Below are 72089 nucleotides of genomic sequence, written 5' to 3'. Positions count from 1 at the left end.
TATCTGACGACGATGCTTAACTAGCTTCGAATTTTGTGCTGCACATTAACACCCTTTGATCATCCTAGGGCTCTCGATAGAGTTGGGGCGGCAGGATCCGGATCTAAGATGGTTGAACACTCTATAGGCAGTTAATATTTTTGCCAACCAATCTTCTCGGTTGTGTTCGTAACCTCTGGGTTGTGACGGTTCTTCATCTCTCTTACTTGAGATTCTTTGAATTTTTTGTCCACATTTGAAGACGAAAAGGGAGGAAAGTTGGATAATTATCCTCCTATTTTGAAAAATAAGAGATAATTATACTCCTAAACTAAGCGGTTATAATTATAACACGTTGAAAAAAAATTGGAGCTCAAATTTGAAACTGCAATTAGCATTGCAATTGGTTTTTTTTCCTTTCCTGCAAAAACTAAATTGTTTTCACTCTCAGGTATGTTACTTTAATGTTTGATTTATTTTTAATTTCCCTTTTTATCATTAACTCCAGATTTGATCAAATATATAGGTTGATTGGTGAATCCCCAGTGATCAATGCGTTTTCAATATATGAGTTGGTGGTTTCATTCTTTTGGGTAACTTCCTTTAATTCTTTTTTCCTCCTATCCATGAATTAATTTTAATTAATTTAGTACAAATGTTCATTTTTGGTTTCTAGGAAATTAAAAGTTTGAACCTTTTTTATTTGTGTAATCAGTTTTGAAGTTTGTTTCACAGGGAAGAAGGAAGAGAAATAAAGGACTAAGAGGGAACCAAAATAGTTTTGATCGTCATTGCTTTCTGTTTTGACTAACATAGTTTCACCCCTTTTCGTTTTTCCTTCTGTCCATGATTTTGATTTTAACTAATTTAAACAAAATGATAGATTTGAGCTACAAGAGCAGAGGAGAAGAGGTCTTGATCATGTTTTTTTTTTCTTCATTTAGATGGTTGATCTACTCTCTTATTTGTCACTCCAACTTTTTTATCTGCTTCTATTTCCTATGCATACTTTTTTTATATAGACAATTGGTGGACGATGTTTTGATGGGACGGCGGTTGTCAAGTAGGACGACGATCTATGCTTTATTTTATGGGCATGCCCATTTTCTTAACATGCCTCTCATATTTCCCATTCTATTTTTCCTATTTTTCAATTCACGCTCTTCTCTTTCTCACTCTTCGCCTGTAAAGCCGTCAGGTGTGTCAAAGTGGTTGGATATGTTTGATGTGAAAGAACTGTCGTGCTTTGAGAGGCTACGTGAAGGGTATATTTCTATTTTCTTTTTCTTCCATGTTTTATTTATTTATTGGCGATCAATGATACTTTGTTCTTCTTCCATTTTGGAAGAATAATGTTACAATTTCTCTATTTTGTAATGGTTTTAAGACTCTACGGATGTCCTTAATTACCAAAGTCATAATAATGATCAAGCATAGCTCATTTCGTGAAATCAAATTCTATCAGCCAAACAAAAAAAAAAGACACCATAATAATTAGCAAGCAAAAAAAAAAAAGAAAAAAAAGGTGGATTGGTTAGTGTACAATTCATAAATTTCATTTTTGGGTACAATGGGCAGGTGCAAAAAGACTAAGTTAGATGATTTAACATAATAAAAAATTGAAAATAATAAGAAATTGTTGTGATGGACACAAACACAATGTATAAAATAATCACTTAAGAAATATAAGAATATCTAAAACAACACATCTTTGGGGCGCGTAGCGCTCGTGATGCAAAAATGCCTCTCGCACGCACGTTAGTGCGTGCAAAGAGGCTAGTTTATTTAATTGCTAAAGGCCATTTTGGGTATTGAAAAAATTTCATTAAAGGCCTCAACGCCTCTTGTGAAATCGGTTTGCACAGAAGCTGGGCAAGCAAAAAAAGCTGGTTTTTCAAAGCTGGGTTCTGCAACTTTGTATTTTTGGCTTTTTTTTTTATCCAAAACTGTGAAAAAAAACTGAAGTTGAATGTTTACCAAACATAGAAAAGCTCCTAGCTCCAGCTTTTTTTTATACCCACTTTTTTCAAAATCACATCAGTACCAAATCAGGACTAAGTTTAGGGGTTGATTCCCTCCGATAACCAAAAAAAAGAAAAAAAATTGCTTTGCACTACTACTATACTATACATGTCAAGAAACAGAAATAATCAAGGGCAAAATCAAGGTATGATGAAGGTTGATCGAGGTTGGTTGAGAAGGGATCACATTGGATTGGAAATTTTGATTCCGACCGGTTATGTGACACGCAAATCAAATCCTACCTCTAGAAGTTTGTGATCCGAGAATTCAGAAAATACTAGAACGAAATTAGATGTCTCATGAAATTTAAAAAATTTCTAATTACATTGGGTTTTCAAGTTTTAACTACCTACCTACAATGACAGACTTCAATTGAAGTGAATAAGATAGATTAAGAAGATAAGGACAATTTTTTTTATAGATACTAAATGCGTTTGGAAATGCTTTTAAAATGACTGAAAACGCGTTTGATAAAAATGTTTTTAGAACAAATTCTTACACTACAACAGTTTGGGTCTTTTACAACTTGACAAATACGGCGTATAGTACCATGCCTTAAATAATATCATTAATGACATTCATAAAATTCATGTCGTAATACTTGTGCATAATCTCGCATTCACTACCGTAGTTTTGTGCAAGTTTTTAAACACAAATATTTACGGGTTAAGCATTGTGTGTTGTATTTGACAATTTATACAACACACTTTCCTTCTCTTTTAAGGCTTCACGTTATGTCGTAAATTAAATTTTTCATATATTTATGTCCCTACCTTTTATGACACAAATGACATGTCATAAATAATAGCTTTTAACTTGGGAAAATTAATATGTTAATAAACCAATTTTTCTAGTCAATCAAAGGACATTTTGGTTTCGAAATTTTCCTAGTCTGCGCCGAAATTTTTCCACCCCACATTTTATTATTATTTTATTGGACCAAAACCAGTGTGTATTAGTTTACTTTAGTTTCAATTTTCCAATGCTCTAAAAGGAGCTTTTTGGCTCTCTAATTGATTCTCCTCTTTCTCCAAGTCCAAAGGCCCCAACTTCTCCTACGCCATCAAGCTCCCCATGGTGATTCCCTAATCCCCATCTCTCTTTTCTCACTCATTTATTCTTTTTAGAAAATGCAAATGCAAAATCATTCAATTTTTCGTTTATTCTTTTCGATGATATAAATGTTGAGTTTGTAATTATGAAAAATGATGTAGATTTCAATTTTTTGTTTGGTGCTATGAATGCATTTGTGAGTATTTGACTACTATTGGGTTTGTTCATTCACAAGTGTGTTTGTGTCCGAAAAAGTATAAAACGACCGATTACGTATATGATTGATGATTTCTTTATGTACTCCATTTGAATGTTGATATTGTGATTTGTGACAACCAAGGAAAACTAAAGAAGAAGAATTTGAATGCATCAACTTCAAATTATCTTTGGAGGAAAAAGATATTACAATCAACGGAAAAGAAGTTGTATGTTCCTTTGGTTAGGACTTAGGACTTAGGTCTAAATCTTGTAGATTTTAGATGCATTTATTGATGTGACAAGGTTATGCACCTTTCATGTCTTCTTTCCTTAAGACTTAACAGTTGGATGATACAAGTGGGATATTGGATGACAAACTATGGAAGATTTGATATGTTTTATAAATAGTTGTGGTTTATTTTGAGAGTATATAATCTTCTAAAGCACTGCTTATTTGGCTATTGAAGGTTTGATAATTTGCCTGCACCGTTGCTTATTTGGCTTTATCAAGGTTTCATCGTTGTTAATGCATGCCTAGAAATTAAGGTATAACAATTTATGCATATGAGTAGTCATTTATTTTCATTATTGTAATTGATGGCTTATTTTGTGTCTTGCCTTGAATATGCTAAATTTTTGTATTACAATGCTTTTAAACATGGTTTTGTTTTATATATATATATATATATATATATATATATATATTAGTAGCTACTATGTTGACTGCTAGAAATAGAGAACTCAACAATGTAGAATGTAGAGTCTAATTGGTCTAAAATGGACAAAGAATGGGCATACTTTCTAAGGTTATATTATGAACTCTATGTGTAAATGTTAGATTTCTTCTTTATATTCCATACACATTGAATTTCTACTTTTCACTTGGAGAAATTCAACAGTGTATCAAAATGGAGTACATAGTTTTTTTAATGATGTTTTGACTAAAGAGGGTAATTCAAAAAAAAAATATTATGTCCTTGAAAAGATTGTCTTAACATGAACTTCCAACTTTCTACAGTAGTATATGATCATTTAATCGAATATAGGTTTGATCCTATGTACAATAATTGAATTTGGCATGGAGAAAAATCGAATACATCTCTTCAACATGAAGATGTGGAAATGTTCGATTTCTTATTCATATTCCACACACATTGAATTTGTACTTTTCACTTGTAGAAATTCAACAGTGTATCAAAATGGAGTATGGAGTTTTTTGAATGATGTTTTGACAAAGGAGGTGTCCAAAAAAATTAATATGTCCTTGAAAGGATGGTCTTAACATGTGCTTCCAACTTTCCACAGTAGTGTATGATCATTTCATTGAATACGAGTTTGATCCTACGTACAATAAATGGATTTGGCATGGAGAAAAATTGAACACATCTCTTCAACATGAAGATATGGAAATGTTTGATGTTAATAGAATGTATAGGGATGCATATTTTCAAGATGATGGTGTTGTAGAACCAAATGAAAGAATTAAGCCAAATTTTGTAAGTATTTTGGAGGATGTTAAGCTTCCTTTATTTCCTGGTTGTAATAAGTACACAAAGATGAGAGCAGTTGTTGTTATATACAAGTTTAAAGATATGTGGGTTAACTAATAGTGGCTACAATGATTTACTTCAAATTTTAAGTGACATGCTGCAAGATGAGAACACACTTCCTGATTCCTTGAATTTGACAAAAAAAAATTATTGAAGATATTTGATATAGGTTATCAAAAGATCGATGCATGTGTGAACGACGACTGTTGTTTATTTTGGAAGGATCGTAATGATTTGGAGACTTGTCCAACATGTGATGCTTCAATTTATAAAACTAATGAGCGAGCTAAAAAGATTCACAAAGGAATACCCATGAAGGTCTTGCGTTATTTTCCTATAATACCTGTACTTAAGAGGATGTTTAGACCACCCGAGAAGGCTGAGCAACTATTATGGCATTCGAAGCATAAAAGTAAAGATGGAAAGTTGAGACATCCAGTTGATTTATGGGCATGGGAAAGAATAGATTGTAAATATCCTAAATTTGCATTAGATCCATGAAATCTTAGATTAGCCATTTCATCTCATGGGTTTAATCCTTTTGCTGATCTTAGTTCAAGATAAAATTGTTCAAATTGTACAATCGTCAATTATTGACATTGGTAAACAACCCAAAGCAATTTAATTATAATTCAATTCGAGACGATCAAAAGTAGAAAGTTCATATTCTTCAGTCGATGAACAATTCTTTGGACAATATTCAACACAATTACCACAAAATATATAGACTCCGAAATCGATACTGTAACTAAGCAGCTGTTTCTTGCGAATATTAGTTTCCAATTTCCAATCAACAACGAGTAGATTTATAGGACATACATAAACACATACTTCACAAGCAATATATTTATCAAATCTAAAATGGATTCGATGTGAATCCCAGTTAGACTCAGGCGTGATACACTTTTTAGTTATTGGGAGAACCTGAGTACTATTTTTTGGATCCAGGAAACAGCAACATACAACTCTTTGTTGTATTGCGCTCTCCAAGTGTGCTTGTTCTTCCCTTCTTCCTTTGGCCAGTGGTACTAGTTACGTATAATCTTCCTCCGTCATTGTGCATGTCTAAGGATAATGTGATATTATCATTATTAATTCCCAGAAAGGAGCAACCATGAAATGATATAGATGTATATTTAGAGCCATTGATTGATAATTTAAAAAGCTATAGAACAATGACATTGAAGTGTATGATGCATTTGGTAAGTCCATGTTCAATTTGAAGGCTATTTTGATGTGGACAATAAGTGATTTTCCAGTTTATGGAAATTGTCAGGCCATCATGTAAAGGTAAAGTAGCATGTTCGCTATGTGATGTTAGCACATGTTCATTATGGTTTGATGCTAGTCATAAGTTTGCATACATGGGCTATAGACAGTTTCTTGCTCACAATCATTCATTCAGCACAAATGCAGATTGGTATGATGGAAAAGAAAAACATGGGGTTAAGCGTAAGATGTTGAATGGTTTAGAAATTGCCCATGGAATCAAAGATTGGGAAAATGTAGGAAAGAAAAGAAAGTTCGGGAAGAGAAGAAAGAAGAAGAAGACAAATGCTATTTAGCCTTGGAAAAAAAAATCCATCTTCTTTGATCTGCCATATTGGAAGGTTAGAATTTCTATACTTGCCCTTTTTGTTCTACTTTTCTTATTAATTTTTAACATGATTTCACTTATGTATATGAGAATTTTCTTTTAAATGTATATATTTAAGATATTACTTGTACGTCACAATTTAGATGAATGCATATTGAAAAAAATATATGTAAGAGTATTTTGGTGACACTTTTGAATATGAAAAGAAAACAAAAGATGGGGCCAATTCTAGCAAAGATTTGTAGAACTCGGGCATTGGAGATGACTTACATATAGATGGGGTCAATGTTCTCGCTTACCTTAAGGACCACACATGTTTACACAAGTAGAAAAAAATGGTTTTTTGTAAGAGGTTTGGTAGATTTAAAATTACCAGATGGTTACAGCTCCAACATTGTTAATCATGTTTCCTTAAAAGATTGTAGGGTTTCAGGCTTGAAGTCTCATAATTGTCATGTTCTATTACAACAATTATTACCTGTGGCATTAAGAGGCCTTTTGTCAGATGGACCAAGGATTGCAATCTTCCTACTATGTGCATTTTTTAATAAATTGCGTCAAAAAGTCATTGACAAAAATAATTTGGAAGCCATTGATTCCAAAATTGGGAGACCTTGTGCATGTTTAAGAAGTATCCTTCATTGTTTGATATTATGCTACACTTAACAATTCACCTTAGTAGAGAAGCTCTAATAGGTGGCCTAGTCTAATTTTGTTGGATGTACCCATTTGAAAGATACTTTTCATTTTTGTAAATATTATTATATACATGTACATATATAAGGCTTCAATTAAATTTTACAAAATAAATTTCAATATGTATGGTTTTGTATCTTCTAGATCCTTGAAGATATTAAAGGGATTTGTTAAAAATTGTGCAAGACCTGAAGGTTGTATAATAGAAAGTTATGCTATTGAAGAAAACTCTAAGCACTGTAATGGGTACATAAAAGAAGCTGCTGAAGTGGGTGATCAACAAATTCGCAACGAGGAATCTGAATTTAAAATAGCAACTAAAGGAATACCCATTTTAGCGGGAAGGTTGAAGGGCATGGATTGTGACATGTTAGAGATAGCTCATCGTTGTGTATTATTAAATATAGCAGAAGTTCAACCATATAGAGCGTAAGAATAACTTAAGAATTTATGTAATATATGTATACACACACAACATATAACTTTATATGGCATGAAATTAATCAAATCTACCTGCATGCTCCTGTTTTTTGTACTAGAATGCACTGAGAAAAGCTTAATATTCATATGGACACCTTTTGAATAATGAAAGCCTTTTAGAAAGACGACATATATAGACTTTTAGTGACTAGTTAGAAAGAAAAGTCAAGTTTGGCAATACCAGTGGTATGTCAACGACAGTCAAGTGGCTTGCATGTAGGACTTCGAGAGATGTAACGTCCTACTCTGGTTATATTTTCAATGGAAATCGCTTTCACACAAGAGATGTTGACTGAAGTACACAAGGTAGTGGTGTATCCTTAGAAGCAGACACACTATGTCAATCTAGTGCAAAAGACACATCTCAAGCCATTGGAATAATTTGCTTATTATGGGGTTATAAATGACATAATCTTGATTGACTATCACATGTTTAAAGTGCCTATATTTGAGACTATCACATGTTTAAAGTGCCTATATTTGACCACGATTGGGCAAACATCACCAACGATGTCAAAGCTGAAGGGGGATTCACGTTGGTTAATCTTCATTAGGGCCCACATCAATTAAAAATGATCTATTTATTTTACCTTAAGCTAAGAAAGTGTTGTATTGGAAAGTATGTGATGAATCAAATTGGTATGTTGCATTGGATGCACAAGTAAGGGGATTTTGTGATTTTATGATTTTATGATTTTGATAATTATGATGAGAGTGCTTGTACATTGCCCATACCCTTAGATGTAACAAGACTTGACGTGCACTTGGATGACAATAGTTATCCTTTTTTATGATTTTGAGGATGCAAATTAGGAGATGGTACTTATGATGATTACATTAATGTTTGTGGTTCACAGGGTGAAATATATTTTTTAGAAGTTTGCATACAAGTGAATATGTCGGGTGAAGTAAACTGACATACTCTACCAATTTTTTTTTTTTACTTCATGTAATCGTATAAAGTGTTCTCACCTTTTTTTTTCCTTTTCTTTTTGCTTTATTTACATTCTTATATAGTCGTCAAAACAAGGTGTCAGGTGATCAAAGAAACATATAGCTACTATTGTTGCTGCTGTCTTACAGTCAAGATAGAGTGGTAATTCAAGAATACAAGAGGAAGCTTAAAAATGATGGAGGTGATGATAATAATTCACCTTCCATTGAAGAAGCATCCACGGTAAAAGACAAAGGCAAAAGCAAGGTTGGTGAGTCTAAGAATAATGAAGAAAAAAGGAAACCTAGGGGTTGGGCTAAATTACAGTATCTTAGCGAATAGGAAAAACTCCTAGTTGACTTCAATCATTGAGGTTAACCATTTGGGAAAAATGAAGCTAAGTACGCTTATCTCATTGATGTCACGGCAAGGGAATTGGTTTCCATTACTGAAGATACATGGAAAGAATTTGCTAATACTTGTATTTGGAATAAACTTACCTCGACTAACACGTGAGTTTTTTCTTCTCGATAATAACTTTTTAGTACAAGCGCATGGCCAATCGGATCCATCTCCTTTGACTAGCTCTTGACTAAAAGGTACTAATTTTTGTCATGATGGTTCACTAAATTTATATCAATTTCTACTTTAGTTATTTCTTGTTTTTTCTATCACTTACTAGCTATGTATATTTTGGTCCTACAGATTTGAGAATTGGCTTAGCTTTTTAAGGAACTGCTTTGTTTTTTGTTGATATGGTGCTCCCTTATGATCAAATTGGTTGCTCCATGGACATATAGGGTGTGCTTGAGATATTACTTTTGGGTATGATGTTGCCTTGTATTCATCATTAGTTTCCTCCGTTAACTTTAGGATGTGCATCAGTTGTAAGAGAAAAAACAATTCAACTTTTTTGTAAACTTCCAATTGTATTGTAATTGACAACTTTTACTAATTAATCTAAGAATATGGAGTTTAATGTGTTTATGATGACTATTGTTATCTTTCTATTGTATTCCTTACAATATTAATTTAGATGTTATGAAGTGAAGTCCGTCTAAAATGAATAGTTAAAAAAAAATACATTAAACTACAACATGCAAAATCAGCAGTAATCGTTGATGGTAGTCTTCTTTTATGATGTACAACGTATGCCGTAATTGCCTTTACAGTATTATGGCACAAAGTATGTCGTAATTGTTTTTGCAGTATTACGACATTCCATTAACGTTGCATCTAATACCAATTAAGGCATGCAAGGCACATCTTGAAACATTTACGATGTGTTTTGCTTGAATTACTCACAACTACTAGAGTACGTCATATTTTACAAAACATCTTTTACGATAGGGGCTTTTATTGCTTAAGGGTACACGTTGTTAATAACCATTTATGGCGCCCTTTGTGTCGTAAAAGACCAGTTTTGTTTTAGTGTTAGTAAAAATGCAAGTGAATTAATCTTGGAAAAGTACTTCATGCAAGAAGTACATAACTAGTACTTCTTCCAAAATGCACTTCAAGTACTTTTGGAAACCTAAAAAACTTTCACCAAAAACACTTTCAGTCATTTTAAAAGCACTTTTGATTGTATGTGAGCACTAGTCCAACATCACTCAAAAGCAATATTCTGCACTCTTATAAAGCATTTTTTATTGCCTAGGAGAGATAAGTTGTTAGATTATTCCAAGTTACTTTTTAAGGAATTTTAAAATACGTAGTTCAAATAGTCCAAGTTTTTCAAAATTGGAATGAACATTGAAATTCCAAAAATTGTCGAATTAGTATTAAAAACCCCTTCATCCCAATTTGATCCATTGGAAATCATGTCATATGAGGAGTTAACCAAAGTCTGATGGTAGGCCTTATGTCAATGATAATGCAATGTCATGTGGAGGGGAAGTTGCACATGGAACTATGGAATTAGTACGAGACGCCATAGTAATGATGTACACGTAATATGGAAGTAAAAGATTTTAACTTTCGATTTGAATATAATGCAAGAACCTCAATATATATTTGTTAAAGAGTACAAGAGCAAACTTATCAATAAGACATTATATTATGCCTCTTGCTAACGCTAAACACAACTGTGTTTCAGTTCGAACAATATCATGTTGGAACAATATTAGAAAATATGAAAATAACACAAGAATTACAATGATAATAATTATAAAGAAACTCACAACATCAATAGTATACAAGATAAATATAAACAACTAGAGATAAAGTTAGAAAAACTGACAAACTTGGAGATTGAGGCTTGCAAAAATGCAATGTCCTAAAGGTAAAATTTTGCCATTACTTTTGTGCTTATAGTTCGATGGATGTCCATCTTCCAGGATTCAACAATTTATAATCCTAAGTCAAAGCACTTCAATCTTCAAACTCTGGCAAACTTTATATATTTCGTACTCTCAAGACACAACTCGGAATTTGACACACGAAAAATGAGAGAAACAAAGTGGAAAAACTCTATTTCACGAGAGTAAAAATTAACTCTAATTTTCTATCTTAATGATGATGGTTTCATGAGTTTATATAGCACCAAAGTACTTCTTGTTAAAGAGATGTAACTTTTCATCTATAAGTATACATCATTTGATAAGGGAATACACCTAAATAACATAACATTTCTACGAAATATGGCTAACACTATTTTTCATTCAATTATTAAAATTATAGATTACAATATTTTATATTATAATATATAATTTCCAACATATCACAACAATAAATTTGGAATAACCCACACAAGTCCCAACTAAATTTGACATTTTCTGTACAAAATTCTGCAGCAAGGATTTACATGCAACAATTGAATGAGAACATAATTGTTAACATTTGCATTAGTACAAAAAGAGCATTTCATATCCGAAGTTTGAAGTCCTCTGCACTTCCGTCCAAATGTATCATGAAAACATAAAGCTCATTTCTTAATATGTTTGCTTCTCATATTCAATTTCAAGAGATTAGTAAGTTGCATCTGCATGAACTTTATAGTGAATTCACTCCTTCGAGATAAGGCAATCTTGTGAATCAAATTCTTCATAACTGACATCAACAATATTGGATGTATTGGATGTATATGCCATGTCAGTAAGTATACTACATCAACTAATACGTCAGCAAATATGCCACATTAATTGTAGCTTAAGACATAAGCCATTGGATGTTTCAAGTGTAGACTATAAATAGTTTTCCCTCTCTTGTATTAAGTGATAAGGTCAGTTGTAAAAACCGAAAGTGAAACTTCCATTACACTTAAGGAATTTAGAGCACAGTTGCTTGGTGCTGAAAAAAATATTGAGGCTAGAGTTCTATCTTTGATTCATAGTATGGCTGCAATTTAAGTGAATGGAAATTCTCCAATTGGTATTGGGATGAATCCTTCTAGAACCTCTTACTCATCGTTATTTTCATCATATTTGAATGGTCATTCTCAATTTCCACAGAATTTTGGATATGGTTTTACTGGATCTAGTTCTCAATCTTTGCCTTAATCTTCTTCTCGAGAAGGGTATCATTCTAATGGTAATGGCAATAACAGTGGTAATGGTTTTCATTCAAATAATAATGTTGGTGGTAATCTAGGACATAGATCATATGGTAATAATTCTAATTCATATATCCCTACTGGAAATGGTGGCTATAAGCCTAGGTTTAATGGATCTAAAAATGTGAATCCTTGGCAACTATGGTTGGTAGTTGCCTTTATACCTGCAATTAAGTGCAATATGCCGTCTTTTCTTTTTACCACAAATTTGACATCCTTGTACAGATTGGCCATTATCATTCCTATAAAGACTTGTGACAGCAGTGTGTCCCTTTCTAGAACAAATTTGACACTCAGGAAATACTTCAGATTGATTTCAACCTATTCTTGAGTGTCAAATTTGTTCTAGAAAGGGAAACACTATTGTCACATGTCTGTATAGGAATGAGAATGGGCAGTTTGTACAGGAATGTCAAATTTGTGGTAAAAGATGTCACATTATACTCAATTACAAGCATAGAGGCAGCAATACTTATCAAGGAACTCCATCTCCTAATTCTATGTTTGCCAACTATAAAAATAAAGGCTTTTATCCTAATAATCTATCTCATATTCCACTATTCCCGTCCTCATCTTAATACACTTCTCAAGGCAATGATACTCAGTGCTCTTTTTATTCACCTCATACTAATGTAGTTCAATATCCACCTCAGATCAATATTTCACAGGGTAATTTGTCCTCTAATTAAACAGTTTTCCAAGCAATGTCAGTTAAAAATTCACATGAGTTTGAAGGATGTGATTCTTGGATTGTAAACACATGGGCTTCACATCATATAAGTCATGATATAATTGTTCTTACTAAAGTTTCTTCATATAAAGGCAATGAGAATACAGTTGTGGGAAATGGTGAAGGTTTGGAAGTCAAACACCTCAACAAAATGGATTGGCGGAGTCCATGACCGAACTTCTAATGTAACGCTTTTTTGATCATCCTTACTCCGGCCTTAGAAAATCAAAGTCCCACAATGCCCTTAACTATGCATCTGAAAAGCAACTTATTCCCCTTGAGGATGGATAGTTATCCAAAGACTATGTCTTTCCGAGTAAGCTGGAATATGTATCGTTTGGTCTTCCATTACTTTACAGTAGTTTGACCACTAAAAGAGTAGTGGAGACGTTTCGACCCTTCAGACGTGTAACTACGAGTTTTGTGTTATAAAGAAAGTAATGATGAAACTTTTCGTTTTGTCCTATACGCAAGCAAGATGAGATTTTCGCGAATATTTCATTTTCATCTCATCCACTAGATTTGTTTCCTTCAAAACATGCATATTTATATTTACATCCCTGCTAACGGCATCATTAAGTAAATCTCCCAAGATACCCAAAGCATCCCCTATGACCATTCTCTAACTAGGGTCCGTAACCAAGTCTAATGCTAGGCTTTCATCAAAGATCGTCTGGATGTTCTTAGTCATTGTAGAGTTTGGCAAGAGCCTGGGTACGACATTTGCGCCCCTCTCCCTACATATTCTAACCTTTCCTATCCTTGCACTAGAATTTATCCCTGGTTCTTAGACCTTGGCTTACATTTTCCTCTCTTCAATATTTTGAACAACATCTTGTTGTGTTATGACATAGTGATTTATAATATGTCTATGACTGCCTTCAGGCTCATCACATGTTTCGAGCTGCTCAATCATTGGTATAGGGTTGAATTGGGTATTCAAGAATTCAGGGTTTAATACAACATCAAGAAAGGTTTTGATGATCACTACTACTTCATAGCTAAGTCTAGTTTTCTTTGTGAGCTGTACATCTTAGATCTTCCTTGGCAAGATAGAGATTGGTATGCCAAATTTTTTATTGTGGATGACGAATGGGAAATGGATGTTGAGGGAGTTAGGGTTAGAGCTATTACTTCCTTTGAGCCTAGGTTTAGTAATAATTTGGTGGATATCGAGGTAAGTGGCCCAAAATTTATCATTAGGTGATGCGAATCTCCACTGCACACTATTAATGAAAGTGGTTGTTTCCTCTGAATGCTTTTCTGAGTAGTGAGAGGATATTGTTGCTCACCATTGTTCTAAATTCCCTATATCTTAGTCGGAGTGGGCTAAAGCTAAGACATTCTTTCCAAGACCTACCTCTTTCAAATCTAAAACTTCTCTTACTCTTGAGTCAAAGAAGCAAAAACGATCGAGCAGTTCTTTCTCCTTAACCCTATTAGCTCCACCACAACCATAATTGTCGATTTGTGGACATCGCACCTAAGGGCCTTAATGAGGAAGCTGCATTAAGGAGAAAGAAACATTCCAATTGTTCTATCCTTCCAATTATTGAGGAACCTGCTCCATTCTTCATAGTTAGAGGAACAGAAAGTTCTTCCTCTCCAGTATTGCGGGAACTACTTGAAGTTCAGCTCTCACCTGCCCCTCTTTTTCTCTTACCTCATGATTTATGTTCACTCTGATCGCCTCTTCTTCTACCTTTCAGGGACTTTCAACAACAGATCTTATTGATACATTTCCTAATATCACCTCCACCTTCTCTTGCTTTATCTAAGATTGAAGGGACAACTCATCATCTACTCATAATTAAGCCATCAATGGACAATGTTGCCTTTCTAGTAGATGCCAGTGGACTCCATAACATGGATTATGCTAGGGTCCTTTTTGGCATTGCAATGACACCTGTCAATTACAAGGAGATTCACACATCTTTTGAAGGCGTCCTAGTGCAATGCCATGCGAGCCGCTATAAAGTAATATTTTAATTTTTTTTCTTATAGTTTTGTCTTGACTTCTTTTATTTTTTATTCTGCATTCTTATCTTTTATTTACTAGGCCAACATTTGGATGAAGGTCCCCTTATTTTGCCAATTGGGATGAATACGTGAGCTTGAACATGTGTCTTCAATGGAGTCAGAGACCAAAATAAAGCTGGAGAAATTGATGCTGGCTTAGTCAAATGAGTTTAAAATGCTTCGCACAGATCAAGCATTGAAGGAGGCCCACGAGGTGGATATTTGTAAGTATATTGATGCTGCTACAATTGAGGAAATCAATGCGAAGATGTTTCAAGAGAGCCTAGTGAAGGTAAAGAAAGAGCTGATTTATGAGCGTTTGCCGAAGAATGAAGTGGAGCAGGCCTTGTCGAACTTGAAGGTCTAGTTGGAGCATGCTTTATCCTGTGCCCGAGTATTTGGGAGGCAGAAAATGTCGATTTTCATGTGGATATAGGGAGGGGATGCTCGCTTAGCAGACTTTCAGAAGCTGATGGAGGTGCGTGAAGCGGAGATGTCTTCACTTCGTAAGGATCATAGAGAGACAGTTAGGAGTGTATACACTGAGAGGTATAACTATAGTTACCTCACAGGTTATGCCCGGAGTGATCAAATGAACGGGTGGAGCGTTCATTAAATCCTCAAAGAGATCCGGAACATTTGTTAGCCCATCCTAGAGTACCTCCTCAATGAAATCTTAGATCTAGAAGCGAAACAGGAGGATGAGTCTCATTCCAGTGGTCATCTGCCGCCTAACGCACTTGTCGAACCCTCGTCTTCTTTTAAGGGAAAAGAAGTTGCTAAGGGTGATTAGCTCTTTTATTTTGCCAGGATGGGGCATGTCCTTCCTTAATTAAACTTTTCTGATTCAACACTGGGTTTCCTTTTGCTTGTTCCCTTTCCCTTTCGTTTAAACGCACATCCATTTTTTTTTTTGTAAGAGATTTTCCGATCTTCATTTTATTTGTGAATTTGTTTATTTATTTTTAGTTTTTCATCTTTATGTCTTCCTGAAGTTATTTTTATAATTATTTTATTGTCCAAGTAAGCAAATAAGTGGAACCCATTGTTGCTACATGTACATTTAACAGAACAATTAAATGGGACTTAACGAATCTAAAATTTTCAATAGATTAGGTACTTGTTTGGAATGTTTAAAAATGTTAAGACCAATTTGGAATGATACTAAAAAGTTAAAGGGTTTTAGGTATTTAATCTAGAAAAATAATAATTAATAATATAAAAGTGCTATTGTTTTATTAATTTTTATTAAATGTTTTAAAAAATAAAATTTTAATACCCAATTGCCTGAGCAATTAATTTACAGGTTGGAGATACATTTGATCAATTACTATTTACGAAGACAATAATTATATTTGTCTAACTATTTACTAAGGCAATAAAATTTTAACATCCAATTGCCCGAGCAATTAATTTACAGGGTGGAGATGCATTTAATCAATTACTGTTTACTAAGACAATAATTATCTTTGTCTAATTAACCGGACTATTGGGTTGGAGGTGCTCTAACTAGGGGTGGGGCATAAAAAATGTGGAACTGCAAAGTTGGATCGAATTGCAACAAAATAAACGGTAAAAACCCGTGTTGATCGAAAATAGTCAATGTAGGTTCACGAATTGGACCAAACCGTTCATACCGGTTCCGGTTTTCATGTTGGTAGAATTGCTTAGAGCCGAATCAAACCATGAATATAAATAAATAATTAAATTTAATAGTTGTATGTAGGTGTCACTAAATGAGTGGTGAAAATCAAACTAGTTTCCCCCTAGTGCAACTGGGAGCATTTCTCAATTAGGTATTTCACTTGCACGGTTCACCTATTGAGATAAGGCACATATTTGAAAAAATGTCATTTTCTCTCCTAGATCTCCAAATTTCACATTCAGGTTGCGATTTCAATTTTTTTTTTTTTTTGATAGAGTGATGTTAAGGTGTTTAGTTACATTTTGTTTTTTTTTTTTCCTTTTCTTTTTCCTGTTTTTTTTTTAATTTTTTTAATCTCTCGATAAGTTCATTTTGGGCTTAAATATTGGATTTATACTAACATTTTACTGCATACTGAATGTATTTGTACGTGTGGATGAATATTTGTATTATGAATGTTATATGTACATTTGAATTGTGTTTCTTTTTTTGTTTGCTTGTTGTCAACAATATTTGATTTTGATTTAGTATTTGAAAATGATATGTTTTGTTTGTAACTTTGTATAACCGTTTTAGAAGTCATATTTGACCGCAAGCATGCAAAAAACAAGAGAAAAAAAAAGTGTAAACTTTGAATACCATTTTAATATGGTATTTAAATGACCTAGTATTCGGAACTGTAAACGGCATGGACTAAATTGATATCGGTGTGGACCGAACCATATGATTTTAGTAATAAATTTAAGCCGAACCACACTGAATCGAATCGTTGATATTTTCTGATTCCGATTCTGTTTGAGGGTGTAACCGTACCGAACCGCATCGTGCCCACCCATAGCTCTAACATCGGTAACATTTTATAGTCCGTTTTCGGGTCATAAATGGACCGCGTCCAAATCTGGCCAACTCTCACCCAGACACAACGACTACTCACGTCCAAACTAAGACCGAATGTCACTTTCGTAAATATCTCCAAAAGTGATGCTTGAGTTGAGAAAGCCCCAAATCATCATCTGCCTTAAGTTAGGGGTGAGTAAACGGGTCATAGACCTACAGGTTTGGATGTATCCTCTCGGTTCGGGGCGGGTTTAGTATTTTATAAAAGAAACGGACGGGACAGGGCGGATCCAAATATTAAGGGGAACGGGCCTCCGGCCCGAACGGTTTCCAGCTGGGATATTAGATGAATTTAAGGATATATTCACACCTCCACCCTCCACCCTCCACCATTCGACGGACACTCGGCCTTCGTCTCCCATTCATTCACAACTCGAGCCCTCGACAGCTGCCATCGCCAATTCTCCGTCTCTGTCTCTGTCTCCCTCTGGCGACTTGCGGGTTGCGACCACCATCACCACCACCTCCTCCCAACGGCGACTACTCCATCACCGCCGTCTAGAACACCAGCGCCATTCTGCGAATCGAAGTCGACCACCTTCATCTCATCTTCTCCCAAATTAAGGTAGTATAATTTCTTAAATCTTAACTCTCTGGAGTCTCTGCATTCTGCAATCTCTGATTCTCTCTGATTAATTTCTTAGATTTAGGGATTTAGGGTTTCCTGGATATATGCCCTATCTGACTTTGCAATCTCTGACTCTCTGCATTCTGTAATCATATGGGATTTCAAGAAAACCCCAAACCCAATCCATAAATTTGCCTTCATAGGATTACCGAAGCCGCACATGCTGATGCTGTGATTTTGTTGGGTTCTTGAATCTTGACTTCTGTTCTGTTCCAATTTCAATTCTTTTGTTGAATTGAATTTGATGTTCTGTTGAATTAAATTGAATTTGAATATATATATGTATGTCCTGTGATAGTTTCAGACTTGTATGTATTTGAATCTTCTGTTTCAGATTTGGGTATTTTTAATTAGATTATGTTTGGTTGATTAGTGGAACGTTTCTGTAAATCCAAGTAATGTAATTAGATAATGTTTGGTTGATGAGAAAATTTAATTCATTAGTCTGTACTCGGCAAATATTTACAACGGAGATTATGCAGACTTTTATAGACAATCCAAATAACCTGTTCTGAAAACAAATGTAATTTGGACCTGTGGACTCGGCCCAAACTGGCCTGTTTGAGTTAGGTCCGGTTCCAAGTCTCGGAATTCATATACCTGCCCCGGCCCGTCCCGTTGCATTTTAAAATGAGGCGAGTCCGGTTGCTCCAAATTTGGGCCCGGCCCGTGCCCTTGCCCACCCCTACCTCGAATAGCTAAAAACAAGCCAGAATAATCCTGAATAAAACTCCCTTTCTTTTCCTGAAACAAAATCTCTCAAAGCTTGTCGCCAAAAATTCATATATATAGAGACAGCTACATATAATCATCAAGCTGATTATTATTTATCTAATTTTAGGGTTTGTTTGTTTTTCTATTGTATTTATTTCTCTTGGGTTTTGGGTTCATATTGCATTGGTTTTCTCTTCGTTCTTCCTTGCAGTTTTGTTCCCTTGATTGAATAATGGGGTCATCTTCAACCGCAGCTATCCCACAAATGCAGGTAATGTAGATATATATATATATATATTATGTGTTGGTAGTATTTTGTTTATTCAATATGTGGTATATATGTGCATTTGAATCGAAGAACATGGAAATTGATTTTGACCCTTTTTCATAGAAAAGAAAAAGAGATTGAAACTGCCTGGTTGGTTAAGAAGTGACAGTTTAATTCATTGACAAGATAAGATAAACATTGAACATTATTCCAGCGAACGGGGATTTCACAGACTGGGCATTTGACTATGGGTGTGAACATTTGCTTTTCTGGTTAGTACGTACTGATAGTTTGGACTACAGAAAGATGGGTGAAAGACTTGTAAGTGGTGAGGTCAGGTTTCATTGGAACGGGATTGAAACTATTATCAGTTATGGTTTACTAGCCGATATGGTTGGAGATGTATGAGTTGCGTTTCTATATTCTGACGAGGTAAAATAGGTAGAGATGAGAATTTTTTGTTAGGGACATATCCACTGAAGCTTCTGTTAAGTTTACAGACCTCGTGGCTAACTACTGAATTTGGAGCCTCATCACATCTGTTAATATATTAGTACCCTTAATAAATTGGCTTCTCTTCTTTATATGTTCTGCTTAGAAGTTTAGTATTTCTTTGTAGAATTATGGCACTGGCTTCTCCTTTATACATTATTTGTTACTTTCTATGTTCCATTTTGTTGTATGCCATTGACGTAAGGAAATGAGGGGGAAAATCTCTGCTGGTGTTATACAAATTTGTTTCTTGCATTGAGTTTTGTGGGTTTAGGGAGCAAATATACAAATTCACAATATTATACACAGGTTCAGAAGCTCTAATTGCATGATTCTGTTATTAAGAGAATTTAAATTATAAGTTTACGCTACATGTTTTTTTTCACGTACTTTACCACATCTGCTTTGCTGTTATGCTGTTTGTTGGTATCGAATGTTGGTTATTCAAACATTTAATTATGCAAGTATGTGCAGAATTCTATACATATGTATCCTTGCATCTGTGTGTGAGCTGCATACACTTGCTCTGTGTTCATCTTTTGTTTTCTTGAGCATTTGGACTTTCTTTGTCAAACTAATCTATATTGACAGGAAATTATGCTGGAGTTTCGCGCTGGTAAGATGGTTTTTGAGGGGAAAAAGGTTGCTCCTGATACTCGTAAAGGACTTGTTCGCATAGCAAGGGTATGTATAAGTTGACATAGTCTTGGAGAGGTTTTATTAATCAATTCTAGCATATAAAAGTTGACATGCATTCTATCTAATATTTATTTGAACTCATTTCTAGCAGAGTCTTAGTAAATCTATCTTCTTTCTGTATCAGGGTGATGAGGGGTTGGTGCATTTTCAGTGGCTTGATCGTAGTCTAAATGTTGTGGAAGATGTATCCTGGTTTCTTTTTCATTTTTGCAAAAGACTTTCTCCAGTTTCTAGTCTTTTTTGTGGTGCGGTAACTGTTTATTCACAATTTTCTGAAGCATGTGATATTTTTAAGCTCTTTATGACCATTTTTATCATTGTTGTTATTTCTTGGAAGTCTTTGTTCTTCCATGTTTTCTTAATTTTCCACTTCTATTTGTACATATTTATTTTTTTGTAATTCTTGTTCACTTCACAGTTTCACATTCCATTTTTTGTTTGTTTACTCTCCCACTTAATATTTGTTTAAACTTTTCTTAAAGTTTCCTTAACGAAAGTACCACAGGATCAGATTATATTTCCTGACGAGGCAGTTTTCGAAAAGGTATGAATCAGATTTTGGATTTTCATGATGTATCTCTGCCCCCTCATAAAACTACTGTTCAATATATTAACTTTTTGTTCAATCAGGTTAATCAAGTGTCAGGAAGGGTCTACATATTGAAGTTCACCACCGATGACAGGAAGTTTTTCTTTTGGATGCAGGTGAGGTTCATTGACAATCTGTTTTCCTTTTTTTAATTGTTCTAAGATTCTTACTTACATTGTTAATGTGATATCCAGGAGCCTAAAGCTGAAGGTGACTCACAGTTGTGTAGCTCTGTTAATTACTACCTCAATCGACCATTAGGTATATTAAATTTATTTTATTGCTTTAGGCTACCAATAATCTTAGCTGCTCTATGTCTATTTTTTCTTCTTTAAGTTTGTGTTAACTGCATCATTGCGATGTATTAAGCTTTGTCTCAAGTTCTCAACCATATACATGAGAAATACTGCCTGTCATTGGCATTAAATGCCATTATGTTAATTCGTAGATATTTATATTATATTGTTAAATCATAGAACATTGTAAAACATTACCTAAAATGTGACATAAAACTAAAGAGATTTCACCTTTCAGATTTCAATTCTCGTACTACAAAAATTCTTAAGGCTTCAACTTTAACTAAACTGTTTAATATAAGTTCAAAGACTGGGAGCTTAGTCTGTATTCTATTGCATTTCTGCCTCAAGTTTGATTTTGTGTTTATCTTGATGCTTCAGCAGAGTTCCTTGACGAAGAAGGGCCTGATGGTTCTATTCCCTTACAAGTTTCTGAAGATATGGTTGATGATGATATTTCATCAAGGTATAGTTCTCATAGCAGTGAAACTTGCTACTTTGTTCTCTTAGTAGCCAGATGGGGAGAAGGGGGAAGTGGCAGAACTCCGCAACTAGTAATGAAACAAGAGTGATGAACTTACAGTTGAGTTCTGGGGTGCTTTCAATTGGGTAGCCCCCAAATATAACAAGATCAAATAGGCTGCCACCAAATAAATTTGTTATAATTCAAGATAATTTAACTAGTTAGTTTATAAAACAATTGTTGTCTTGACTAGTAAGTTTATTGGCATTTTTTCATCAAAGATAGACAGAACCAAGTCCGTTTGTTTAATTGTTGTAATGGTTTCTTAAATTCCAAATTCTTATAGAAGTTGTTTTCGTCTCTTCTAGTGACTTGCAAGAAAGCAAAAGTTTCCCCTCCTGGTGTAGTAATCATTATAATATTTTAAAAATTATGTTTTTACAATCAGACTCTCCCCAAAGAAAACTAAGATGGGCGGGTATTAGGGATGTTGGATACCTTTAAAGAGTTTTTATGTTGTATCTGGCTTGCCATTTTCTGCTTGATGTTCTTCTCATTTGCAGTACATTACTCTTTTATGATTAATGTTATGTTGTCCAGAGCTGGAATCTTGCTGGAACCAAACTTGGGTGGGGAAGTAAGTAGCGATGTAACTTCTTCAGCTGGCCCAGTGAAATTGGAAGATCTTCAAAGAATCTTAAGTAATATTGAGCCAGCCGGTACTATGTTTTCTCCATGGAGTACAAATTTTTATACAAGTTTTTCCCTTTCTTTTAAATTGAAATACTTACATTCACACTTCTGCCATCTACAGATAGGGCTGTGGATACAGATGAAGGTAATAATATGATTTTTTTTAATATTTTTTTTACATTTAATGTTGTTTTTGGGATAAATACAATAATGCTTTAAATCCAAATTTTTGTGATTAAATATGAACTGGTTTCCTCCGTATAGGAATTTTATTAGAGTTTTTGTTATCTCAACCATCTAATTTGTTGCATAGTTTTAATGCAAAATGCTCTTCCTAATTTTTACTGAAAAGATTTAACAGTTGTGTGAATATTGAATATCTTGCTTATTTCCTGTAATGAAAATTGTTAATGCATTAGAAATTACTTCAGCATGACATGTCAAATGTTTTGAACCCGTGTACTATGTAGAAATATTGCAATTGGGTTCATATTGTTGACCTGGTTTGCTTCTATCACTGAATAATTTATTTCTTTAATTTGCTCAATAATTAAGAGTATTACAATTGAAAAAGGATGACACAGCGGGCACTGCATATGTAAAAGAATAATTTGCTAGGAAGTTCAGTTTCCCTATTGCCCTTAACCTTTTCTGTTTTCGTTCTTCCTTTTTGTGGCCTTTCTCCTAACTGTCTTGGCAGTATTGTCAAGTTGCTTGTGGCAAACATTCACTTTACTCGATATGTTATGTCCAGATTCCACATTGACCCTCAATTGTTCAGTTAATCTTTTGTGAAGTGCAAGTTTGGTAGTGAGGTGTAAATCGATTTATTTAATTAGCAGAACCTAACAGAATTGATCACATAGAGGACTAAAGTGATTTTAACCCTTAATTTTTCACATTAGCCTCTCTTAGTTCCCTATTGGTACCTGTCAATGATTACTAAAGAGTTCTAACAACATGCATGCTGGCCCATTGTACTATAGTATCTACAGTATTACCTAAATGGCTGCTGTTTCCAATGTTTTTCCTTGAAATATAATATGGCTCTAATCTTGTGACTTTTGTTTTTATGGGTCTAGGCTTGAGTTTGGAGGATATATTGAAACCTGAGTTGATTATGCCATTGATTGAGACATTGCCACTGGAACAGGGTTTAGGTTCTTACTTACCTGAGGTATGCAAATTTCTGGTTCACTACCTTTTCTGTATTCTTGATCTCTTATACATTAGTTTTTCTCCATTGTTTAATTCGGTTGGAGTTACAGGGTCAATGGTCTCCTGAGGATGTATTGGAGTTGCTGCAGAGTCCACCTTTCCGCCAACAAATGAATTCCTTTGCTTATGTAAGAATTTGAAAACTCATCTTGTGGCATTTTGATTGTCTGTTTCTTCATTGAGCGTGAAGCTGTTTCTTTCTTTTACCTTTCCCTAAATGTTTATTATAGGTACTTCGAACAGGACAGATAGATTTGACGCAGTTTGGTATTGACCCAAGTAAATGTAAGGACTCATTATCTTGTAGCTTGCTAGTATACCTATGCTTGCTGAATGATTTTTTGTCTTCCCTTCTTACTGAAAAAATGTTTATACCGTTATTGGGTTAAATTCAAATCGAGCCTTGCCTAGTAACTTGACAATAAAACATTCCAGCGTGTGAGAAAATCCAACTACTTGATAGACGCATCTTATGCTTGTGATAAGAGTCAATGAGTTGTCGTCGTTCGTGGGGTTATACCTAGAGGGTCTGATGCTAATGTAGTTTTCAGTCTTTTGCATCCACTTGCGGATGTAGGATCTCGTCAAATGAGATTATATGCCATCACTCTGTATGATGATAATTCATGGATGTCATTCTTGCTCTTGCAGACAAGTTCACTGTATTGTCCTTTCTTGAGGCGCTTGATGATTCGGTTTCAAAGATGTCAGAGTCTGAGGAGTCGAGGCAGGACAGGAAGGATTTAAGATCTGAATCTTGTAACCGTAATGACCACATGGATGAGTCCAAGTAGTGGAGGCACTTGTTTATGCGTTCTTGTTTAATTTATCCTCGTTTATTTGTAGGACTTTTAATGTGTAGGACATCAATCTGGTTGTCTTGTAAACTCTGTATACATGGTTCAAGAAAGAAAAGGAGCAAGAAAAAGGATTAGTGTTGATTTTTGTTTATGTTTCCTACCATTTCGTACAAAGATCAGTTCGATGAAACATTTTCTTCGATTGGTAATCGTATTCGAACATCAAAGTTAACAAGCTAACAGATCAATTTCTTTTGGTACAAAGAATGTATATTTGAAACTCACATGACCTACCTTTGAAAGAAGTAAAAAGAGTGTATTTGTATTTCGGCTGAAGCTTTTCGGTCAACAAGATATGTAAAAATGCTCGTTTAGTGGCAATTTGAGGATAACAAATGGCTTGCTAGATCATTCTCAACTATTTCCTACAACAATTTTTTGGGTAGTTAATTTTCTTGCGGAGGCTATCAGTTGTGTTGGTCTTTCTTTGCCAAGATACTCGTATTTAGGCAATATTTATCTTTTTAGTGGCAAACAAGTATTAACTAAATTAAATGTGGATCGTTGGATAACCAACAACCCATATGAATGTGAGCTGTTGTGCTCAATTTTATTGGCAAACAAGTGGGAGACACACCCATGTGGGTGGGGGCTTCACCACTAATTTTGGCCTAAATCTGACTTTTTATTTTAGGTTTTAAGTTTTAGGTCCAAATTAGAACTTGGGTTGGAATGGATTGGAGGGAATAAAAGGGGAATTATAGGTTTTTGGCCATTTGGTCTTACAATTTTCAATGGCTAGTGAAATTGGGGGTGTAAACATATTTTGGGTTAAACAATAACCTTCTCTCCTTCCGTGAGAGACCTTCTTTCCTCTGTGAGAGTTTTCTTCCCCGCTTTGGTAAGGGTCTTCAACTTGTCCACCTTCTCAAGCGCCATCTTCGGCTTTCTTCTCTTTTTCTTTTATTCTTCTTTTTTCTTCTCTCATGTAATCTGTTGTGTTATCAATAAAGAAATTTGTTGTGTTATCAATAAAGTAAGCCTCTTTTGTGTGTTTCTTGTATTTGAATATTCTCTCATGTAATATGTTAAGTTATCAATAAAGTAAGCCTTTGTCCAAAATATATATATATATATATATATGTATATATATATGTATATGTATATATATATTGGGTTTCAAAACGCACCGTGTTGGTTATCATCGTTTTCCTCCTTCTAAACCCTAAACCCTTAAGCCTCCTTCGTCTCAGTCCCACTCCTCGTTGCTTGGCGTTTCCATTTTCTTCTCTCTCTCTTCTATTTATTGTCTTTCGACAAGCTTCAGAAAACCCTAGAGAGTGGGAGAGAATGGGAATATTCGAGCCGTTCAGAGCAATCGGCTACACAACCAGCTCCGTCCCCTTCTCTGTTCAGCGGCTCGGCACCGAAACCTTCGTCACTGTCTCCGTCGGCAAGGCTTTCCAGATTTACAACGTAATTTTGAATCAATTTCTATTCATTTAATATTTTTATTCTCCAAGCTGCAACTTTGATGCCCATTAATTTATGCTTAATTATTTTTTCGTGTTTTGTTTGAATTTGTCTTTTGTTGCAGTGCGCAAAGCTCAGTCTCGTCCTCGTTGGTGTGTTTCTATGTTCTTTTGTTTTCAAATTTGAATTTTCATGGGTTTTTTTTACTTTTTTTTAATTAAGAACAATGTAATTATATGATTTACTATATAATTTAACGTTTGGAATTGATATTAGGTGTATCAATGAAGAATTGGAACTAAGTTGGCAATATAATTTGTCTAAATTCTTTCGAAATTGTCTGCTTTAGACCAATCTATGCACGAATCTGCAAAAAAGTGTTGTTTGGCATTTTAAAAATTAGCTTGGAGTTGTTTAAAAACTTCAGTTTTACTTTCACAAAAGAAAAGAATGAAAAAATCGCTCCGGGTGCTTCGTAACAACACTTTTAATGTTTGGGGAGCAGCATGACGTTGTGCTGGCAATTTTATTTTGGTCTTTTATTTCCCAAATACTTTTTAATGCATTCTTGTAGGGCTTTTAGGTATTTTGTTCATGCAGTATAATTATGATCACTTTTTTATTACCTATAAAAGGTCCACAATTGCCGAAGAAGATTCGAGCTCTTGCTTGCTACCGTGATTATACGTTTGCTGCATATGGGAATGAGATAGCCGTTTTTAAGCGAGCTCATCAGGTTGGTTAACAGTTTTTTTTTTTTTTTTTTTTTTTTTTTTCCGATAAATTTTGTTGAGGAGAAAGTGTTACTTAAGTAGTCAGAGTTATTGCTCCTGATACCTCCACACCCGTCCATTGTTTGTACTTTTCAGAGTTATTGCCTTCTTCCCCTTCGATATTGATCAACTATCCTAATTCCAAAGCTCTTAATTAGAATCTTATAAATAGCGTGCTAGAGGGGAGTCATATGCTTCTGTTCTCAGCAGTATCTGATGGACTGAACTTCATGTTTAACACGTTATTTGATATTGTAACAGGTAGCAACATGGTGCAGCCATAGTGCCAAGGTCAATTCGCTGCTATTGTTTGGAGAGCATATCCTAAGTGTTGATGTTGAAGGTCATCTGTTTATATGGGCATTCAAAGGAATTGATGAGAACCATACTCCGATTGGACATGTTATGTTAGACAACAACTTTTGTCCTAGCTGTATAATGCATCCAGATACCTACCTAAATAAGGTAACTGCATTCTCAAAGAAGCTCTTTTGCAATTTTCTATGCAAAATAACCGTAAATGTTTAGTCATTAAATTTGATGCAACCTCATTTTTCTCTCAATTAAGATTAAACGCTATCTATAATCTGTCCAGATTATTATTGGGAGTCAGGAAGGTTCACTTCAACTTTGGAACATCAGTGCAAAGAAAAAACTTTATGAGTTCAAGGGATGGAATTCTTCTATCTGCAGTTGTGTTTCATCTCCTGCACTAGATGTTATTGCAGTTGGTTGTGCTGATGGAAACGTTCATGTTCACAACATTCGTTACGATGAAGAGCTAGTCACGTTTTCTCATTCAACACGAGGTGCTGTGACTGCCTTATCTTTCAGCACAGGTAAGAGTATCAGGATTTTGGTTTATACTTTACACTTTATCTTAATAACTGTCTATGAATTAGTATGTTACCATGGTGCTGTGGAAGTTGTTGTGTTAGGCTTTGATACTGTAGGCGTATTTCTTTAATGCTCTTAGTTACTAAAAAATACGAAAAATAGGAAGGTATTAGTACTATACTATCCTGTGCCTCTTTAATGGAAATAGATTGAACCCAGGACAGTATAAATTATCATGCAAGGCTTAGAAATCTGGATATGGGGTTCTATACTTCAATCACACCCGCTCACATGGAAACATACAATGGTTGATGTTGAGCATGTTTTGCTGAAGGATTGGACCAAATGGAGATAAGTTGAGACGTCCAAAATCTTATATATTGTTATGCAGGCTTAGATTTTCCATTGTGGGATTCTATATTCTCACCACGACCCTTCACATGTGGGCAACCAAGCCAAACACACTGAAAAATTAAATTGGGTGACACGGAGCATGTAAGGCTTTGATGTCATGTTAATGTTAGAGCGTCCAACTAAAAAGCAATTGGAAATGGGTGGAGAGGCCCATATCATTAAATCTTGTAATGCAATGCTTGAAATCCTTGATATGAGATTTTTTTTTTGTTCTCTATCAGGTGCATTTTGGAATGAGTGCTATTTTTCATGCTGCTCCTGTCTTCCAAATAGTCTATTTTTTAAAGGGACATCAATCTTGAGTTGTGTTTCATAGTTGATTCTCAGCTGTCTTTTGAGTTGGGAATTATATGTTTGCCTACAAACAAAAAAAGAGAAATTAAAGGGTTGTGACTGCTATATTTTGATGATTATCCATGAAGTCAGTTTCTAGTTTATGCTTATGTTTACTTATGCCTCCTTGTTAGATGGGCAGCCTCTACTAGCATCTGGAGGTTCTTCAGGTGTCATAAGCATATGGAATCTCGAAAAAAGAAGGCTTCAATCAGTAATAAGAGATGCACATGATGGTTCTGTACTTTCACTTCACTTTCTTGTGAATGAACCCGTGCTAATGAGTTCATCATCTGACAATTCCATCAAAGTAAGGGCACTTTATTGTTCTCTCTTAGTTTAATTTGCATCTGGTTAAGTTTCATTTGCATCTAGTTACTTGTCAAAATCTGTAGGGAGAACATAATTTCACGATTACATATGATATTGCCCTAATCATATATATAAATGGAAATTTATTTGTTAATGCTCTGAAGAAACATGCAACCATGATTAATCTAATTTCCTTCTTCATCAAGCAAAGAAGCCCTTTCATGAGTAAGAACATGACCTCTTGAACTGTTTCTGCTGCTTCAGATTTATAAAATAGGTAGATACTAGATAGTACTTACTTAAGTGTGTCCACCAAGTCACCGACATAGGCATATTGGTTGATAGTTGGACCCCAGTATTTATTATTACCAAACAAAATTTCTTCTTTGGCCTTGCCAAGATGTTATGTCCTCACTTCCAAAGGATCCGATTTGTGCTCACTTTATATCAATCTTTAGTTATTTTTTTCTCTATTATTTGCTTTTTCCTTCAAGTTCCACTGTGAATTGTTTCCTTTTTCATTTTATTGTTACAATCAAGAACATTGTTTTTATAATTTTTTGTGGCTGAGTTGCTGCTTTTGTATTTTGAACATTTCAATCATTAATATTTGAAGGAATTAAGGCATTAGAAGGTTTTTACACTATCATTATTGTATGACCTTGTTTTACTTGGAAAGAAAAAAAATCATGTTTTTCTGTGCACCCGAATAATTGATTTGTACAACTCTTTATGCCCCTCTAGATGTGGATTTTTGACACAACTGATGGAGATCCTCGACTTTTACGCTTCAGAAGTGGTCATAGTGCTCCTCCACAATGCATAAGGTATTTTAGTTGTGACATTATTTTAAGTGAATTTTAAATTCTTCCAGTGTTGCTGTTACCATAGATTTGGTGCTATAGGATTCACATATTCTGCCCATTGATTTTATGATCTTTGACGTCCATATATCTATGTTATCTTGTGGTGCTTATATGTATGAAGCAAAGTCCAGTTTTCTATTTCTCTATCTGTTGTGCCTTATCATGCAGCACTTCTGCACATCAAGTTAAGGACTTCCTCGATTTTAGTTTAAATTGTACGATAAATCATATGTAAGGGCTTTGGGTTTTCCATGATGCTTAAGCCATTGCTTTACTTTGAGGGTATTGGTTGGATTTCAACCTTCTTTATTAACCATGCTTGACTTCTAGGTTTTATGCGAATGGGAGACACATTCTATCAGCTGGTCAGGACCGTGCATTTCGCCTTTTCTCTGTAATACAGGTTCGGACTCTGTCAGCATCATGCTTTTTGACCACCGTTTTTATTTTTGTTATTTATAATTCTCTTCAGTGTTTTATTTAGTTACATGTTGTTATCAGGATCAGCAAAGTAGAGAGCTTTCTCAGCGTCACATATCCAAACGAGCAAAGAAACTGAAGATGAAGGTATGGCTTGGAAGTACAATATCTTTGTCCTTATTTACAGTACTTAGTATAACTAAACTGTGTTTGTATTATTGCTTTTTAATTTTTTCTTTAATTGAATTTCACATGACTCTTAGTTCTTGGAACACAGAATATTCTATTTATTGTGTTATTGAATGATAGTTTTAATTATGGATTTCATCGAGGATGGTTGTGTTTCTTGTTTTTTCTTGTACTTTTTTTCTGAAGATTTTTTTTTCTTTGCTTACTATGAAAACATTTCGAAGTGAACTTGATATGCATACACTACACTACATGAACTCAGATGTGATTGCGTGATGTGGGTATGCATACAAATGTCTCATTTTTTGTTTGTTTGTTTTTATGTATTTTCAAAAATCTGTCCACACATTTGAGTGTCTGGTACCCGTACTGTTACCAGTGTCTTGTTTTGTTGACATTATTATGCCTGGGTGAATTGAAGGGTCCATGTGATGCTTTATGTCGCTTTTCAGTGAGGTTCATCCATGAAGGATGATTTAGGTCCCAAGATCAGGCCACGACTGTCTTTTTGTATTTATATTTAAGTCACCATGATGGGTGATCATGAGACATGTCAATATCATACCATTCTAATGATTTCATAACATATTAATGTGTTGCAGTTTGGATAGCAATGAAAAGAATGTCTGATCGTTTCTCAATGTTTTTAAAATGTTCAAAACCAGAAAATGTCTTAGATGAATCCATAAATTGATCACACTACATCTTCATCCTCCCTCCCTCTCTCTCTCCGTTTCCAAATGTTTTGCATCCTTCTGATGCGTGTCATTCTTCTCATGATACTCTGTTGATGAAGTATCATGTAGTCAAGACCATGTACCATGGCTTAGACATTTATACCCATTTCCTTGATGGTTAGATGAAACATTTTATCGCGTGAATCATAAGTTGACAAATCTATTTGAGCTCGCTGATAGTTTAACTATGTAATTTCTGTTTTCTTTACCTTTTAGGAAGAAGAGATAAAACTGAAGCCTGTCATCGCTTTTGATTGTGGTAAGGTCTTTCTCTCTGTGTAACTTTCTGTGTTTGTTTTCATTTTAAACTTCATTAGCTCTTTTACAACAAAATTTTTTATAGCACTTTACTGAAATACTACAGAAATTCTAAAAATTTCTGTAGGTTGCAATTTGCAATCTTATATTTCAATGTATATTATGATTGAACATAATAAATTTCAAATTTGTTTTGGTCTCTCTTGAAAAAAAATTACTGCTTTTGTTTAAAAATCAATACCATAGATTTAATGTAGTTGAAGTCATTAAGACTGGTGTTAATTCCTATAATCCATATTCAAGATGAGAAACCTGTAACATTTTTGAATCATCTGATTTCTTTATGCGACAAATATCTTCAGCTGAAATAAGAGAGCGAGATTGGTGCAATGTGGTTACATGCCATATGGATACTGCACAGGCATATGTATGGAGACTTCAAAACTTTGTTCTTGGTGAGCATATTCTGAAGCCAAGACCGGAAAACCCCACACCAGTGAAGGTTAGATTCTGCTTGAAGCCTTGAATATAGCTCATTTTTTGTAACATCCATTTTCCAAGGTTGAATAATCAAATTTGGAATTACTCTCTTTGGATTCATATGATTCCCAATGAACCAGTTCTAATGACTATGCTCTGTGCAATCTTAAAGACTTGTTAAAACCACTTCCATACTGAATCATTTTTTTTAACAGTCTACAATATTAATGAACAGTTTTCTGTTGTTGGTAATAGGCTTGTGCCATCAGTGCATGTGGCAATTTTGCCATACTGGGGACAGCGGATGGTTGGGTTGAGCGGTTCAACCTCCAATCAGGAATCAGTCGAGGCAGTTACATGGACACGTCAGAAAGAAGGAGCTTTGCCCATGATGGGGAAGTGGTTGGAATTGCTTGTGATTCAACGAATACTGTAATGATAAGTGCAGGATATCACGGAGACATAAAGGTCAGTCTTTATTTCTTATTTCAAAAAATGATGCTCAACCTTTATGTCAGAGTTACTGGTAGGCAGGCTCACATAATAGCATATGAGGTCTATGGTGCTCAAGGCGGGATTTACATTGATTTATGAGGGTGATGGTGGTGGGGCTGGCCTAAACCTTGTTTGTTGAAAGATATTACAGTTTTGCATGAAGATGCCTTTTGCCCTTGTATATATTGTCATCTTGAGTTATAAGAATCAGCAAAGTAAAGAAATTTTCTAAGCTTCCCAAGTTAAAGGAAGAAAGAAAATGGCTAAGTGTAGTTGGATGTTTGATCATGCCTCACTTGTTTTGGCCTGCAGGTTTGGAATTTCAAGGGACGTGATGTAAAATCTAGATGGGAAGTTGGGTGCTCCGTTGTGAAGATTGTATATAATCGTTTGAATGGTAACTTGTGTTTGACATATTTTTGCCATTTAGAGTTATTTGGCTTGGTTTTTTGGCACCATAAATGCCTTGGATAATAATGTGATCAAAATAACTTTCAGGTCTTCTGGCTGTTGTGGCTGATGACTTAATCATCCGTTTGTATGATGTTGTGGCATCAAGAATGGTTCGTAAATTTGAAGGTCATATGGATCGTATTACAGACATGTGTTTTAGTGAGGATGGAAAATGGCTTTTGTCATCAAGTATGGATGGAAGTCTTCGAGTCTGGGATGTTATTTTAGCAAGACAAATAGATGCGTTGGATGTTGACGTGGCTATAACAGCATTGTCTCTGTCACCGAATATGGATGTTCTAGCGACTGCACATGTTGACCAAAATGGGGTCTATCTTTGGTAAGTCTTCATTTCTATTGACTATTGAATTTTTATTCGGAGGTTGAGTTTTTAAATGTGATTGTTATGCATATAGAGTGGACGCTTCTTTTAAAGAAAAACCTTATCTAATCAGGAATACAGCAACAATGGGAGACTAAATAACTGACGCAGAACATAATTAAGAAAACAGCGTTAATGATTACAGCTCAATAACTCAGCCTACGGCTTTCTTCCAATCCAGCTCACCTAAACTGTACTCTCTCCAACCCTACCCTCTATAACCTTTGAAGACCCTTCCATACCTTTCCATCCAAATTACCCAGTTTAGAGCCAAGACACTGCAACCTCATATAACCTTAGGCCTTATCCCCTCCACCAAATTCATCATGATGTAGCATAGAACCAGTGGAAAGTTAAAAATATCAATTATCTTAAAATTTTAAAGTGAACGGTTTAGCATGCAATAGATCGTTTAATATTGTAGTATTTCTTATTTTCATTCCTTATTTTGTACCGGAAATTAAACCTGACAATTTGAACAGGGTAAACCAATCGATGTTTTCTGGAGCTTCAAAAGTCGATTCTTATGCAAGTGGAAAGGAAGTTAGGAGTGTTAAGTTGCCATCTATCTCTTCAACAAAAGGTTCTCTAGAGGAGGACTCTGACGAGCCTATTGTGGACCATCCGCAATCCAAAGATGCTCCTGCATTTACTACTCTTGACTTTCAAATTCCAGATCTTGTTACTCTCTCATTATTGCCTAAAAGCCAGTGGCAAAGCTTAATCAATTTAGACACTATAAAGGTACTTTCTACTGGTGGTTATTTTTCAGATTCCAAACATTTGACTTCATTTGGAAATATTATATATTACATTTGTATCTGTTTCCCTGTACATTTTGTTGGTGACTGATCAGTAATTATGTTGTGGCTCTGCTATGCCCAGGAACGGAATAAACCAATTGAACCGCCAAAAAAACCCGAAAGGGCTCCTTTCTTTTTGCCTTCAATTCCCTCTTTTTCAGGAGAAATATTATTTACGGGATTAGAAAACAAGGAGGCCAAAGGTGATGACGTAGAACACACTAGAATAAAGTCTGGTCTGGCACCATCACAATTCTTGCAACATCTTCAGTCATCTGCAGAAATGAAAAATTGTAAATACTTTTAATCTCTTAGTATTGTAATATTCCACTTGTAATTCAGTTGTAATTTTGCCTTCTTGATTGTTGTAACATCTATGCAGGACATAATCGTCTTAAATTGTGTTTTTGGTTGCAGTTTCAGCATTTACCGATTATATTAAAAGTTTGTCTCCATCGACTCTGGACATGGAGCTTCGAATGCTTGAGATTGTTGATGATGAGGATGAGGAAGAACTTGAAAGCCGCCCAGAATTACTTTCAATCGAACTGCTCCTTGATTATTTTATACATGAGACTTCGTGCAGAAACAATTTTGACTTTGTACAAGCTGTAATCAAGGTGTTTCTGAAGGTATAGATTTCTCCTTTTTTGCTTTTAACCAATTAGTAGTGTTATCAGAAGGCTTTTGGAGCTTTTTCAATTCCAGTATATACCGACTATTGCTGCTTCCAGTTGGTGCTCAAAGACCCTCAACTTCAAATAACCTCTTTCATTTACTTCTTTTTCTTCCCTTAACAGATCCATGGCGAAACAATTCGGTGCCAATCAAGACTGCAGGACAAGGCAAGGGAGCTCCTAGATATTCAATGCAAAACATGGCAAAGAGTAGAAAAGTTGTTTCAAAGTACTAGCTGCGTTGTCGCATTTCTTAGCAATTCACGGTTTTGAATAGCCCGAAATTTTGTCTCTGTATTTGTAATAATATTTCAGTCGAGCGATTGTTCTGCCATTAACTAATACAAGCCAGGACTGATTATGATTCAAGGATTCTGAGTTGCAAACTTCAACTGGTCTTCACTTATTTCCATGGAGTACTAGTTCGAGTGAAGACGATAAGTTGTATATTCGCAGATGTGTAACGAAATGCTGAAAATTTCCTATCTGTAAAATTCTGTTGTAATATGGTTTTCTGCAACTCCGCCCCTGTTTGAACACTTCTGAATTGCATATCCATTTTTCTTCTGGATTGTTTTCAAATACATTATTATATATACACATTAGATTCATCAATGTAATATCAACATCGTAGTAGGGTTTTGAAAACGCCAATGAAATACATCATTACATGACCATTTTACACATTTTCTAGCAAGTTGATTTGTACATTTATACGGTCAGAATACGCGATTGCGATACTCTCCAAGGGCCCATATGGGGAAGATGTTTCTGTACGCAGAATAACTGATCATGCAGTTCTTGTTAAACACTCCCATGATTTGCTGTGAAAATAAAACAAAGTAATATTAATTGCAAGATAAATATTATTACATGTATAACCTTCGACGCTAGCTTATAAATATAGGGAAATTGGATTTCCGACACTATTTTTTCTTGATGCACACTCTTGTTTACGACACTAACTTATCAAGAAATGTAATTGAACAACTGTGTGCAGAAGAAGAAAACGGGGTGCGAAAATCTTTCTCAATATACCTGTTGTGGGAAATCTCCATTCTCCATCTGTGAATTAATCAACAGCTTTGCTGCACGGTGCAAGGGCGTAGTGTCCCTCTCAGCCTAATCAATAAAAACGGTAAAAATAATATTACACGTGAATTTATCTGCTATTTCTATTAGCATATCTTTTTGTAGAAGAAACAAACAGAGAGTGAAACACACCTGCCCTGCATCAATAAGACCCAGCATTGCCCATCCAGTGTTCACTATATGTGGCTTGTTCCCTTCGAGGTTTGTGTATACCTATTTAATAACAAAATATTGTGTTATGCTATAACAAAAATGTCTTGTCAAATAGTCTGACGACATATTAACATCAAAATGTTTCTATGTTACAACCGAAAATGTTCTCTTACCGTAGTGTTCTCGCTACATAGAAGTTTTACGTTGTCTGACAAGATGTTGACAGTGTTGGGTTATTCTCTATATTACCAATTAGTTTTATGGTAAAACCTCAACTTTCTACTCAAGAAATCATTACCATTTTATGGGATAAATCATACATCGCTCCCCATCTTTGAATTATAATCATTGGTCCCTTACCTTGTTTTGGCATGAAAGGTAGCTCTCTCCCCAACCGCCTGAATCAAGTTGTTTGGACAGCAAGAAATCACATGCTTTTCTAATGCTATGACTTGTTTGGTAGGTCTTACCGCCAGCCACCAGCCCCTTTATCCCAAACCATGTTCCATAGGTGTAGCAGACTCCCCAAGACCCATACCTGAAACATTATTCGACTGATAAAAAAATTCCATGGGGCAAAGTCAATAATTCAGGAGGTATAACAATAATTAGCCTTAATTTAATTAGTACTCTTCTAATTAATGAGTTTTACGTATGGAGAAGGAAATTACCACGAGCCATCAGGTTGTTGTATGCTCTCGATGAATTTGACTGCCCTTGCAATACATGCTAATATTTCTTTCCTCCTATGTCCTGGATATAACTTCATGAATGATTTAAGGCCTTGTATTGCTGCTGATGTGCATTCCACGTACCTACATTTTTTTAAGAAGATATATATTATTTGATGTAATTGCCTTGGAAAATAAAAGTAAAGAAATAACTCAAATTATCTTTGGAGCTTACTGATAGTCAATGATGATATCTCCGAACGTTTCAGCTGGATTGATCATCTGGTATTGAAATATGTCTCAGATTCTCTCAACAAAATTAATTAACCACAATTAACAAGCTTTTACTTTAAAAGATTGAAAAAGAAAAAATTGCTTCTTCACCTCCAACCAGGGGTAAGATCTTGTGAGTTCATAGGAAGCAAATCCTCCAGTACTGTTCTGTTGTGTTCAAGAACAAAATTTAATTTAAGCATAACAATAGACAATTGAATGTACAGAAACCAGACTCTACTGTATTATTGACATTCTCTCACCAAACTTAATTGTCAGACAAAGGCATATTTTGTGTGAACCTAGATAGCCGACTCATGCAAGAATCGACCTGATCAACTATTTACATTCATAGCCTGACAACATATAAATGTTCTTATATTGTCAGACAATCTCATGACAACAGAACTTACAATTGTCAGAGAAGCTTAAGCTATTTAGTTCCATGTCTACTTAATCAACTGCCAATAGAATTGTATAAGATACTAATCACTAAAACCATTTTTTACCTGTAGGGATAATATCACATTAACAGCATCATATAGGTGATCAGTCTGTACGGCTTCTCCTACTATTTCAGACGGTATACTTGATAGTAAGAGGGCTGCCTGTAAGCAGTAGGATACATAGTCAATTGAGATGGTGCGCATAGTTTTAGTCCGCATATCATTTCAGAAAAAACCATTTGCGCGACAGATCTTTGTGCGACAAAAGCTTAGTCGCGCAAGTGTATTTAGCGCGACAAAACTGAGGCGCTGTCGCTCAAGTGCGCTGCACCAAAAGTAAAGTAGCAAAACATTTGCGCGATGCGAATATTCGTTGCGCTAAGGGACTTTGCACACTAGAAGCCAACTCAAAAAGATTACCTTCAAACCTTCTGCCGTACAATCTGAGACAGACCAGCCATTGTCTGGAGTGGAGAAGGGCCATCCACCCTTGGAAATGTGACGGTACCAGTTACTAGGGTTTCTGGAGCTGTTTGTACGAACCTTAATTGATTAAAAAACAGTTAAGTAGTTTTGCATGCAGTAGTTTTGGCATATATATAAATATATATATATATATATATATGTTTTGGCAGTGAATTTCAGACGATATCTAGTTTAAATTAATACAAGTTATTTTGAGTTTAATTACTTGTGTGTTTTTTATAAAATCGTGCGCCTTCTTAAGCATTGAACCAGATTCAGTAAAGAGGTTGGTTGCAAGGATTGCTTGAACAGCCAAAGCAACATCCCAACATTGAGATCCATTATATCCCTATACATGATCAAAATAATGTACATTCAGTTAGTCCCACATCTTTTAAAAAATAGAGAACTATTATTAGCACTTCAAAAATCTAATTGTGCACTTCTCATAAGAGTATTTTCAATCCAAATATAGAAAGTTTAGAGTGCATAATTAGATTTTTAGAGTGCTAATAACAATTTTAAAAAAATAATAATCTCATCATTTATTAATAAGAGAGAAATTATGTTAAAAATTCTTTTTGAGGACCTGCATCTTCATTCCATCTTCAGCAACCCAAAGATAATCTTTGATTCTTGAGAGATGATGCTTGTATGGTTTTGAATTTGGATCCTCCGCCCAACAACAAATCATGTTTAGTACCTGTTTATATAGACAATGCACTTGGTACATTTTTCTGATAGAGTAATATCTTATTTTATACTAAGGTATAAAAGATATGGGCTAAGTCACACGATAATCATACAGCCTGCTTTTCTTCTTGGTTCAAGGGCCATGAGTATTATATAAATAATATCAAATATTTATTGTGTACAATTGTATTCTCCTTTTTATTTAATAATTTTAAACAAACCTTATTGACAGGTCCAATGCAAATATATTGAGTATTTTCATCCTCATAGTGTATGTGTTGCATTATAGTGCGGAGAGCCTTTTGCCTTAGTTTAGAGAAGGGCCATCCCTTCAGAAGAGGCTCCCCAACCTTATGAAGAGATCCCCACAACATGTCCTGTAAAAGGGGATGTGGGTAATACAAATCCTCCTGCAAATTTAATATGGAGATTAAAACATGAAATAAATTTAGGTTTAGGGTTTCGATTATTGGTCCAACTCAACCAATAGAAAAAGTATAATTAGCAGTTGAGCCAACAGACCGACCCTAAACTTAATAACCTAATGATCTAATTATAATTATAAACATTTCTTTTTCCTTTTTGAGCTGGAAGTTGGAATAAATCAAGACATCAAGCATATTTCAGACCTAACCTGCCCACCACAGTTTCCCCTTTTTCTTTTGTTTTGTTCTGATGTCTAAACTTTAGGTCATACAACTTTCTAGTGTCATTTGAGCCAAAATTTAAGGCTAATTACACTTTCTTTTCTTTTCTGTAAAAAAACAAAGGGTTTAGGAGGAGGTGAGGCTACCCATCTCAGGGTTAGGGCATACCACAAGTCTTTTTCTTTGTTTTTTTTTTAAAGATTGTCGACCAAGAGGAATTGCTGGCAGTAAGACTCGAATCTAGACCTTGGCCTAGCTAAGAAAATAATTCTTACAAACTCAACCAACCCTCGTTGCGCTAATTATGCTTTCTTATATCATTTGAGTTGAAGCTTAAGAACGAGCCACGCACCTATTTATTTTCAAAATTAAACTGTTAATTAATTACTATATATTATTATCCGTGTGTATATTATATTCTATTTAAAACATACCTGATTATGCAGAAAATGATGTCATGAGATCAGATTTGGTTAGGTAATTAGAAAGAAAGCCATCCCATTTATAATTTGTTAGTCAAATGACTCCATATCTGATCCTTAATTGGGTGAGCGGGTCTTACATCCTTCCTTCCACCAAATTTGACACTGCTTTGTTGTCATCCTTCCTTATTCTATATTATATTAAACTCTTATTTTGTATTTGCTGCACAACTTCTTATTCACGTGGAAGCTATAAATGTTTTAGTTGTATTTGTTGCGATGTTCATGAATGATTCATAATATTACAAAGATTTGAGTCTTTAGACCATTGAGGATGTGGTTACTTTGCCAGTTTGTGCAAGTATTTTTTATGAGAAAAAATAGAGATGAACGGTTGCTATTCATCTTCTCGCCATATCAAAGTATACTCCAGATAGGTCAATTGCAAACCACAAAAAACATTTTGAAAGAAAAATAATAGACGAAGTTAAGCGATAGGTAGTATTTGTATAACTTTTTTCTCTTATTTAATACGAAAAATAGTAGAATGAATACTACACGTAGTACGTACCTTAGCACATAGATTTCTTGCTTGATCCCAATCAATCAGGTGATAGGGAAAGGTATAGAGTTCTCTCCTGAGAGATAAAATAAGGCCGTCGATAGGACCTACAAATCTCTTTCCGTATAAATATGACATGGGCAGATAAACCATCCTACAGTGACACCACATTCGACCTGCACCATCATTGCATGTATATGATTACATGAAAATCATTTCATGATTGACTTTTAATTATATTTACTTCTTAGCTTTTTCTTTTAGGGTTTAGGGTTTAGAGTTAATTAAAAATCTCACATATTATACACGTAAGATGGAGAAGAATAGAAAGAAAACAGTTTGATTTATATATACCTGGGTGTATTGGGAGAGAGTAAGGTAAAAGCCACAGTTCTGGAGGCAGAGGATTGTTTCCGCTCCATTCATATACACCAAGCACCTTCCCAATTCCATTCCAAATTAAGTTATGCATGCAATTAAAATACATATTAAATTGAGTACGATTGAACATGATGAAGGCTTTATATAGCTAGATTCACGTACGTCTTTTCATGTATGAACATATTATGCCGCGACCAAGAGAACGGTTAATGTAAACATATATATATGGGGAGAGAGAGAGAGAGAGAGAGAGAGAGAGAGAGAGAGAGAGAGAGAGAGAGAGAGAGAACTTTTTCATCGGTAAAGAATACATCGGGCCATCGACAAGCTATAGGGTTAAGGTCTAATATTGTCGTGTAATTTTACCTTTGTCACCTCATTAGATGGTGAGTCTCTTACATGATGAGACTTGGAGCCTTGAGAGGCTGATGAATATTGCAGTTTAATTTTTGTTTGTTCGTAATCTTACTTCCGTTTGTAATCTTAATTTTGGCCTCGAGTATACATAGAATTTGTGAATGTTTCAACTGTATTCTTCTCACTGGGAGGAAATATATTTAGTTGTATAACCCTAATCACAATTAATCTAGGAAATAATATACGAAATGTGTTAAGGTAAGGAATCCTCAATACAATCAAATTACAATATTTACCTTCCTATTCTAACAAGTGTAACCACAAAAAACAAAAAAGAAAAAAAATAAAAGTAAAAGAGAGGTGTCGCTGTGTGTTTTTCTTTAGAATAATACTTGTGTGTTAGTAAAAAAAACATTGCTATTTAAGGATGAGTATGAATTCCTACTTAAAACTCTTTGTGGTCGATTTTCAGAAATGCGTACTTATGATCGAAACTAGTCATATGAAAATTATTTTGTAAATTAAGATCATTTCTATAAAAAATAAACTAAAGAAAAAATTAGTATCCAATTCATAGTTTATAATGTTCATTGACTAAGACCTTATTAATTTTGAGATTTTGATCAAAATCTCTAACATTAATGCATTAATGATTTACATTTCAGTTACATAGTTTTTAAAATAAAAATTAGTAATTGCTTTAGGGTTTTAATACTCACATCCTTACTAAATTCCTAATTAATTTTCAATTCAAAACATTTCCAAAATATAAAAAATAAAATTAGAATAAGTTTGTACCCATTAATTTTTTTCAGTGTTCTAAAAATCGTTCTAAGCAGCCACCTGAGCGGTGGCAGCCCGATGCAATTTGGGGCAAATCGTTTACAGAAATTGGGAGGGAGCTAGGCGCTCCCTAGGCGGTCTAGACGCTCTAAGCGGTGCTAGGCGACATGTCTAGGCGTATTGAATCTCGTTGTCCTCCGCCGCTGCTTCTGCAACTTTCGTTTCAAACTCTCTTCTTCGGCTCTATGCACAGTTCTTATCATCGTCTTCTGCACTGCTTTAAATCATGCTATCTGGTTTAAGCAGACTTGCATCTGCAACTCAAGCTCTCGTGAAGCCAAACTTGAAGAAGAACGAAATTTACAGAGGAAAGAGGAGGAAGACGAAACAGAAAAATAACCAAATAGGAGACAAGATATGAGAAGGGAGGAATAGGAAACGGAATCAAAATAAAGGGCTTTTCGTATTCCAAAGTGTCAAAAAGGTGTTGTAATGTGCACCACTTTTCTGTATTTACGGCCATTGCCCACCACTAATTAACCTTATCATTGGCACTTAAATCTTTGACATGGGATTGAGGCCTTGAGTAATGTGACAGAGGTCGAGTGAATCTTTCGATTTGGGTTCCACCGATTGGAGTGATGTGGGAGAGGTGGAGGGCTCGTGGGTTTTTTTTTCTTTCTTTTTTATTTTTTTTTATGTTGTATTATTTTTTTTAAACACCAAACCATATTATATACTAAAAATCTTAAGTTACAAAATTATATATCTATATATTATTCTTTTATAAAAAATAACAAGAAATTTATCTATATATATATTATTCTTTTTGTAAGTGTTAATATGCACTTATTTACAAGATATACAAGAAATTTACCTAAATCCGCCCAGGTCGCCTAGGCGCCAGCCCACTGCCAGACTAGCACCTAGCGTTTTTAGAACCTTGATTTTTTTTTTTTTTTATAATAAAAATTTTCAATTTCAATTTTTTAATCTTATATGTACCCATTCATATACCAATTTGTTATATGTAAAATGTACCTTTTTTTTTTGTTGTATAAAATTCATTCGAACTTTTTTCTTATTCATTCTTTTAACTTATATGGGTACATTCTATTTCGTTGATTTGATAATGTATCCATGTCAAGTTAATAGAAGAAATTTAATAATGTTATTAAGCCTAATATATATATATATAATTTTTTTTTTGTTTGAAAAATGTACCCATGTTTTGGTTCAATAATTTTTTGGTTAGTATTGATGAACATACCCATGTGTACACACACACACACACACACAAAATATATTGGAGAGTATAATTTATCTTTAATATTTTTTTATCCCATAAATTATGGGTTTTATTTTTAATTTAAAAATATAATAACTACATAGAAATACATTATTACATTAATGTCAAGGACTTCAATAAAAAACTAAAAATCACAAATGTTTCAGTCAAAGAATATTGATAGTTAAGGACCGCATCCATAGTCTCTCTAAATTAAAACTAAGGTCATCAACTATATTAAATGGATAGGTGGTTCATAATACTACAGTCTATTGACTAAACAAACAGTCTATTTATTTGTTACAATTGATTGACTAAACGACCTTAATTTAATTGATTTTTTGCAAAAGTAATCATCCTTACAGAATGATTCATAATATGCCTGGTTCAAATTATAAGCATGAACTTTTAAAAATAGACCACGAATAATTTTGAGTACAAAGTATTACTCGCATATCCAAGTACTATTCTTTTCTTTAAGTCCTAGCCTTACTTTTCATTAAAATGTAATATCTATCTAATAGGACCACATTTCTTTTGGTCAATATAGGACCACATTTTTGTTTTAATTGGTTAATATAGGACCACATCAATAATGAAGATTTATTTATTTAATTTTTGTATCTGTGCGCATATATATTAACTTTTTCCTTTGATTTTACATTTTGAAGATTTATGCATAATAGATACTCTTGACATTTTTTTTAACAAACGATATTTTTTACACTATCCAAATAAAGAAACTATTAACACTTAAAGCCAAATTGAGAGAATTTGTTAAGAAAAAGAAAAAAAAAAAAAACCAATTTGAGAGAATTTGTTAAGAAAAAGGATTGCTTACTGAAAGCCACATCTTTCCCCATGATGGTATGAAGGTAACTCCACCACGATCAAGAATCCATTTTCTTGCCTTATCCATTGCGCCATAACCACCGTCAATTTCCTCTCCAAGCAATCTCAAAGTGACATAGGACAGAGCTGTACAAAACATTGTGCTGGGCCCTTCTATATGCAGTCCCCAACCTCCATCTATATTCTGCATTTTGTTTATCCAATTTAGTTTGCAGGAAAGGAAAAGTGTTAGTCGTACTCTCTCATAAGTCATACCCAAGGTGCTAGCACTATTTAATATAAATAAATAAATATCCTAGTAAGATTAATCTTCACACATCATGAGCTAATTTGTTGTTATACCATAAAAAAAGAGTTAAGGATCGAACACAAAACTAATTGAAAATAGAATGAATAGCCAAACTTTTTATAAACTTTTGTAAGATTTCTTAACGTTTCAATGTCACACATTTTTTCACAATTAATTGTAATTTGAAAATTTTGAATAGGAGTTGGGGCCTCGAGAATTATTAAAAGTCGCATCAAATAATAGAGATCTAATAGACATGTGCAGAATTATACAAAGAATCATTTTATCTATTAGTAATATACCCATGCAAAGACAAGGATCAGTTGAGTGGTTTAGTTATGTCAACCCCATCTTGTTAATTAAATTCTGAGATCAAGATAATTGATTGGTTCCTATTCCTAATAGATGGCAAGTCAGCCATGTGAATTGACAGGTAGCAAAGCATAAAGGAAAAGAAATTAAATACTTGATTAGTATACCTGGTGGTTATACAGGTAGCGGCAGATCTCCTGTTGATGCTGGTCATGCGGCAAGATTGTAGTGAAGGGCCCCAGTTACATATAAGCCAACAACCTACGACAAATTTCATTGCTTAAGTTAATTAGTGTGTTATAAGAGCAAGACAACTCTCATATTTAGTGTAGTCATACGATGTGAACAATATAATAAAGTATGAAATTCATATAAATAAAGATGAATACCAATTAACCATAATGCTAATGTTGACTTGTATGATAGTTAGAACTGACTAATTTGTATGATTGATTTGCAACGTTGGTGCATGATATAAGAGATGCTCGATTGCAAAATAAGAAGCTAGCTAGTTAGAGTTCATGAGTTACTGTGTCTGCAATTATTTTATTGTTGCTAATCGTTCTTTATATGATTACATTGCATGCATGCTTAAAGCTCCTGTTTGTGTAAGATTATTTCTATTCCAAACAAACAAATAAATAATTAAGGGTTTTAACAAACATTTAAAGATACAGAAAACTAACATGCAGCAGAAACAACAACAAAAAAGGGGGAAAACAAATAAAAGACGAGAGGTGTGTGTGTGTGTGTCACATCCCGGCCCGGGGCGGATCACATCCGCTTTGGGCTTACCATTCCCTCACGGTTTTGTTTTTGGGAACTCACGAGCAACTTCCCAGTGGGTCACCCATCATGGGGGTGCTCTAGCCCCCTTCTGGCTTAACTTCGGAGTTCCTACGGAACCCAAAGCCAGTGAGCTCCCAAAAAGCCTCGTGCTAGGTAGGGATGAGAATATACATATAAGGATCACTCCCCTGGGTGATGTGGGATGTCACAATCCACCCCACTTAGGGGCCCGACGTCCTCGTCTGCACACCACGACCAGGGTTAGGCTCTGATACCAAATTGTCACATCCCGGCCCGGGGCGGATCACTTCCTGGGCCGACTCCACCACTGTAGCACAATATTGTCCGCTTTGGGCTTACCATTCCCTCACGGTTTTGTTTTTGGGAACTCACGAGCAACTTCCCAGTGGGTCACCCATCATAGAAGTGCTCTAGCCCCCTTCTCGCTTAACTTCAAAATTCCTACGGAACCCGAAGCCAGTGAGCTCCCAAAAGGCCTTGTGCTAGGTAGGGATGGGAATATACATATAAGGATCACTCCCCTGGACAATGTGGGATGTCATAGTGTGTGTGTGTGTATAAACAGATGGTCAAACGGTCTCTTAGTATTTAAAATTAAAACGAATAAGCGAAAATAGTGGACCATCAATAATGAAGGAGCCAGCTTGATTTTATTGTAAAGTTGTTTTGTATACAATTGTATACTAGTTATTGTGTATATACAAACATTATTATTTGGTGGTATAATTGATGTATATCCTATTCTATGTATTTACAATAATAAAATGAATAAATATGATTACGACATAGAATTAATGTATATTATTTGTATGATATATATATATGTGTGTGTGTGTGTGTTGGTCTCTGTGTTGGAAACTAGGAACAAATTGGAGGGAATGAGAGGGAAAAGAGGGGACCATTAATGATAAAGAGAGATTGAACATAATTCATCACTTGTTCAATAATAAAAAGTTTTTTCTATAGAAGGATGAAAGAAAGATTTTTGCTTAAAAATTTGTGATAATTAGTTTTCTGATACAACGAAATGTTTACACTAAGGGGTCGGGTAGCTTGGGAAATAATTTGGTATCAACCTCCCCATCCATGAAATTCGCACTTAAAAATCTCTCTCACAATTGAAAAATACTACTAAATTATAATATATATATTGGGTCGACAGTTTCATTATCATGTTACACTTATTTGTGATATTATATAATTCTATTTGAACAACTACAAGTGGAAGAAAAGGGGACCATTTATGTAATGAAAATGAATTAATCAATATAGTATGTTTGTATGAACACTCCATGAATTTTCGAGGTATATATACATCTATTTATACCGCCTTCTGAAGTCAATAGTGTTTAATTATCACTCATCACCATCAAAGAGAAGATAAGATAATTGAGAAGCTGTCTATATGGAAAACCTTCATAATTTGGACATGAATAATGGCATTTTCGTCAAGTCCATACAAGTTATGTGGCTGCATATAAAGTCATTCATTAGTTTTATTAAAAGGGCTATCATATGAGAACCTTTATAGTGTGATCATTACATCTTCATTCAGTGTTATCAATAAAATCATGTTAGAACATGTATTTATTCATTAATATATACTTTAGGCCCACGAATTATCAGCTCTATTGTTTATCCATATCACAAAACCTTCCATGTCTTATCGGTTGACTTGCTTGAGGAATAGTTTCACAAAAATAGAGACGAACTGGAATAACGTCTGATCTTGTTTCTAGATTGAGTGGAAAAGGGATATATGAAGCTTGCTATGTTCCTCTTTATAACAGTTGGATTATAATTTCATATACAAGTACATGCACTCATAAGTTCAGTTTTGTCAAATATGCCACTTTACGCGTAGTGATATATTCCGTAAAAATCACTGAAAATCCTTAGGTTAATTCAACTATTTACACAGAAAGATATGTTTATAGAAAATCGTTCCAAATCACATATGTGAGGTTGCAGAGTCTAGAACTCTAGATCTTACTTTGTCCAAATCTCTCAGATTATCTTGAAGCAACGTTGCATATATTACACTTTTAAATACATTAATTTTTCATATATTTAACAATATATTAAAGAAATTTGGCTAAGAGTTTTCTTATTAAAAAAAATGCTAAAAGGGGCTTTCTAATAAAACTCCCTTATTTTATTTTACGTTTTGGTTTAATCCAACGAACGATATTATTTATTTTACTTTCGAACAACGTGAATGGTTTTTTGAGCTCCATTTACGATAAAGCTAGTTCATAGCTAGGGCTAAATAGCGGTTAAATATTGAAATCTTACCAAGCCAGGTAGAAGAAACAAAGGTCCACCATAGTCACCAGGCCAGAAACCATCGTCAGCCTGCAGAGTTGAGTAATATCTCAAGGCCCTCCTCAACGTGATTCCCACTGCTTCCTCGCTTATTACTTCCTCCTCGTCACCACTTTTGTCTTTCACCTGATCTGATACTACTTGCTTCTTTTCACTTGCTTCCTTTGCGAACTTTGTATTTATTATATGCATACATATCCAGAATTCATATTATTTCATTATCATCAGTTTCAAATAATGATCTTGTGAAAGAAATCATTCACGCACGTACAGTGAGCTGAGTCTCACCTGAAGTCTCATTAGGAGATCGGAACTATGTTTTGTGCGAAAACGATTCTTGTGAAACTCAAGACGAACTTTGTCCACTTGAGCTCTCTCTTCCGGTGCTCCGAGGTTTGGATCAAACTCCCAATATTGTCTTCCGACGTGATTGTTCACACTTGTAAGCCATGGCTCTCTGCCTTCTGAAAGCTTCAACCTCCACATTATATTCTTTTAGCTAATAATTAGACACATTAAGCACACTGCATACATGAGAAAACGTACCATGATTAACAAAACAATCATCTTTCTGTATTTGTATCAAAGCTAAACATGACGATGAGTAGAATCTGGGGGTAAATAATAGGGGAATGTGATTTTCCGTGTGAGATTGCACAAATTTTTACAACAAACAAAAGTAACATGAAGAAAATTAACTTAGTAATGATCTTGTGCAATATATAAGCATGAATTAAAGGAAAGTGTAAGAGGAGAGGAAAGGTTTCCTTAGCTAATGCACTTACGTTTTGGGTTTGGAGAAAAGTGTATAGTTGGTCAAATAGCTCAATTTGTGATCTTCTTAGTGTGTCACAATAACGTCCTTATATACATCTTACACATGACATGATTACCAAAGTACCCATCGACATGTTATTTGTTGTGCTTTGGCCGGTCAGTGCAAAACCAAATTCAGATTATCTCACCAAAATATAAATCCACAGTTGAACAGTTTAAAATACAAGAAATAAAGACACTGAGAGAATTACGAAGTTTAGCAAAATCCTGCCTATGTCCCCGGAGAGATATTGCTCTTCACTATGAGAATAACTAGTACAAGATACACTTGAGTTAAATCGTCATAACTCAAACTCCAATCCCTTGTACACTCATAGAATTTTTCCAAGAGCCTCACTCTCTATTTTCTCTCCTTTGTGTTCTCCTCTGGATGCTCTCTCAATGCATAACTATTTCCTTTGCTTATAGTCATGCACCGATAATTATGACAACAACCAAGACCAAGAAAATCTTAAGTTCACACGGCAACACCCTTTTCTATACCTAGCCTATAGAGTACAACTTTTCTCCATTTCCATTTCATGCATAAAAATAAAACATGCACAATTGCGTGCAAACAAACACAAAGTCAAGATTTGCTTGCTTCCAACTTTGGTTGGGCAGTCACCATGTCATCTCTTGAAACAAGGCTTCCATGCCACAACCGAAAGCCAAGCATTCGGAAAGTTACAATTACAAAATTGTTGCCAACTCATAAGTACATGAGCCAACCACAACATTATTGTACCTTTTTATTTTTAAAGCAATGGTCAATCACACTTGACATCGATCTTATACTATCTAAAAACAGTTGGGTTCCCACTCCACCAAGAGAACCCAAATTTAATTAACATTGACATGTGTGTCAACATGTCTAAATTTATGGGAATCACGTGGAAATCAATTGATTTATATGTCTAAATTTTGTAGGAAATATTAGACATGTGTGGGAGTGGGTGTGGTGGGAGGCGGGGTATGACATAGGCACGGTTCTTTTAGGAAATATATAAAGTTTGTAGTGTTGTAGGCAAGGTTCTAAAAATCGCTAGGCGCTAGTCGGGTGGCAGGTAGGGATCTAGTGTCTAGGCGGCTAGGTGGACGCCTAGGCGGATTTATGTAAATTTATTATATATCTTGTAAATAAGTGTCTATTTACACCTAAAAAAAGACTATGCTTGTATGGATAATAAAATAATGAAAAAATGCAAATTAGGTACACCATTTCCATAAGTATACCACCATAAACCAAAAAAGAAAAATGCACACAATTAATAAAAAAGCTAAAAAAAATAAAAATAAAAAAACTGCCTAGGTGTTGCCTAACTCTCCGCCTAGGAGCCACCTAACTTCCAGCCGATTTTTCCAAACGCCTTGCCAAAATCAGGGCAGGGCTCCACCGCCTAGAGTTTAGGCCGATTTTAGAACAGTGGTGTAGGCATAATTTATTGAACAATTATGAAGGCCAGAGAGAGGGGGTGCAGCGGCATAGAGAGAGAAGAAAGAGATGTGCAATTGTGAGGTTTGTGTTATCTCACGCCATTGTGCCTTTATTTATAGTAGTAGGGAAGGTAAATTCCTTACCCCAATAGGATTACAACTCTAATAGGATAATATCTAGTCTAAGAGATATGGTAGAATCCTATAAGGATATCCCAATTATGATAGGATTTACATAATCACATTCCTAATCTAATAGGACTGCAACACTCCCCCTTGAGTGTGTAAATACTCAAACAAATGACGCATCAGGTCTTCAGCGATGAAGTAAATACAGTTGATGAAGTTGTCGGCACAATGAGTGAATGCGAGTCTCAAATCAACGGAAGAATGCATAAAAGGTAAAACTCACAAAACCTCGCTATGGTAAAACCTATAGACTAAGGAGAAAAATGAGAAGTTGCATTAAATCAAAACTATACATCTTCTGGACGCAATGAGAAGAGCTCACAAGGGTATAACCAGCCCAGGATAGGTGCCTCGCCAAAACCTAGTTAGGTAGTAAAAACCCAGTGGGAAAAATGCTCCTAATCGTAGGAAAAAGAGTACATTATGATCAAATGATTATACTTCTGGATACGACCCCTGAGTTTGACAAAACTTCCAAATGAGAACTACAAGCATTGCATATGAATAGTTAGGCGTATCAATTTCTCAAAAAAGCTTCTGGAAGGTTGACTTCGGCAGTGACGTCATGTAAAGGTCGATAAGGTTGTCTAGGATCGGCTTGCAATGACTTCAATCTCCTGATGTTTTGCTGATGTAGATATACACACAATCTGTCTTGGAGTTGACTTCGTTGATGGATCATGTCTTGGTCGGGTTGAAACATGAGGCGTAATCTTCATGGATCGTCGTCAGGACTCAACGATAAATGAAAACAACAAGTACTTCGAATATGCTTAACAAGAACTCTCAACCATGTCTCGCATGTGGCATAGTGAATTTAGGTCAGTCTTGGAATGAGTTGAAGATTTCGCAACTAAGGTCATATTGTGGACTTCCAAGTTGTTGCGATATCCCTAATGGTAAAGCAATGTTTTAAAAAACTAGCCTCGAGGCACGCCTTTGAGGCTGAGCGCTAAGGTTATCGCCTCTGTTTTGCTGGAGTGGGCGAAAGGCTTAGTCAGAGACCCCGAGACGATGGAGGAGCGCCTTAAGGAGTCCAGGCGCCTTGTCTGCCCTTTAAAAAAATAAAAAATAAAGCCATCCAAACCCAAAAAGTTGCCGTTCGGGTAAGGTTTTTAGTTTTAATTCAGATTTCGTATACCATACCTTCGATCGTCCTCTCCTTTGCCTTTTTCACCTTCTTCTTCCGCACACCAGAACACACAACCGCCGTTTGGAGTAGCACCAGTCGCCATGCCACTGTCACCCCAGCATTGTCAGCAAGCCCATAAATCCCAAAGGTTAAGGTTTCTGAAATTCTGAAAAAGTTTAGGATTTGAGTTTTTGATTTTTTTTCTTTTAAAAAACTAGTGTGAACTGTGGAGCATTCTGGGATAGGGGGCTAGGGTGCGATATAAATCTGGATCAGTGGACTGGGGAAGTTTTTCTGGGGTAGGAAATAAAAGGCAAGTAAAAGAAAATAATTAGGGTTTAGGAAGGTGAGCTCTGCGTGCAATAAAGCTTTTCTGGAGTAGTTGAAGGACTATATATTGAAAGTAATTTAGGTACAAGTGCCTTGTATGAAGTTTCTTTAATTTACTCCTAATTTCTTCTTATTTTATTATGCAACATTAAACACAAAGAGTTAGAGGGAGGGAATGGCTAACCAACCGTTATTTAAAGCTTGAAATTAAGCACACAGAACATAAACATAGGGATTAAGAAGAAAAAGGGTCGCATTTAATTGACTTCCCTTGTTAATTTCCAACGTAGACCATTAAGGGCTGGTTGAGGATTCTCTGCATGTTTTTTTATTGCACCGTCCAAAACGATCCAAGGGTTATAATAATGATGCCACGTATTTAATACTTCATTCTTTTAATGTTGCATAATAAAAAGTGTCTTGTATATTGAAAATCTTTTGAGCTTTCAGCACAGGGTATTACACATGAAGTCAAATTGTTGTATCTATTTTAACTTTTAAGTTACCGTTTATGTATGCACAAGCCTGTCGACTTCCTATTGTATGGTTTCTCAGTTAGAAAGATAATAAATTGAGTATGGTAATCATAGTAATTGTTCCAAAATACCTGGAAATTGTTGGTGTATAAATTCATAAATTGTTAGTTCATTAACTGTATGCATCGAATGTTTATTGTTTAGGCATTTAAGAATATGACTTCTTCTTCTAAGAAAGATTTTGCTTGGCAATGGTCAAAAAATTTGGATCCTATCACCAAGCACTTCTATTGTGTTTTTTGTAACCACAAATGCATGGGTTCAATTTCTAGATTCAAACATCACTTGGCTGGTGTAAGTTTGGAAGGAATGATAAGTTGTAAAAAAGTCCCACCCAATGTAAAGGAAGAATGCTTTGCTAATGCTATGGGAACTATAGAAAAGAGGAAAACTAGCCATAAGTTGTGTCGTGGTGGTGGAGAAGAAAGTGAATGTGTTGATATGGGCACAACAGGACACCATATGTAAGTAGTGGGAGTGGGAGTGTGAGTGCCACACATTCACAACAAACCGGTTCTTTTCTACCACCTAGGTCAAGGGGACCACTTGATAGGTATGTTACATCGGTAGCTCATCAAACCACATTGAATACACCTTTCAAAAAAGAGGAAAGAAGACAAACATCCGAGCACTTGCGTGATGGTTCAACACTAGAGTGCCATTCCATTCAATGCGGCAAACAATGAATATTATGTTAATGCAATGAAATTGGTATCCAATTTTGGTCCTAGCTTTGATGCTCCTACAAGCCATGAATATAGAACTTGGATGCTCAAAGAAGAAGTTGAGGATGTACAAAGTATGATGAAAGAACATCAAAAGGCTTGGAAGAGATATGGATGCACAATTATGTTGGATGGATGGTTGGATGGCATAACTAGGTGTTTAATCAACTTTCTTGTCAATAACCCGCAAGGTACTTGGTTCTTGAAATCGGTTGATGTATCGGCCTCTATTAAAAATAGAGATTTGTTGTATGGCTATTTAGATGATGTTATTCACGAACTTGGGGAGGAGAATGTGGTTCAAGTTATATCCAACAGTGCTTCGAACTACAAGAATGTCGGGGCAAAACTTATGGAGAGGAAACAGAAGTTGTGGTGGACTCCATGTGCGGCTCATTGCATTGATTTGATGCTAGAAGATATTTCTAAGATGGCATGGTTTGATGACACACTCAAACGTGCTAGGTGTATTTCAAAGTATCTATATGGGCATCAATAGGTACTAACTTTGATGAGAAAGTACACCAACAATTCTGAAATTCTTTATCCAGCGGTCACTAGGTTTGCCACTTCTTTCTTACACTACAAAGCTTACAAAAGCAAAAGGAAAATCTTGTTACTTTGTTTACCTCTCAAGAATGGTCGGAAAGTACCTATGCAAAATCCCATGAAGCAAAGTTGGCTAAGCATCATGTGTTACATGATCGTAAGTTTTGAGGTCGAGTTTCCTTTTGCATTAAGGGTGTTCTTCCTCTTGTTTGTGTTTTGAGAGAGGTTTATTCGGAGGAGAGACCCCCCTTGGGTTTTATATATGAGTTGATGGATGCCACAAAAGAGAAAATTGCAAGCAATCTTAACAAAGTGGAGAAAAAAATATATGCTTATTTGGAGAAAGATAGATCGTAGATGGAACGATTGACTTCATCAACCACTACATGCGGTGGGCTATTACGTTAAACCCACAATTTCAGTATAAGGATAATTTCTCAAATACTGATGAAGTACGAATGGGTTGTTTGCTTGCATGGATAGGATGCTTGGGAAAGGGAAAGAACGTGAAGAGGCCGATGTTTAATTGGATTTATATAATGGTAGGCTTGGTCCATTTGCAGGATTCTATGGCTATGCAAACTAGGAAAAAGCGAACACCAAATAAGATTTAATTAGTCAATTGTTAATATCTTTTTATCATTAACCCTTAAATTATTTACCTTACTAATATTATCTTTTTTTAGCGCCTTGGTGGGAGCACTTTGGGCATAAAACATCCGAGTTAACGAAGTTTGCTATCCGAGTTCTAAGCCTGACTTGTAGTGCATCGGGATGTGAGAGGAATTGGAGCACATTTTCAATGGTAAGTAAATATATTATTAGTATCTTAAGTGTCATTTTTGCTTAAGATGATTAGACTTGAATAATAGTTTAATAGAATTGATTTATTTGTAGATTCATACAAAAAGAATGAATAGGCTTGAACACAAAAGGCTTAATGCTTTAGCCTATGTCAAGTACAATTTGGCTTTGAAAAGGAGGGAGAAGTATGATCCTATTGTTGTGGAAGAAATTGCCTCCGATGATCAATGGATAACGAAGATAGAAGATCTCGTTCTTCCCAAAGATCCTACATGGCTCGAGGATGAGTTATTGTATAATGTTGAGGCCGTAAGTAATGTGCCACCCCCAATTTATGAAGGTGGCCCATACATTCGAAGAGCCTAGAGAGTCTTCTCTTCCTCCTCCTCGCTGTGAGCCTACTCCTCCTCCTCGTAAGCCTACTCCTCCTCGCGAGCCTACTCAACCTCAAGGTCCTATTACATACAAAAGAAAACGAGCTAATGAAGAATCCTCAAATCGAAGAAATGTGGAGTATGATTCAGAAGATTCTTTTGATGAATTGATGACATACCCTACAAGTTCATCTAGAGTTGGCAATGAAAAGGATAATGTTGCCTTTTCTTTAGATGAAGAGGATTTAGATGAATGATTGATATCTTTGTTTGTATTTTGATTTATATGAAGAGGATTTGGATGAATGATTGTTTTCTTTGTTTGTATTACCTTTTGAATGATGAATTTGGATGATATTACCTTTGAATGATGAATTTAGATGATATTATCTTTTGAATGACTATGGATTTGAATGATAAATTGAGAATGGATATTTATGTTACATAGTATTATTTTTTATACAATTATATGTATAATATATAAAACATATATATATATATATATATATTTAATCCCATGAGGCTTCACCTTAGACGCCTCGCCAACGCCTCACACTTTTAATACATTTCTGTAAAGACAAACATTCAGGGACATGCCTTATGCGGGTTTGATAAGTAACCAACGTTAGCATAACAACAAGGCAAGCATCATTCCGAGGATCAAGGGGGTCAGATCTGCTCGGGATGTGTTGGGATTAGCCCAATCCGTAGTACCTTCAAGGAAACAGAAAATATCTTTAATACCAATTTAGTGGCTGCTTGTAGGCGCGGTGCTGCATCTTTACCAATAGATCAACAACAAATGAGATGTTCAGTCTAATACAATGAGCTAAGTACAACAAAGCGTAAAGTTGAACTCAGATATGGAACTTCAGGTTTCATAACCTCTTCAAGGGTCACATTTGCGTATAGCTTATGGAAGATAATATGTATACTAAAAGGTAACACCTTGGGGTGTAGTTCGACTGGCAGACTAAAGTACTGTCAAAACAACACTTTGAACTTCTGGTCAAGGTATAAATGAGTTTTCCCAAGATCCTTCATCTCAAATTCCATCTTCAAATGCAAGACAATTTTCTCAAGCTCTTCTAGAGTCTTAGTGAGATGCATGTCATTGACATAAACTGTAACCCTAGCAATTCGGAATAAGACTTCATAGTTTAACACGCAAGGGCATAATTTTATATCCCTAATTGATTAATTAAACACTTAGACTGGTATACCACATTTGTTGGATTGCTTCAATCCATAAGTGAACGCCTCAAACCAGTTGAGAGGGTGTTCCATGGTTTAGAACTATTTAAGTCAATCCATGTAATTCTTTGGGAAGTTACATGTCAATTTCCGTATTAATATCCCCATGGAGAAATACTAACCACATTTCATAATGCTGCAATCAATCACAAGGCATTTGAGAGAAATCTTACGTCGTAAGGCGTGCGTTATGTCACACTTTCATTCATTTCATTATGCTTCCTTTCCGACTTGTAAAACAACAGGGTTACCTTGAGCAATGTAGGAACTACAGGTCCAAAACACACTTTGGTAAGGAATTTAACATGGATTGTGATTTCGTGTCCAATTAGTTCTACGTTGTCATTAATTAATGGATCACAGTTCGATATTGTTGCTTTTCATTTACGTCGGTAGCTACCATATAAGTGAAAACATCATCGATGATAATCTTATTCCAATTCCATTATCTCATCCAAACCAATATACTGGACCAAGACAAGTATCAGGAGTAATCCGAATTAATTTCATAAGATGGAAATAATTTGAGACAGCGATCAAATATGGATTCATGTTTGTGCCATGACCTTTCTCTTCTAGGGAAGTGAATCCTATGAACCGAGTGATATGTCGTGCTTCAAGCTGTGATAGATTGATTAGTTATCGACCTATGTACTAGACCGTCCAACAGGGGTGGAAAAATCGTCCAACAGGGACGGCATATCCTTTGGGGATGTTGACTCGACATTTGTTAAGTACGTCTATCCTTGCAAGCTTGTTTAGTTGGTATATGATTTGGTCCCTTTAGCTAGATTAGAGAAATGTGTCTAGAGCAACATTTTGAAAGCTAGAATACATCACAGTTGTGCAGTACAAAGATCGAGATGAGACATAGTGGGTAACGTCTGCACAAATTCGAGTCGTTCTACAGGAACGTTGATGTTCTTATCTCCCCCTAACAGCGGGAAGACTGTCTTATTAAAGTGACAATCCGCAAATGAGCGGTAAAGAGATCGCATGCAAGGGCTCTAAGAGAGCTAATGTGAAGGAGAATCGTAATCGACAAAGATTCATATCCTTCTTTAAGAACCCATATTGGTATGTTGCGGCGACGTAACTACGAAACATCAAGTTCGTACACAATAACCAACTGTAACGTCAAATAGGTTGGGTGGCAATGGGCCTTAAGGAGGACCAACATAGCTGCGTAAACTGAAAGCTTGGTGCATTCACCAAGGTTCGGGCGATCAATTAAATTGCTCTTTATGATCACTATGCGAGGCTATTTTGGGATGAACATGGGAATTTGATGTCCAATTATAAACCCAAAAGAAATGCAATACTTATCGAAAACCTTCGATATAAACTCTCCGACATTATCTAGTCTTCCAGACTTGATGGGATAATTAGGGTGATGATCCTTTAAAATTGGTCAGGAGGTTTAGCAGCAATGTGTGTGGAAAAACATGTGACCAATTTGTCGATTCATTAACCAAAACCATAAGTATTTATATGGTCGGCAATTTGGTTGGATTGGTCCGCATACATTCCCTTGAATCTGTTGTGAAAAGAAGGTCATTTTGTATCTTTGCTAAGGATGTTATAGAAAATCAATTTCCCCAACGAGCAAGCTTGTCAAAGTGTGCTTGTAAGCATAAGATCCTTACTTCAGGTAAGGAAATGCGTGGCAACATCATTGTTCTACCTAAATGTCCCAAATGGTCTTGCCAAAGTAAGTAAACTGCTCAATCACCAGGCTCTAGGCCAGCCACATGTGGTATGTTCCCAGGGAGACAATCCATTGGCCCCAAAGTAAAGCTTCAGGCTTATTTTTGGAGATGGTGCAAAGATATTTCACTCCATTTTCTTCAATGGTTTTAGTCATGATCATTGTTCTCTCGAATATCCTTAAGACTCAACGACGTTCTTCCGAAACAGGGAGAATATAAGGTCTCTTAAATGGTAATTTAGTACCATTCATACAACGAGGAGCGTGCCAACACTCTTAATCAAGTTGGATAGACCTGGTGTCGTTGCTAAAGATGTGATTTTAGGTATAAAGTTAGTGTGCGTAGTATCGCATTCATCTAGACTACTAATTTTCCCATATTCGTACCTAATCACGTGTTTAATTGAATTCGGTCACATGATTCAATTAACTCATTTTTTAGGACATTATCGATAACATAATCCATAACTAAAACAAACACCAAATGTGAATCCAAGAACATAGAAAAATGTTCACAAAATAAACCAAAGTTACTAAAGAGATTCGACCAACAAGGCCATTCATGTCAAAATTTTGCTGTTCCAACGATGTTCAGTGGAACAAAATTAGTCTCACATATTGACTACTAGAGTGCTACTCCTCAACGACATTGGTAGGGACACAAACAGAGGCATAACCAATGATCTATTCCATCGAGACAGAAGTAGATGCTGCAGGGTTGAGATGCGGGAACAATATCCTTTATTCTTGAAGTTTTAGAAGTTGGGTGCCAAAGATCACGCTTCGGGCCTGATGCCACACCTTGGCAGACCCTGATTCTGCCATATGTTGTAAAAACAAACTCGAAATTTGATTGTGAGAAAGACAGACCTAGGGGTTCGATAAGCTCCAGCCAAAACCAAGGTTCTAAAAAACGCTAGGCACTAGGCGCTAGTCGGGCGGCGGGCTAGCTCCTAGCGCCTAGTCGGCATAAGCGAATTTAGGTAAATTTCTTGTATATCTTGTAAATAAGTGCATATTGACACTTATAAAAGATTATACTTGTATGAAATCCATGGATAAGATAATAAAAGAATGATAATATGCAAAAGGAGTATCCAACAAGTCCAAAATTTAAAAACACATTAAGCATATATGCCATATAACCATAGTGAGGAGTATTGTAGGATGACACATGTACAACAAGTTCACAATTCAAAACAACATAAAATGGAAAATAGAAGGAAAATAAGGAAATTTAGTAATGTAAGATACTTATCTTTAGTATCCTGGAATTTAAGTTGATGCGCAACACACCTATTCTATAAAATTAACAAAATTTCAAGGTATAATTAGAATTTAGACTTTAAACAAATTTCAGAAAAAAAAAAAAAAAAAAAAAAAAACCACCCAACCGCCTAGCACCGCCTAGGCAGCCACTTAGAGCCACCCCAATTTTTCCAGCCGTTTGCACAAAATCGCCTCGGTTCCAAGGCGCCTAGCGCCTAGGCGGCCACCTAGGCGTTTTTTTAGAACAGTGGCCAAAACTAGAGGGTCTGTTCGGTAGGCATCTACCAAAGCAAAGCAATACCATTCAGTACACCTCTGCCAAAGCAAAGTATGTCATGCGGTGCATCCCTGCCAAAACAGGGCACCACCATTCGTAAACTCCAGCTGAAGCTGAGTCTATACTGTTTTCTCACATTTATGATAGTAATCAGATCTAAGAATTTGGTAAACTTCCGCTTTCTACATTGCTGCTTCAGGAGCGAGTTAGAAACATGGAAGGATGAGAAAAGTATTCTCTAGTCAAAATTCGATTGGATTTATAAACTTTAGAATGGTACTCATTCATGGACGTAATCATAGTGTGCTTTAGGCAATATCTTTCATGATTATACATTTCGTAGGAGTGAGCCAAAAAGCCATGGAATCCTCGTTCAGGAGGTATTTTCTGTTTGTAATGCTTCGGGCATATGTCTTCGAATAAAGATCATGATAGAGGCTTAGTCAACTCTTCCATGTCATTGTTATCTTCAATGGTTACTTAGCTTATTGATAGTCAAGTGGAGATTTACGTCTTGTACCCACATAAAGTGGTTTATGTCAAGAAACGTCCAAATCAATGAAATCGAACTTGTTATGGTTCGATAATCCACTGAATGGAGGGAACAAGATTGTGATTCGTGCTATGGAATATAAAATATCCATAAGCATCAAACTTAGAACATTTGGGTTCTAAGACATGGTTTTACATGAAAAACATCGAGTTTTCATAGGTGTATTGTTTTATGAAACGTTGGGTTTCAAAAGCACTAAATCTGAAACTACAAGTTCAATTTAGTTTATGAACGTTTAGTTCATAAAAGAGAGATTCATGTAAGAACACAGAATATAGGGTACTAATTTAAGTTCAGTGGATTATTAGCTTCAATTGGCAGTGGGCCAAGTGACGAATGAATTATAGCTTTATTAGCGTTAACCAAAAACGTCCCAAAAATATTTGAGTATGGTTAAGAAGTAAGGGATGCCAAAATATGGCATTGGGTCGAAAAAAAATGCAGCCCAACACACTTTTGGTTGGCTGTAGAACATGGGACAAGGCCCTGCAGCAAGGTCGGAGGCCTATTGGGCCTCAGTGGAGTGGTTGCCAAGTAGCCCAGTTTGCTGCAGTGCAAGCTACAGACTTGCTGCAAATTGGACCGAGGCATGGTAAGAGCCCAGCACTCAGCCGGCTGGCTGGCTGGTGGGCTGAGGCACATCGGCCTAGATGAAAGAAATAAAAAAAATAAAAAAATAAAAAGGCTAATTGGGATTAAGACCGAATGGATAGCAAGCCCAAAAGGGTTGCGGTGTCCTGAGAGAGAAGCCCAACGGGCAGGGTGAGGAATAACCGGAGAAGAAAGTGGCGCCGCCATGGGCGGTGACAATATCAGTCCTAGACAGAGGTTGGAATCCTCAGAAACATCGACGGAAAAACGATCGCGATGTCGGATAGGTCCAAAAAACTCGGAGATTCTTCGGGAATCTCTCAAATTCGTTTGAAGACAAAACTTTGTCCACAAAGACGACTGCGGGTCGTGATTTTTGTGAAAAAAAAAAAAATGTCCATGAATGACTTCGAGAAGTCGAAGATCAAAGGTCTCGTTGTGAAAATCACAAAGCGAAGAGATCGAACGGCGTCGTTCGACCTGTGCATCTGGGTTCTGGGATAGAGCCAGCTTGGCTCAATGGATTGGCTTGACCTTGGCGCGAGCGTGTGGCTCCGGCGGCTGGCTTGGCTTGGCTTGGCAGCGCGGCTGAAAGCCGCGGATCAACCAAGTTTTCCTTCTTTTTTTTTTTTTCTTTTTTTTCTTTTCTTTTCTTTTTTGAAAAATCCTAGGGTTAAATAAATGACGGAAATTGAAATGACGGAAATTGAAATGACGAGATTTTATTTTTTAGAATTTGTAAATTGTCTTGTTTGGTCAACATAAAAAAACAATGGAATTGAATACGGAATTTGTTATTTTTAATCTCTCAATCATAGCAATTGAGAAATGACATCTATTTACATGGAATTTGAACTTAGGATTTAGAGGTCCCAAATTCCAAGTTTTTTTTCCACGCAGAAATTCTAAATTTCTATGTTTATGAATCCAAACAAGAGAATTAGTGCTTGTCAATTTATAAATTATGACTTTTACCAAAATTCTATGTTTATTTCTCTCATCCAAACATAGTGTAATTGCTTCTAATTTCTTTCGCTTCTTTGACTCCCAAATTCCGCATAGAAAAAATTGTGTAATGCATGAAACGTATATATATATATATATATATATATATATATATATATATATATATAGGGAAAATTTGAAATAGGTCCAATTTTATAGATTACTTTTTGAAATAGGTCCAATTTTTAGTGACTTTTGACTTTTAAAATAGGTCCAATTTTTAGTTACTTTGGACCCATTTCAAAAAACCCCATATATATATATATATATCGGAAGAAAAATATAAATGTAGGGGCTTCATGTATCACGGGGAATGTTTTCATGTTTTATGGTCGTTTCAAATATCTTCATTTATTTTAAGTGTACCTGATTGACAGAAAACAATAAAAGCCTTTGAATTTGTAAAAAGATCCTTCTCAAAAAGCCGGAATTGCATTTTTAATGCGTTGTATCACGTTTAACAAATAAAAAAATTAAATTGAATCAATAACATGTAGATCAATTCAATAAAATAATAAAATAATCATAAAAAGAATGATTAAAATGTAATACTCCCATGACTGAAGATAAAATTCTCTTTAGCGCAACGTCAAGAGTGTGCTGATAACGTGTTGCATTCATAATTTACTAAATAATATGGAGGCCAAAGAGAGAGGAGAAAAACTTGTATGGGGCTTGGCTTGCCACTAGACTTCGTTGAATGGCAATACAATCCACTTAAAACTTGCCACGTGGCAAGTCTTAAATATATTCTTTTATCATTCTTTTATATTTAAAATTTTTATAATTATTTTTTTAACTAATTAATATATTATATATATTAATGTTATGTTTCCTTTTTTATTTCTTTCCCCCTATTTTTTTTCTTCCCAAATCCCCCCCTTCCCACACTTTTGTTTTGCTGTAGGTCATAGGACTCCCTCCCCTTTCTTTCTTTCCCAGTTTCATTTCTTTCTTTCTTTAAATAAAATAAAAAAAAGTTATGCACCCACTCCAAGTTTATCATGGAAAGCAACCAAGTATCTGTAAGCTTCAGCGTCTAAATGCACCACCATTCCGATTTTGCCGTAGATCTTAGGTTTTAGTACTCTCTCCCCTTTCTTTCTTTCCCAGTTTCGTTTCTTTCTTTCTTTAAAAAAAAAAAAAAAAGTTCTACGCCCACTCCAATTTTATCATGGAAAGCAACTAAGAATTTGTAAGTTTTTTTTCTTTCTTTATACACTAGTTGCTTTGATCATGTGACATGAATAATCCACATATATAGATGTAGTAGGGTTATTTTCTTTTGTGACATCCCGTCCCGAAATTATCTAAAACGTGCGTGTGAAATGACATTTTTACCCCTAGATCGTTTCTTTTACGTTATTGGTTGTTTTGTGTGGTGTTGGCAAGTGTTGGGCCACACACACACACTGTCACTCTCCCTCACCCTCTGTCTTTTTCCCTGTCTCTCTCCCGTGCTCCCATTTCTTCTTCTTCTTCTTTCGAACGTACGGACACCACACCAAACCCACTAAACCTTAGCAGATCGAGGGAACTAAGGCTATAATCGTGCTCGTGAGGTCGAGGGGAGCACGATCGTACCATTTTCAGATAAGGTTATAGCCGTTTTCACGTCGATTCGACGATGGCAGTTTTGAGTACTATTCATGCAAAATTAATCTAGCACATTTTTGGGATTTTGAAGCTCGTAGGTGTCTTAGTGAAGTCCCAAGGAGCCTCGGAGTGCTTCGTTGGACGAATTTGGACGTCGGGATCGCCCTGTTCGAACTTGGCCGGTTTTGGAGGTTGGTGACAGGTGAGATTTCGTGGGTTTTAACTCTTAAAAATTGTTTGGTCGTGTTCTACTGGTCCTAAGCTTCAATTTGGTGCAAGAATCGTGGAAAACGGTTGAAAAATGAGTGAGAAAACACGATTTGCAGGTTTTCCCAGTTTCCGGCGTCGGCGACGTTGCGCGGAGGCTCGCCAGAGAAGGTGACGGAATATTCCGTCAATTCTGACGGAATATTCCTGACGCCGTTAACGGAATCTGTCAAAACTAACGGAATATTCCTAACGGCGTCAGTTGATGCCGTCCGTGTGCACCGCACGTGCCTGTGCGTGGCCGGCGCGTGGGGGCGCGTGCGGCGGTGAAAAATTTTTCTACAAATTTTGGTGTGTTCCTGAGGTTGTGTAGAGCACGTTGGTATATTCATTTGTCCATTTTGAGCAATGTATGAGAAGTTATTACGAGAAGTTGGTTATGTGCTTTAAAATTAACGTTTTTATAGTATTTTCGCATATAGGTGATACGTATCCCGAGGACGAGCGTGCTCACTCGAGGCAGGGGGCTACGACCCTTCCACATACCAGTGAGTGGGCTTTTTGTTTTCCGTATATACCTATATACATTTATTTTCCCAGAAATTGTTTAAAAAGGGTTAATTGTTTTATGTCATGCACCATATTATTATCGTTTATGCATCATTGCATGCATTAGTAGTGACATACATATATATATGCATGTCGGGTGCTGTGGACGTACAGGTAAGTGCCAGGTAAGTGTTATTCATGTTTACTTTTAAATGGTGATTCGAGATACTTAGAGAGCTCATAACCTGCACCCCTGGTGTTAGTGCTCCCGCCCAGAGTAGGGCACAGTCCTTCACGTGATGTTCACCTCCCGCACCACACGCTCAGCTTGGATCCAAGTTAGGTGCACAGTCTTGTCGTACAGACCACTATAGGTGGTTCCGACTCGTAGGTGACCCGCGATTATTCGCACAGCCTTCACGTGATCGTAGCACTAGAGCGTTTATATGTATTACACCCAGGCCTGTCGTACAGACCACTATAGGTGGTTCCGACTCGTGGGCAGGTTTAGTTATTGAGATTGAGATTCGAGCTCTAGATTCAGCCGCATAGGTCACTTTAGGTGACTCCGGCTGCCAGATTATAAGCTATTGATGTGATTGATACCTGAGCACCTGCATTTCATTATGAGGCTTTGACATGGCATATTCTGAGCATGATTGGCATATTTATACATACGTATATATGTTTATTTTATGGGAAGTATACAGGTTTTACGGCGAGGGGTTAGAATGTGTTTTACTAAATGGTTTTCAAAGAGCTTTGTTTTTGCCCACTCACGCTTTTGTTTTGCGCCCCTCCAGGTTCTAGTTGCTTAGCAAGTTCGGTGGTTTCCCCAGAGGGCTTCCTGGCATTTTTGACGGACACTCACCGATGTAGGTCACCTTCGGGTGCACTATTGTCGCATCATTTTTATTTTGGACTGCTGTAGACTTATTGCTCTGAACTTAGCGTCTCACTTACGCTAGCACACTTACTTTGACCTTGTATGCTAGTTTTTTTAATTAATCGTACTTTTATATTACTATTCTTTTAGCTTCCGCACTGTGCACATGGCTACGTCACTTCCACGTGACGGCCAGCACGTCCTGATCTCGGTCGGGGTGTGTCATCTTTTCTTTTAATTGGGGGTTTTTGGGTTCGGGTGAGGTTTTTTGGATTTTTTATATTTATAATATGAATTAGGGTATCAGAATGGTGGTGCATTCAGACGTTGAAGCTTACAGATACTTGGTTGCTTTCCATGATAAACTTGGAGTGGGTGCATGACTTTATTTTATTTTATTTTATTTTGTTTAAAGAAAGAAAGAAATGAAACTGGGAAAGAAAGAAAGGGGAGGGAGTCCTATGACCTACGGCAAAACAAAAGTGTGGGAAGGGGGGAGATTTGGGAAGAAAAAAATAGGGGGAAAGAAATAAAAAAGGAAACATAACATTAATATATATAATATATTAATTAGTTAAAAAAATAATTATAAAAATTTTAAATATAAAAGAATGATAAAAGAATATATTTAAAACTTGTCATGTGGCAAGTTTTAAGTGGATTGTAATGCCATTCAGCGAAGTCTAGTGGCAAGCGAAACCCTATACAAGTTTTTCTCGAGAGAGAGGGGGTGCAGCGGCATAGTGAGAGAAGAGAGAGATGTGTGTTATCTCACAATATTGTGCCTTTATTTATAGTAGTAGGGAATGTAAATTTCTTATCCCAATAGGATTACAACTCTAATAGGATAATATCTAGTCTAAGAGATGTGGTAGAATCTCATAAGGATATCCTAAATATGATCGGATTTACACGATTACATTCCTAATTTAATAGGACTGCAACATGTAGGAAATATTTATTAGAATTTTTTGATATATTATAAATTCGGAGGAAATATTAGAAACTTTAGGAGATTAAATTTTTCGATACATTAGAAATTTTTAAGAAATATTGTAAATTGTTGATATATTATAGCTTTGTACAAAATATTAGAAATTTAGGAATTTTTTAGAAATTGTTTGCAATTTTTTTCCAAAGAAGCCAAGATTGCCAATATCCACGCAAGGGATGACAGAAGAATGAAGGTTGAATACTACCAACAACATATGTGTGCGCACCCTGAAGTCCATATGCGGTTGAATCATGCTATAGGAGCCATCATCCGCATGAAGTGCCTCATGGCAACCTCTAAATGCAAGAATATATCTCTTGAAGTGAAGGAGGCAATGATGGCAACACTCTCGGTAAGTGTTTTTTTCTTAATTTATTATTTTTATTGATTTTATTTATTCTAGATAATTACTTATTTAATTAGTGTATTTTCATAACTAACAAATTTTTTTTTTTTGTACATTTCAAAACAAATTCGAGAGCCCAGAAATCCGGGGTATGTCCGATTACATAACCCAGTTTTGGACTTCGTGGTTAGGGAGTAGATGTATGACAGGCACATGCACTACAAGACTTTAGAAACTCATCATGAAGCTTTGACCTATCCGCCTCATGGTTTTGAGCATAGGTTGGACGAGCGGCACTGCTTTGCAATTATTTTTAGAATTTATAGTTTTTAGTGATGTACGTCTTCCAGAGTGTAGTAGTTTGACAAGTAAAGTAGTTTCTTACCAAGAATAAATTTGTTTTTCAATTATAATAATGACTGTACAAGCATTTTATAATAAAATAATTTTTTTTCTTTTTATATATTGTGATATCTTGTGAGATTAATATAATAGAAATTAATTAATTAAAATTATACATAATTTAATATTATTTTTATTATTTTTAAATATTAAAAAAACAGTTTGCCCAACTAAAGGCGTTGTCGGGTAAGATTTTATATTTTTTTTATAAAGCTTCTCGGGGTTAAATATCTTTTTCTCGTAAATTTAAACTTTGCCCGATAGAAGATTTTGGTTGGGTGTGTATGGTTCGTCGAGAAAAATTGGTAAACGCAATTTTGCTTGACGAAAGGGTCGTTGGAAGTAGATTTGGTAATTTCTTACACAACATAGTAATATGAGACGAAAATAACGGTTTTTGGGTCAACCGATAACTAATGGTGTCGTTATTGGGTGACCCCGTTAAGCACCCGTTATACACGCAGGTAACACATGAGTAACCTATTTCGACCGGTTAAGAAAAAAAATTGTTTTGATAATGTTAAAGTTTAACTACTAAAAAAACTTATTATAAAATACAATTGTCATAATGCATATAATGTATATTAAATATGTATTATTGTATTATTATTCTATATAAGTTAAAAAAAATTAAGTTTTATTTATTTATTTATTTTTATTATGAGAGTTTCTTATTATTATTAGTAAGATAAATTTTACTTGACATTGTTGTCCAAAATTAAAATCAATTAGTATAGTATGCAAGAATATATAAACACTCGTGATTGCATCATTCATCCACGAGTAGATAATAGTTACACTTACATCGTCATTTAGATTTTTAAAACCCTCCAAACCCTCATGAACGGTGTTTTTTATTTGAGTGCAAAATTAATAAAATTCAATATACCAAGCACAAGTTCAAATACCGTTTCCCATGGTGATTGATGAAAATTGAAGGGTTTAATTGTAAGCAAATGTGCAAGGTTCCACAAGCTTGAAATGTAACTCCTTTCATTTGCAAATCCTCTGAACTTTTGATATTTTGTAATGTACTAATGTTTTTTTTTATTATGCTTCGATTTTGGGTATATTATATGACATTGAGTACTAGGCAGAATATCCTGCAAATAAAAATTTAACTTTGCATGGTAGACTAGTCAAATGAGATAGTCAACTAGTTACAAGTTAGTCATTGATATAAAGTGCAGTTGCAAGAACAAATCCTAACTGACCAATACAATCAATTCATCATAATATATCCAGATTAGTTTCACAACAATAATTTTGAACACATTTACATGTCAATCCATTATGTAGATAGCAATGACAAAACAATTATGAATTAAAGTATGTTGGATTGACTAGTCAAGTTCACCAGTCAACTAAGTACAGATTCATTAGTTAATCAAACGAAAATCTACAAATCAAACTTGATTCACTACAAGTTATCTTAGTGAACTACAATTCAGTTCATTGCTCATAATATGCAGTGTAAACTTAGTCTTTAACACATATCAAGTAACAATTCATAGGATGCATGAAACATATGCAAGTAAAAAAGATATGTGGACAAGTTTAAGAGACAAAGAACGCAAAAAACCCACCTCTGGGTTAAAAAATCGGGGAATCCACTTAGTCCAATTCGCTAGTGTAAACAAGATTCTTACTAAGTACCACGCAATGCTCAATTCCTAGATCTAGTCTACGGAGCAACTTTACCTTTGTGCAACCTTACCTTACACGAGAAGGATTCATTTGGTCTTCACGAAGTGGCAGCTCTTCATGAGCTCTTTACCTTGTGGCACCAAAATGGTGTCGTCATCAGTCTTCACAAGATGACAGCTCCTCCTGAACTTTTCACCTTGTGGCATCGAGACCAACATACACAAATGCACATGATATTAAATGATGATAGTGTGCAATCTGGATTCAATGACTAGTCAATTTCTTCAGTCATATAGTTGAAGGAAGAATCTGAAAAAAAAAGGTCTATTTAAAGATTTGAAACATAAAGAACTTGACCACCAAATTAAAACAAAATCATGAAAACAATGCTACCCTAAAACATGGTTTTGTGGTTAGGGTTTCAATGAAAACATAAGAGGTAGCTCAAAGCTAAAAACACTTTTTGAAAGATGTAAACTTCCTAGCCAAAACAAAAGAGCGTATAAGAAGATTTAGGCAAGCAATTTCAAAGATAGATCTATAAGTATTCAAGAAAGAACATTAGCCATAAAATATGCTTGATGCTCCTAGGAGATATGAGATGGAGATGAAAAATAAAGCTCTCAAAAATTTTCCAATCTCAGCTACAAAAACAAATGAACCCTAGATTTGCTTTTAAAGAGGGTTTGAGGTTTCAAACAAGAAGGGGACCAAAAATACATGTGTCAAGTCCACAAACAATCAGGAACGACCTATGGTTAAAAATCACTCTTGGGAAAAGGGTGTTAGTTGACCATGTTGGCTGTCTTAAAGTATGTGCCCAGCAAACTGAAAGCAATACGAAATTTAACGAAACAGAATCACTAGACAGAATAAACTGGAAATATTAGCATGAAATGAACATGTATAAACAAACTTTTGATGTGAGAAGTTAAGCTCTTGAGAAGAACATTTCCAGCAACATGATACAAAAGATGACACACCTCGACCCAGAAAGTCCACTTGGACCCTGAATCGAGCTGTGCTGGCCGACACCTGGAAGGTGACGAAGCCATAAAATGTGATAGTGCATAAAAAGTGAATAAATTTGAATCTAAAAGTGTCTAAGTACCAGAGTGCGCTATGAGTGGGAGCGAACCCATATCACACGCGATGTCAGAGCATAGTTAAGGTACAGTAGTGCGGGTAAGAATCATACCCTCAGAATTATCCATCAATACTAAGATTCGCCACAGATTCTTGTCGATACAAACTCAGCAGCTAAAACCTGGAGGGCACCAAACAGAAGGTGTGAGTAAGCAATAAAACCAAGCTTCCCAAAGTTACTACCTCTCAAACAGTAATGCCCCTAAATGTAAAACCCGTATCGTTTTCCATAAGACAGTACAACATATATACATATATCCAAACCATACTCGGAAATGACCAAAACCACGGTTTGCCATCAACTCCACCATACATTAATAAGTAGGCCAAATGAACTAAATCAATACAAAGTGATATATCAGTCAGAGTCATCTAAATGACGTGTACAACTTATCCATATCTCATCAATCATGGCTAGCATATAAGTCGGAGTCACCTATCGTGACCTGTACGACTTATCCATATCTCGTCAATCATGGCTAGCATGTAAGTCGGAGTCACCTATAGTGACCTGTACGACTTATCCATTTCTCGTCAATCCTGGCTAGCATGTAAGTCGGAGTCACCTATAGTGACCTGTACGACTTATCCACATCTCGTCAATCCTGGCTAGCATGTAAGTCGGAGTCACCTATAGTGACCTGTACGACTTATCCACATCTCGTCAATCCTGGCTAGCATGTAAGTCGGAGTCACCTATAGTGACCTGTACGTCGGAGTCACCTATAGTGACCTGTACGACTTATCCATATCTCGTCGATCATGGCTAGCCAATAGCTCAACAAGTATACCTGCACACGAGTCGGAACCATCTAAAGTGGTCTGTACGACAGGCCTGGGTGTAATACATATAAACGCTCTAGTGCTACGATCACGTGAAGGCTGTGCGAATAATCGCGGGTCACCCACGAGTCGGAACCACCTAAAATGGTCTGTACGACAGGACTGTGCACCTACCTCGAATCCAAGGTGTGCGTAAGGTGCGGGAGGTGAACATCACGTGAAGGACTGTGCCCTGGCCACGGGCGGGAGCACTAACACCGGGGTGCAGGTTTATGAGCTATACTATGTCTCAACACAATCGTACTCACTACCGTCACTAACATCAACATAAACTCACCTGAAACTTACCTGGGTGTCCTGCGTCTACCTTTGCACTTGAAAGCATTCCCAATAATTATATGCAAGTAGTATACATATGGATATACCATGATGCAATCTAAAACTCAACCATGTTGTAGCATTTTCAATTATAAACAATATGGTATGAAGTGTACAATCAATAACGCCCTATTCCCAAACTACTTATTTTCAAGGATAATTATCCATGACAACCCAATTAACTCTAATTTAACTAACTAATTCACGAAACTAAAACTTGTCTTTACCAATTTCCTTCGCATTTCTTAATTTCCCAAGCAAGGCTTTTGTCTCAAATATTTTATGGCTGCATCTAACGTCTCGTTAGACTGCCTACGTACCCTAAACAGGGATCAAGCCATTCGTAGTTCACATAGTACTTCAAGCATTCATAATAATTATACGAAGGTAATGTACCTAATCAATTTAAAAGTGTCAATAGAACTCTCAATAATATACACAATAAAAAGGAAAAGATCCACTCACCTGGAGTCCACGCTATACTACTCTAGCACGCGCATCGAGGCGTCCTAAATGATCGGTCCCTGTGGCCAATTATCAAATCACATCTCAGAACTCTTATCTGAAGAATATGCAGTTCACATAAAACACAACCTCAACGACATTCTAAAATAGGTTGAGACCTATTGACCACAAGTCAACCGTCGATCAAAGATCGACGGTAGGGTTTACAACCCTGTATAACTTGACCCGGAAGATCCGCATATCAGATTTCCAATCCGTAACTTCCAACGATCCACAATATGTTTCTAGAATAACATATTAAAATTTCATTACGATCCAACGGTCAGATCTCCGCCAATTGCCTAAAACAAGTGGCCGTGAACGTTTATTTTACTAACTTACAAATCCAATTCAGGAAGATCCGTAAGTCGGATTCCCGATCTGTAAATTCCTAAAATCTTTAAATATTACGTATTATAATGTATCCAATTTTGGTGACGATCCAACGGTCGGATCATCGATTCACATTTTTATCAAGTAACGTATCGTAACGAATTTAGGTTCCAACTATCAACCTACGTCATTCAAATGACAAAACTGAATTCAAAACATTTGACATAGCCTAAAAATAGCATTGGCGGCCCACTGGCCACGCGCCGCCGCACGCGCCGCCGCGGGTGGCGGTCGGCCGCCCCGACTCGCCGGAAAATCCAACTATTTTCAAAAATTCTCAAACTTCACAGAAATGAAGATCTCAGTGAGTGGAGCAACTTTCATACCTGCCACGAAGTCCAAAAGTGGACGGAAGATGGTCAATTTTGCCCACGAAGCCGGCGGGTGCCTAAAACTTCCCGACGTCGATTCGTCGTCTACGGTGGTCCAACGGGGTCAAGGTTGGTTGGGTTTTGCTCCTGGGATGATGGGCTACAAAGCCCAAGTGGTGGCATCGGCCATTGCTTTGCCGATTTGCCGGAAAATCGAAAAGGGTGGCCGGAGCACCATTGATTTTCGTCAACTTTCGTGGCCTCAAACCACCTCATACCATGGTTAATCAAGGTGGTTCTTGGGTGGGTTTTGTAGAGGGGAATGAGAGCTTCAAGATGGTGGTGGTGGCATCGAAAAACTCCACCGGAGTTGGCCGGAATCGGCCTTGGAAAATGGATGGTCGTGCATGTCGGGTCACGGTTTTGGGGGAGCTTTCCCATTTTTTTTTTTTTTTTTTTTTTTTTTTCTTCCTTCTTTTTGATTGGCTGCCAACTTTACTTCTTCTTTCCTCCCTCCATTTTCTGATTGGGTTTCCCCCACAAAGTGGGGATTTAATTTAAATAAACATTAAACCTTGAATAACCAATTTCGAACGTCCGTAACTATACCGTTATAATCCGGACTCGCAAACGGCTTCCGCCTCTGCGTTCACATCCATGAGTATTATGAGAATATGTTAAAAGAATAAGTCATACGTCTCTCTAGACGATGCTCAACATAAGTCAAAGCCCTTGCCTCTAGGGCAATTTAGTAAATTCACGCTTTTAAAATAAAATAAAAACGTAAAATTTGGAACGGGTTGTCACAAAAGACGCATTTTAACCCTAGAACTATCTAGAGCATGTGTGGTACAGTTTACAAGATTTGACAAGGAAAGCCAAACAATAATTCTAGAGACTTCACATTATACTTGAAAGGCAAATGTGTTTTTATGTTTTGAATGTGACAATGTGGTATGTATTTACTAGTTTAGTATTATATTTTGCATTTGATTATTTATGGGTTTAAAATATATTTTCTTTAATAGGTAACAGGTTGGGTCATATTACCCGTTTATTTTAATGAGTGTATACGACACGTTAAGATATCGGGTATGATACGAAAATGACACAAACACAAGAAACATGACATGGATGTCAGGTTTAGTTGGAAGGTCTGTTGGGCAAAGTTCTATTGTTGGACGATTTCTATTTTTAGGTACACACTAATACAAAAAACACTTTGCGCAATGAAATAAGTTTGTTGCACAAAGTATAATTTCGTTGCGCAAAACCTTGCGCAACGAATTTTTGGTCACGAATGGTTCGTCGCGCAAAGCTTGTGAAGATAGGGTTTGTGCGACCAAAAAGTGGTCGCACAACAATTTTTGTTTTTCAAATTTTTAATTAAATTAAATTAATTTAACATTTTGCCCGACAAAATATTTGGTCGCACAAGGTTTTTGACTTTTTGTTTTATTAT

The 72089-nt window shown here is 35.7% G+C and overlaps 3 protein-coding genes across 4 annotated transcripts; 2 read left to right on the top strand and 1 right to left on the bottom strand.

The window, feature by feature from the left end:
- The first annotated feature begins 17622 nt into the window (after positions 1-17622).
- On the top strand, positions 17623-24354 carry LOC103959408 (26S proteasome regulatory subunit RPN13). 2 transcript variants are annotated; one of them, XM_009371757.3, is made up of 14 exons: positions 17623-17918; positions 18907-18966; positions 20047-20139; positions 20279-20338; positions 20660-20698; positions 20785-20859; positions 20938-21004; positions 21421-21505; positions 22103-22221; positions 22317-22340; positions 23278-23372; positions 23464-23541; positions 23644-23698; positions 24065-24354. In XM_009371757.3, exons 2-14 carry the CDS (start codon positions 18928-18930, stop codon positions 24205-24207), a joined length of 972 nt encoding a protein of 323 aa, XP_009370032.2. In that variant the 5' UTR covers positions 17623-17918; positions 18907-18927; the 3' UTR covers positions 24208-24354. The 2 variants fall into 2 exon arrangements, with proteins under 2 accessions (XP_009370032.2, XP_009370033.2); XM_009371758.3 differs by having other exon boundaries at positions 17625-17918; positions 21424-21505.
- A 1064-nt stretch (positions 24355-25418) lies between these two features.
- LOC103959407 (U3 small nucleolar RNA-associated protein 21 homolog) lies at positions 25419-34654 on the top strand. The gene is made up of 18 exons (XM_009371756.3): positions 25419-25689; positions 25811-25838; positions 26322-26422; positions 26721-26924; positions 27055-27298; positions 28178-28353; positions 29100-29182; positions 29552-29624; positions 29723-29788; positions 30784-30826; positions 31188-31327; positions 31561-31773; positions 32113-32197; positions 32299-32593; positions 33118-33379; positions 33521-33731; positions 33856-34070; positions 34239-34654. Exons 1-18 carry the CDS (start codon positions 25564-25566, stop codon positions 34386-34388), a joined length of 2715 nt encoding a protein of 904 aa, XP_009370031.2. The 5' UTR covers positions 25419-25563; the 3' UTR covers positions 34389-34654.
- Positions 34645-47634, bottom strand: LOC103959405 (cycloartenol Synthase-like). Its single transcript, XM_048591946.1, is given in 20 exon segments — positions 34645-34939; positions 35154-35237; positions 35340-35420; positions 35721-35898; positions 36032-36175; positions 36267-36313; positions 36416-36472; positions 36814-36912; positions 37171-37293; positions 37442-37564; positions 37805-37918; positions 38130-38318; positions 39549-39715; positions 39894-39978; positions 43190-43384; positions 43969-44028; positions 44030-44062; positions 46907-47107; positions 47225-47407; positions 47483-47634. Coding segments are annotated over 20 exon segments (2289 nt in total). The 5' UTR covers positions 47504-47634; the 3' UTR covers positions 34645-34834.
- Positions 47635-72089: the final 24455 nt, after the last annotated feature.

The sequence above is a fragment of a genome, unplaced genomic scaffold (assembly GCF_019419815.1).
Source record: "Pyrus x bretschneideri cultivar Hongxiangsu unplaced genomic scaffold, Pyrus_bretschneideri_v1 Contig36, whole genome shotgun sequence".
Lineage (NCBI taxonomy): Eukaryota > Viridiplantae > Streptophyta > Magnoliopsida > Rosales > Rosaceae > Pyrus > Pyrus x bretschneideri.
Note: the sequence above shows the minus strand (reverse complement) of the source record. Positions and strands in the feature narration are given on the sequence as shown.

Bases quoted from the DNA above. Each gene is read 5' to 3' on its own strand.
- LOC103959408 (XM_009371757.3), top strand. From the start codon at position 18,928: ATGGGGTCATCTTCAACCGCAGCTATCCCACAAATGCAG. The intron at 20,140-20,278 runs GTATGTATAAGT...TTTCTGTATCAG, and splicing joins GACTTGTTCGCATAGCAAGG to GGTGATGAGGGGTTGGTGCA. The intron at 23,699-24,064 runs GTAAGGACTCAT...TTGCTCTTGCAG, and splicing joins TGGTATTGACCCAAGTAAAT to ACAAGTTCACTGTATTGTCC.
- LOC103959407 (XM_009371756.3), top strand. From the start codon at position 25,564: ATGGGAATATTCGAGCCGTTCAGAGCAATCGGCTACACAACCAGCTCC. The intron at 33,732-33,855 runs GTAAATACTTTT...TTTTGGTTGCAG, and splicing joins ATCTGCAGAAATGAAAAATT to TTTCAGCATTTACCGATTAT. The intron at 34,071-34,238 runs GTATAGATTTCT...TTCCCTTAACAG, and splicing joins TAATCAAGGTGTTTCTGAAG to ATCCATGGCGAAACAATTCG.